The sequence below is a fragment of the Mesocricetus auratus genome, unplaced genomic scaffold, assembly GCF_017639785.1.
Source record: "Mesocricetus auratus isolate SY011 unplaced genomic scaffold, BCM_Maur_2.0 Super-Scaffold_100004, whole genome shotgun sequence".
Taxonomy (NCBI): domain Eukaryota; kingdom Metazoa; phylum Chordata; class Mammalia; order Rodentia; family Cricetidae; genus Mesocricetus; species Mesocricetus auratus.
The window spans coordinates 5,397,476-5,469,564 of NW_024429189.1; the positions used below are offsets into that span (position 1 = coordinate 5,397,476).

Genomic DNA, 72,089 nt, shown 5'->3' on the forward strand with positions numbered 1-72,089 from the left:
AAAAACGTTTGACAAAATTCAACACCCCTTCATGATAAAGGTCTTGGAGAGATCAGGGATAACAGGAACATGCCTAAACATAATAAAAGCAAAATACAGTAAACCAACAGCCAACATGAAACTAAATAGAGAGAAAATAAAGGTGATTTCTTTAAAATCAGGAACAAGACAAGGTTGTCCACTCTCTCCATTTCTCTTGAATATTATACTTGAAGCTCTTGCTAGAGTAATAAGACAACAAAGGGAGATCAAGGGGATACAAATTAGAATGGAAGAAGTCAAGCTTTCACTATTTGCAGATGATATGATGGTTTGCATAAGTGACCCAGGGAACTCTACCAGTCATAGGACTGATAAACACCTTCAGCAAAGTGGCAGGACACAAGATTAACCTAAAAAAATCAGTGGCCTTATCATATACAGATGATAAATGGACTGAGAAGGAAATCAGAGAAGCATCACCCTTTACAATAGCTACAAGCAACATAAAATATCTTGGGGTAATGCTAAACAAACAAGTAAAACACCTGTATAACAAAGACTTTGAGTCTTTAAAGAAAGAAATTAAAGAAGATACCTGAAAATGGGAAGATCTCCCATGCTCTTGGATAGGTAGGATCAACATAGTAAAAACGGCATTCTTATCAAAAGCAATCTAAGATTCAATGCAATCCCCATCAAAATACCAGCACAATTCTTCACAGACCTTGAAAGAATAATATTCAACTTTATATGGGAAAACAAAAAACCCAGGATAACCCAAACAGCCCCATACAATAAAATAACTTCTGGAGGCATCACCATTCCTGACTTCAAGCTCTATTATAGAGCTATAGTCCTGAAAACAGATTGGTATTGGCACAAAAATAGACAGGTAGACCAATGGAATGGAATTGAAGATCCAGATATTAACCCACACACCTCCACCCTCCTGATGATTTTTGACAAAGAAGCTGAAATTATACAAATGGATAAAAGAAAGCATCTTCAACAAATGGTGCTGTCATAACTGGATGCTGGTGTGTAGAAGACTGCAGATAAATCTGTATCTATTGTCATGCACAAAACTTGAGTACAAATAGATCAAGGACGTCAACATAAATCCAAGTACACTGAACCTCTTAGAAGAGAAAGGGGGAGGCACTGTTGAACAAATTGGTGCAGGAGACCTCTTCCGTAACATAACATCAGTGGCACAGACACTGAGATCAACAATTTAATAAATGGGGCCTCCTGAAACTGAGAAGCTTTTGTAAGATAAAGGACATAGTCAACAAGACAAAACAGCAGCCTACAGAATAGGAAAAAATGTTCACCAACCCCACATTTGACAGAGGGCTGATTTCAAAAATATTCAAAGAACTCAAGAAGCTAGTCAACAAAACACCAAATAATCCAATTAAAAAGTGAGGTTCAGAACAAAATAGAGAATTCTCAATAGAAGAATCTAAAATGACTGAGAGACACTTGAGAAAGTATTCAAAATCCTTAGCCATTAGGAAAATGCAAATCAAAACAACTCAGAGATACCAACTTGCTCTGGTCAGAATGGTTAAAATGAAAAACACCAACGACAACTTATGCTGGAAAGGATGTGGAGAAAGGGGAACACTCCTTCAATGCTGGTGGGAGTGCAAACTTATTTTTATTTATTTTTATTTTTTAATTTTATTTTCCAGTTTAAATTTAGATAAGAATCAAGGTTGCTTCACAAGTCAGTTCCAGGTCCCTCTCCCATTCCCTCCCTTCCTCCCGTGCCCTCCCCTCCCCCCCGTTATCCTCTCATTTCTCCAGGGAGGGTGAGGCCCTCCATGGGGGTGTCCATAGTGTGTCATTTCATATTGGGCAGGGCCTAGACCCTTTCCCAAGAGTTCTGGGTGAGAGTGCTCCTCACATTGTTCTATTGGAGTCCAAAGTCCGTGTGTAAACTTGGGATGGGTACTGATCTGCTGCCCAAGGCTCAATAGATTCCCTAGGCCTCTTCACTGACACCCAGATTCAGGGGGTCTTGATCAGTCCCATGCTGGCTTTCCAGGCTAATGCCTGGGATTCAAGAGTTAACCTTTGTCTGGTCAGCTGTTTCTGGGGGTTAAACCAGCCCAGTCTTAATTCCTTTGATCATCAGTCCTCCCTCTCTGTTACTGGCTTTCTTGAGTTCAGCTCAGTACTTAACCAAGGGAGTCTGCCTCTTCTTCGATCAGCCACTAAATAAAGTTTCTGTTTCCCAGACTCTCTGGCCATAGGATTGTAGGCTGGCACTCCCCAGATCTATGTCTAAAATCCATATATGAGAGAGTACATGCCATGTTTCTCTTTTTGTGACTGGGTTACCTCACTCAGGATGGTTTCTTCTAGTGTCATCCATTTGCCTGTGAATCTCATGATTCCATTATTTTTTTCTGCTGAATAGTACTCCATTGTGTAGATGTACCACATTTTCTCTATCCACTCTTCGGGTGAGGGACATCTAGGTTGCTTCCACGTTCTGGCAATTACAAATAAAGCTGCTATGAACATAGTGGAACAGACCTCTTTGTTGTATGAATGGGCATCTTTTGGATATATGCCTAAGAGTGGAGTTGCTGGGTCTTGTGGTAGGTTTATTCCCATTTTTCTGAGGAATCTCCACACTGATTTCCAAAGTGGCTGAACCAGTTGGACACTCCCACCAGCAATGGAGGAGTGTCCCCCTTTCACCACATCCTCTCCAGCATAAATTGTCATTGGTGTTTTTGATTTTAGCCATTCTGACAGGGGTGAGATGGTATCTGAGAGTTGTTTTGATTTGCATTTCCCGGATGGCTAAGGATGTTGAGCACTTTCTCAAGTGCCTCTCAGCCATTTTAGACTCCTCTATTGAAAACTCTCTATTTAGTTCTGCAGCCCACTTTTTAATAGGGTCCTTTGGTGTTTTGGAGACTTGCTTCTTGAGTTCTTTGTAAATTTTGGAGATCAACCCTCTGTCAGATGTGGGATTAGTGAATATTTTTTCCCATTCTGTGGGCTGCCTTTTTGTCTTGCTGACTGTGTCCTTTGCCTTACAGAAGCTTCTCAGTTTCAGTAGGTCCCATTTATTAATTGTTGATCTTACTGCCTGTGCTACTGATGTTATGTTCAGGAAGCTGTCTCCTGTACCAATTCGTTCAAGGGTACCACCCACTTTCTCTTCTAAGAGGTTCAGTGTGGCTGGATTTATGTTGAGGTCTTTGATCCATTTGGACTTAAGTTTTGTGCATGGCGATAGACATGGATCGATCTGCATTCTTCTACATGCCAGTCTCCAATTATGCCAGCACCATTTGTTGAAGATGCTTTCTTTATTCCATTGTATATTTTTAGCTTCTTTGTCAAAGATCAGATGTTCGTACGTGTGTGGGTTAATACCCGGGTTTTCAATTCGATTCCATTGGTCTGCCTGTCTATTTTTGTGCCAATACCAAGCTGTTTTCAGGACTATAGCTCTATAATAGAGCTTGAGGTCAGGGATGGTGATGCCTCCGGACGTTGCCTTGTTGAACAGGGTTGTTTTGGCTATCCTGGGTCTTTTGTTTTTCCATACAAAATTGATTATTGTTCTTTCAAGGTCTGTGAAGAACTGTGCTGGGATTTTAATGGGGATTGCATTGAATCTGTAGATTGCTTTTGGCAGGATTGCCATTTTTACTACATTGATTCTACCTATGCAAGAGCATGGGAGATCTTTCCATTTTCTGAGGGCTTCTTTAATTTCTTTCTTTAAAGATTCAAAGTTCTTACGATACAGGTCTTTCACTTGTTTGGTTAGCGTTACCCCAAGGTATTTTATGTTGTTTGTGGCAATTGTAAAGGGTGATGTTTCTCTGATTTCTCTTTCAGCCCTTTTATCATCTGTATATAGTAGGGCTACTGATTTTCTTGAGTTGATCTTGTAGCCTGCCACTTTGCTGAAGGTGTTAATCAGCTGTAAGAGTTCCCTGGTAGAGTTCTTTGGGTCATTGATGTAAACTATCATATCGTCTGCAAACAGTGAAAGTTTGACCTCTTCCTTCCCAATTTGTATCCCCTTGATCCCCCTTTGTTGTCGTATGGCAATAGCTAGGACTTCAAGTACCATGTTGAAAAGGTATGGAGAGAGTGGACAGCCTTGTTTTGTTCCTGATTTTAGAGGAATTGCATTGAGTTTCTGTCCATTTAGTTTGATGTTGGCTGTTGGTTTACTGTATATAGCTTTTATTATGTTTAAGTATGTCCCTGTTATCCCAGATCTCTCCAAGACCTTTATCATGAAGGGGTGTTGGATTTTGTCAAAGGCTTTTTCAGCATCTAGTGAGATGATCATGTGATTTTTGTTTTTCAGCTTGTTTATATGGTGGATTACGTTGATGGATTTTCGTATGTTGAACCATCCCTGCATTCCTGGGATGAAACCTACTTGATCGTGGTGAATGATTGTTTTGATGTGTTCTTGGATCCGATTTGCCAGTATTTTATTGAGTATTTTTGCATCAATGTTCATGAGGGATATTGGTCTGAAGTTCTCTTTCTTAGTTGTATCTTTGTGTGGCTTGGGGATCAAGGTTATTGAAGCCTCATAGAAAGAGTTTGGCAAAGACCCTTCTGCTTCTATTGTGTGGAACACTTTGAGAAGAATTGGTATAAGCTGTTCTTTGAATTTCTGGTAGAATTCTGCACTGAGGCCATCTGGACCTGGGCTTTTTTTGGTTGGGAGACTTTTGATGACAGCTTCTATTTCCATAGGGGTTATAGGTCTATTTAAATTGCTTATCTGTTCTTGATTTAGTTTTGGCAATTGATAGCTGTCCAGGAAGTCATCCATTTCCTTTAAATTTTCGAATTTTGTGGAGTACAGGTTTTCAAAGTATGACCTAATGATTCTCTGGATTTCCTCAGAGTCTGTTGTTATGTCCCCCTTTTCATTTCTAATTTTGTTAATTTGCGTGTTCACTCTCTGCTGTTTGGTAAGTTTGGACAAAGGTTTGTCTATCTTGTTGATTTTCTCAAAGAACCAACTCTTCGTTGCGTTGATTCTTTGTATTGTTTTCCTGGTTTCTACTTTATTGATTTCAGCCCTCAATTTGATTATTTCCTGGCATCTACTCCTCCTGGGGAGTGTGCTTCTTTGTGTTCTAGAGCTTTCAGCTGTGATGTTAATTCTCTGGTATAACTGTTCTCCTGTTTCTTCATGTGAGCATTTAGCACTATGAACTTCCCCGTAGCACTGCTTTCAAAGTGTCCCATAGGTTTGGGTATGTTGTGTCTTCATTCTCATTGAATTCGAGGAAGTCTTTAATTTCTTTTTTTATTTCCTCTTTGACCCAGGGATGGTGCAGTTGAGCATTATTCAATTTCCATGAGTTTGTAGGTTTTCTGCAATTTGTGTTGTTGTTGAATTCTAATTTTAAAGCATGGTGGTCTGATAAGATGCATGGAGTTATTCCAATTTTTTTGTAGCTGCTGAGGTTTGATATGTTGCCAAGTATGTGGTCGATTTTTGAGAAGGTTCCATGTGGTGGTGAGAAGAAGGTATATTCTTTTTTATGTGGATGAAATGTTCTATAGATATCTGTTAATCCCAGTTGGGTCATTACTTCTATTAGCCCTTTTGCTTCTTTGTTGAGTTTCTGTTTGGTATTCCTGTCTAGTGGTGAGAGTGGTGTGTTGAAATCTCCCACTATAACTGTGTGGGGCTTTAGATGAGATTTAAGTTCTAATAATGTTTTTTTAACAAATGTGGATGCCTTTGTATTTGGGGCATAGATGTTCAGAATAGACACTTCCTCTTGGTGGGTTTCACCTGTGATGAGTATGTAATGACCTCCTTCATCTCTTTTGATTGATTTTATTTTAAAGTCTAGTTTGTTAGATATTAGGATTGCTACCCCGGCTTGTTTCTTGGGTCCATTCGATTGAAAAATTTTTTCCCAACCTTTAATTCTCAGGTAATGTCTGTCTTTAAGGGTGAGGTGTGTTTCCTGTATGCAGCAGAAGGAAGGGTTCTGTCTTCGAATCCAATCTGCTAGTCTGTGTCTTTTTATGGGTGAGTTAAGGCCATTAATATTGAGGGATATTAATGACCAATGATTGCTCATCCTTCTTCGATTTGCGATGGTTGTTGTTGGTGGAATTATGTGTGGAATTTCACCCCTTTGTTCTTTTGGCTGTTGGTAGAGAGAGATTCTCTAATGCTTATGTTTTTCTGGTTGTAGTTAGCTTCCTTGGGCTGGAGTTTTCCTTCCAAAATTTTCTGTAGGGCTGGGTTAGTGGACACATATTGCTTGAATCTAGTTTTGTCATGGAATATCTTGTTTTCTCCGTCTATAGTGATTGAGAGCTTTGCCGGGTATAGTAGTCTGGGCTGGCATCCGTGGTCTCTTAGTGTAGGTAGAATATCTATCCAGGACCTTCTGGCTTTCAGCGTTTCCATGGAGAAATCAGGTGTAATTCTGATAGGTCTGCCTTTATATGTTACTTGACCTTTTTCCTTAGCTGCTCTTAATATTCTTTCTTTATTCTGTATGTTTGGGGTCTTGATTATTATGTGGCGAGGGGATTTTTTTTGTGGTCCACTCTATTTGGTGTTCTGTAGGCTTCTTGTACCTTCATTGGCATGTCTTTCTTAAGGTTGGGAAAGTTTTCTTCTATGATTTTGTTGAATATGCCTTCTGCCCCTTTGAGCTGGATTTCTTCTCCTTCTTCTATACCTATTATTCTTAGGTTTGGTCTTTTCATGGTGTCCCATATTTCCTGGATGTTTTGTGTTAAGGATTTGTTGGATTTAAGGTTTTCTTTGGTTGATAAATCCATTTCTCCTAGCGTATCTTCAACACTTGAGATTCTCTCTTCCATCTCTTCTATTCTGTTGGTAATGCTTGTATTGTTAGTGCCTGTCTGTTTGTCCAGCTTTTCTATTTTCTGCCTTTCTTCAGATTGTGTTTTTTTTAATGACTCTATTTCAGTTTTCAACCCTTGCAGTGTTTGCATTGCTTCTTGCAATTTTCTGTTTATCTGTTCGTCCGTTTGTTGCCTTTTATGAATTTTTTGGTTTGTTCTTTCTTCCATTTCTTGCATTTTTTGGTTTGTTTTTTGTTCCATTTCTCGCATTTTGTGCTTTGTTTCTTCTTCCATTTCCTGCCTTTTTTGGTTTGTTTCTTCTTCCATTTTTTTCATTTTTTGCTTTGTTTTTTCTACCATTTCTTGCATTTTTTGCTTTGATTCTTCTTCCATTTCCTGCCTTTTTTGGTATGATTCTTCTTCCAATTCTTGCATTTTTTGCTTTGTTTTTTCTTCCATTTCTTGCATTTTTTGCTTCATTTCTTCTTCCATTTTCTGCCTTTTTTGGTTTGTTTTTTCTTCCAATTCTTGCATTTTTTGGTTTGTTTTTTCTTCCATTTCTTTGAGGGATTTTCCAATATCCTCTTTTAGGGCCTCTATCATTTTCATGAGAGTGCTTTTAAGGTCGTTCTCTTCTGTTTCGTCCGCATTGGAATGTTGGGGTCTTGCTGGTGTGGAGTCTCTAGAATCTGGCGGTGTCATATTTGTTTTTCTGTTGCTGACTGTGTTTTTGTATTGTCTCTTTCCCATCTCTTCTTCTAGTGGGTACAGAAAGAGCCCCTTACTGGTCTGGGGACCAGCGTTCCCTTTTGGTGGGTGCTAGCAAGTCCAATAATCTGGTGGTTCTTCTATTCCTTGTCCGAATGCTGGTCCTGATGCTGCTGGAAGAACCGCCGCTTCGCTGGACTCCCAGCCTCCTCTCCTTTCCTGGTCTCGTTGGTGGGAGAGAAGACCTGGGGTCTGGGTGCTTGGCTCCCGCCGGGATTGGGAGCTCTGTGCAGTTCCCAGGGGATCTGCAGGCACTGGAGCCCAGGCCGGGAAGCCGGCCTGTTTACCTGATGCTGCTGGAAGAACCGCCGCTTCGCTGGACTCCCAGCCTCCTCTCCTTTCCTGGTCTCGTTGGTGTGAGCGAAGATCCGGAGTCTGGGGTGCTTGGCTCCCGCCGGGATTGGGAGCTCTGTGCAGGTCCCAGGGGATCTGCAGGCACTGGAGCACAGGCCGGGAAGCCGGCCTGTTTACCTGATGCTGCTGGAAGAACCGCCGCTTCCCTGTACTCCCAGCCTCCTCTCCTTTCCTGGTCTCGTTGGTGTGCGCGAAGATCCGGAATCTGGGGTGCTTGGCTCCCGCCGGGATTGGGAGTTCTGTGCAGGTCCCAGGGGATCTGCAGGCACTGGAGCACAGGCCGGGAAGCCGGCCTGTTTACCTGATGCTGCTGGAAGCGGGAGTGCAAACTTATACAGTCACTTTGGAGATCAGTATGGCAGTTCCTAGGAAAATTGTAATCAGTCTACGTCAAGATTCAGCAATTCCACTATTAGGCATATACCCAAAGGATGTACATTCATGCAACAAGGACATCTGTTCAACTATGTTCATAGCAGCATTATTTGTAATAGCCAGAACCTGGAAGCAACCTAGATGCCCCTCAACTGAAGAATGGATAAAGAAAATGTGATACATTTACACAATGGAGTACTACTCAGCGGGGAAAAAAATGGAATCTTGAAATTTGCAGGCAAATGGATGGCACTATAAGAAACCATTCTGGGTGAGGTAACCCAGTCACAAAAGGACAAACATGGTATGTACTTACTAATATATGTATATTATACATAGAGCAAAGGATTACCAGCCTACAATCCACACCACCAGCTCAGCTAGGAAGCAAGGAGTACCCTAAGAGAGACATAGGTGGTCCCCCAGAGAAGGGGAAAGGGAACAATATCTCATGAGCAAATTGGGGAGCATGGGGGAAGGAGAGAGGGAATTCAGAGAAAGAGAAAGGGAGAAGAGTAGGGGAGAGGAGGACATGAGGGAGCAGGAAGATTGTGTCAGGGGTGGGGGGGGATACAGGAGAGCAAGAAAAGCAGCACCATAATAGAGGGAGCAATTATAGGTCTAAAGAGAAATCTGGCACTTGGGAAATGTTCAGAGATCTACACGGATGACCCTTAAGAATCTAAGCAATAGTGGAGAGGCTACTTGAATACCCTTCTTCTATAATGAGATTGATGACTATCTTATATGCCATCCTAGAGCCTTCATTCAGTAGTTGATGGAAGCAGAAGCAGACACCCACAGTTAAACACTGAACTGAACTCCTGGAATTCAGTTGCAGAGAGGGAGGAGTGATGAGCAAATGGATCAAGACCAGGCTGGAGAAACCCATAGAAACAGCTGACCTGAAGAAGGGGGAGCTCATGGACTCCAGACTGATAGCTGGGAAACCATCAGAGGATTGATCCAGACCCCCTGAATGTGGGTGTCATTTTAGGAGTACTGGGCAGTCTATGAGGCCTCTGGTAGTGGATCAGCATTTATCCCTAGTGTACAAATGGACTTTTGGAGCTCATTCCACATAGAGGGATATTCTGTTAGCCTAGACACACAGGAAAGGGCCAAGATCCTGCTCCAAGTTTTGTGACAGATTTTGAAGATCCCCCATGGAAGGCCTCATCCTTCCTGTGCAGCATAAAGGGGATGAGATAGGAGGGACTGGGGAGAAGTGAAGAGAGAATGAACTGGGATTGACATGTAAAACAAGATTTTTCTAATTTAAATAAAAATGTATAAAAAATAAAAAAACAAAACATAAAAACAAATACATTTTAATTTGTTCTGAATATCTTGTTTTCTCTGTCTATGGTGATTAACAGTTTTATTCTTCTCCCTTTTATTTGTTTTTCTCAAGAGTGGGTTTCTTTGTGTAACAGCTCTGGCTGTCCTGGAAATACTAGCTCTGTAGACCATGCTGGCCTTGAACTCACAGAGACCTGCCAGCCTCTGCCTCCAAATGCTGGGATTAAAGATGTGTTCCAGAAAGGCTGTATTCTTCTGAAGTTGTAAACCTAGGGTTCTTGGGAGCAGCCTGGCCTCCTGTATGGCTGCTCGGGCTGTGGGCCCTGTTATGAAGTCCAGGGGAGTGGGTGTAATCTGTTGTTGCTTGGTAGACTTTAAGGAGTGTCTGGTGGTGGGCAGTGTCTTGCCCTGGTTTCCTTCATCCTGTCTGGCCTCTGGTAAAGCCAAAGACCTCTTCCAAAGTAGTAGACTGGGAAATGGGGCCCAGGGTGGGGTGCAGCCTGAGGTTGTTGGACAGGCTCAAAAGAGTTTAGCAGATAGCAGTCAGTGACTTTCCTGAGGTCCTTAAAACAGTTCTGGATTCCTGTACAGCTGCTGGAGGTTGTGAGCCCTAGAGTTGACCCCAGTGGAGAAGTGTGGTGTCTTTCTTCCTTCCTTCCTTCCTTCCTTCCTTCCTTCCTTCCTTCCTTCCTCCCTTTCTTTCTTTCTCTCCCTCCCTCTCTCTCTCTCTCTCTCTCTCTCTCTCTCTCTGTCTTTCTATATATCCTCCCTCACTCACTCCTTTCTTTCTTTTTATTCAAGACAGGGGTTCTCTGTGTAACAGCTCTAGCTGTCCTGGAACCAGCTCTATATACTAGATTGGCCTTGAACTCACAGAGATCCACCTGCCTCTGGTTCCTGAGTGCTGGATTAAAGACATATGTGACCACCACCTGGCTGTTTTTATGTCTTATTTAATTATCATTCATTTATTTATTTGCCCTGGCAAGTTTTGTATGTCAACTTGACACAATCTAGAGTTATCAGAGAGGAAGGATGTTGGGGACTGCTAGAACCTTGAACAAAATGGAGTCTGTCAGCCATTTCTTGGCCTTCTGCCTACATGACTTCGGGCACACATGCCCTTGAGACAAAGGAAAAAGTTAACCACAAAAGTTAAATTTACACAGGGCAGCCCACCCGCCTAGCCAGGGGGAAGTAACCCTTATAGAACAATTGCCTTTGTTGGCAAAGGGTTAATGTGTTCCTTTGGATGCTTTTACCATAATGATAGGCAGAAGTAACCCTTATAGAGCAATTGTCTTTGTTAACAAAAGGTTAATGTGTTCCTTTGAATACCTTTTACCCCTCCCTAATTCCTGCACCTGGCTTACACTGACAAGCATTTGCGGAATGCAACTGATGGAAAATCACAGCTTCGTCTTTACCTTATTTGGTGTATATTTGAGTTGAGACTTGATTGGCATGCTTGTACCGCCCCCTGAGATTCTCTTCCTATACTATCTCACCCCAAAAATAAACGTTCTTGATCAGCAAAAGTTGTCTTGAGCCTGCTTCCTTTAACCTCTTGAAGTTTGCTTTTTAAGATTGGATCTGCTCGTGAAGACCCACCAAATTAATAGGGACCCTCATCACCTCATCCCCGAGGGTTGGGGGTCCCCTCCGGGAGTCGCAGAAGGAGCTTCAGTTGAGGAAATGCCTCCAGGAGATACAGCTGTAAGGTAGTTTCTCAATTAGTGATCAATAGGGCAAAACCCAGCCCATGGTGGGTGGTGCCATCCCTGGGTTGTTGGTCCTGGGTTCTAAAGGAAAGCATGCTGAACAAGCTAATGGAATCAAGCCAGTAAGCAGTTCCTTTCCATGGCATCTACATCAACTCCTGCCTCCAGGTACCAGCCCTGCTTGTGCTCTTGTTCTGACTTCCTCCAATGATGGACTATAAACCCTTCCCCCCAACTTTCTTTTCATTGTGGAGGTTTGTTGCAGCAATATAAACCCCAAAGAAGATGAATCAATAAATCAATCTATCCATCTGTCTGTCTGTCTACCTATCTGGTCTTCCAGACCTGGTTTTTCTGTGTAATAGCTGTGTAATAGCCCTGGATGTCCTGAAACTCACTTTGTAGATGAGGCTGGCCTAGAACTCAAAGAAATCCATCTGCCTATTCTTCCACAGTGTTGGGGACTAAAGACATGCACCACTATGTCCAGCTTATTTCATGTTTTAAAGGTTGATGTTTGAAGCTTACCTTTTGAGAGTGTAGGGTACATGCATCCAAAATATATGTATGCTATTGAAAAGTGACTTTTTTCTGTTTTGGTTTGGTTTTTTGAGACAAGGTTTGTCTGTGTAGCTTGGAGTCTGTCCTGGAACTCCTTTTGTAGACCAGGCTGGCCCTGAACTCACAGAGATCCACCTTAATAAAAGTGACTTTCATTTTATTTTATTTTTCTGGTGTAATTTTGAGAGCAACCTTTTCAAGACAATTAATAGCACACTGGAAAACTTTGAACAGTGGGGTTTTCCTTTTAGAAGCACAAAGAATATCATTCATGTAATTTATAATATGAGCTTGAAATAATATTTGCTGCACTGGCAACAAGACTTCTGTCACAAAATATTGACACATGTTGGCGCAGTTAATCATTCTCTGAGAAAGAAATTTCCACTGGTCTCCCTCTAGAGGTTCCTTGTTGGTAAGTACAGATATAGAAATGGCAAACTTTTATTTATCCTGGTAGGCTAAACAGCAAATACAGCAACTTTTTAAATATCTCACAGTAAGAGGCAGATATCAAACATACCAGACATTTACCTTACAATTCATAGCAGTAGCAAAATTACAGTTATGAAGTAGAAATTAAATAATTTTATGCTGAGGGGTCACTATAACATCAGGAACTGTATTAAAGGGTCACAAGAAGGTTGAGAACCAGTTCTTTAGAGTAACAGAACTTATGGAATTAATCCCTCTATATATAAATAAAAAGGGGATTTAGTAGAATAATTTATAGGCTGCAGTTCAGGTAATCCAACAATGGCTGGCTGTGGGTGGATAGTTCAAGAACCATATAGTTCTTCAGTCCATGAGGCTGGATGTCTCACCTGGTCTTCAACAGATGCTGGAATTCAAAAGAAGTAGGCTCTAATGCCAGTAAAGGAATGGGCTTGCTAGCAATTCAAGGGCAAAGGGGCAAAAAGCAAAAGCTTCCTATTTACATGTCCTTATATAAGCTTCTAGTAGAAGGCATGAGCCAGATTTGATCTTCGTTTAAAGACTGCCTTTTCCCAGCTCAAATGATCTGGATTAAAAGTGTGTCTTTCCTTTCAAGAACTGGATTAGAAGTGGATCTTCCTACTTCATATTAAGCAAAAATCCCTCACAGGTGTGCCTTCAATTGTGGGTTTTAGTTCCAAATGTAGTCATGGTGACAACCAAGAACAGCCAACATACAGTATATTCACAGGAATATCTGCCACAAAAGACTGTGTGGATATGGTATGTCCTTTATGACTTCTATATTTTAGTATCTCAGAACTCCTTGTTTTCTCCCCAAGGGGAACCAAGACTAATCAAAATGGAGGATGGTGTCAGAGTAGGCAATTTTCATAGTCAAAAAGGAAAAACAATAATAGTTACATCAGCATCAGAATGGATAAGACCAGAAAAGGATTTTATCATTTAAGTAAAGAGTTAAAGAGCCTTGTTCCCTAGCAATGTACTATGACCACATGATATGACATTTTCCTGTACTTCCAACCCCTTGGTATCCACATTCTAAACTTCTTTGGTTTATGGGGCCATAAAGTAGTAACAGCAATTGGGGCATAGTGTGTTCCTTGTCAATAGACGACATACCTCTTGAAGACAAAATGACCTTAGTTTCTCCAGTATCATCTTCATTAACTACAGCAGGAACAGCAGGAACTCCCTTTAAATTTAGACTACCTTCCCCCAGACCTGATCCCACTGTGCCTAGGGAATAGGTCCCCAAAACTGCGTGTATGCCCATTGCAGGTGTTAGAACACATTCCCAGCTGCTGGCAGTTCTAATCCTGCAAGCCCTGTGGTTGGTGCTGGTAGAGATGAAACATTACATTGTCCATTGGATATTGTAACAGGACAAATGTTTCTCCTTCTTGTCTCATCTGAAGCCATCTTTGGTTTCTACCCTCATCCTGACAAATTCTGTGGTGAATCACCCAACCCTGTTCTAGAAACTCAGGGTCAAACTGTTCCAGCTCACTTCGTTGGTTCTTGGTTCCTGTTCAACTGCTGGCTTGCTGCTTGCTTCTCCACTCAACTGCCAGCCAAAGTGTAGGTTTTTTTCTTTTTGTATTATTTGTCTTTTAAAATACCTATAATATGCATGTAATACGCATTTGGGCTGCCCTGTAAGAAGAGTTTCTCCCCAGGCAGTCTCTAGTCTGCTTAACAGAGATCTCAATCCAAACTTTGGTGGTGCTGAGTGATCTTTGTGTCTTTACCCTGTAACAGCTATATCCTCTGAGTAGTTGATAGATGGATTTATTTCCTGGTGTCACAGGAAGACAGACAAGGGGATGTCCATTTTTATCAAACTTGTCCCCCTTTGAAAAGCCCAACAAGTGCAGAATTCGCTTGTTAAAGTTAACATTAGCCTGTCTGGGAGCCACAGAGGCATTCCTATTGTCCTTCTGCAGGTGTTCTGGTTTCCCACATCGAAAGCAAACAGGCCTACCTAGTCTCAGTGCTTGTCTCTAATGGACAAACACTTCGTTTTGGTCGACTGAGCAACCACCTGTGTCTTTACTGCTTTTGTAAGGCATCCAAGAAAGCAGCAAAAGATTCTGAAAGGCTCAGGGATATTTTGAGGAGGGTCTGGGTAGGTTTCAGGCAGTTTTTGTCACCTTGACAGTACAGTCATTGGAATGTATTTTTTCCTCAGATGAAACTGTCGACAACAGGCAGTAGCTGTGACAGTGGCAGCCACGAGAGAGACACACTTACCAGCAAGATGTGAAGGAAGGCAAATATGCAACAGTGGTCTTTCCTGGACCCCTCTATATAAGGTCTCTGCTGGAAGGTGCTGTCCACCCAGTTAATACTTCCTGGAAAAGCCTTCCCAGAGATGAGTCTTAGGTGATTCTAGATCTTACCAAGTTGACACTTAAATTTAACCACCACAGCTGGTTGTATATGGTTGGATTTTATGAATTATTTATATATCTTGAATGATAGTCCTTCGTCAGATAATGTCTTTGCAGTCAGTTTATGGCTTGTCTTTCCTTTGCTCCCTTGTTAGAGTACAATATTCAGTTTTAAGGAAGGGTAGCTTTTAATCATTTCTTTCACGTACCCTGCTTTTGGTGTTGAATCCAAAAGGTCATCACCGAAACACTTATGGTCTCCATTTCCTCCTGAGCAATCCTCTGTTTGCATTTAGGCCTGTGAGCTGCACTGGATTAACTTTTATGAAGGCTGGGCCGTGTCTTGGTTGTTTGTGTGTTCAGTCAATCCAGCACTGTCCTTTCTCCACTGTGCTGGCCTTACTCCTTTGCTGAAGATCTGTGGACTGACATCTGTGGGTCTATGTCTGGGCTTTTTATTCTGCTCCACTCACCTATGTCCAGTCTCTCAAATACCATGCTGCCTCAGGTAGTGTGAGTCCTCTGACTTTGTCCCTCATCACTGTGTCAGCGGTAGTGGGGGCTTTTGTTTCCCCACATAGATTGTAAAATCAGTCTTTTTTTCTTTGACACAGAGGTTGGACTCACTATGTAGCCAAGGATGACCTTGAAATCTTGATTCTCCTGCCTCCATCTCTGGCTTTGTGTATGCTTCAGAAAGCCACTCTACCTTCTGAGACAAATCTCCAGCTCCGAATCAGCCTTTTGATACTTACAAAGTAACTTGCTAGGATTCTGACAATGCGCTATTGACTCCATATAGCAGGATGGAGATGTGTAAACTGGTTTCCAGTTCCTTGTTTAGCAGGCCAGCTAGTTCTCAACCAGGAAGTGGGAGCCTGAGAAGGAGTGGATAGGAGAGAAATGAAGGTCAATGTTGAGATATGCTGTGGCCCTAATGCTCCAGGTTTCTGGTCCATAGTTTACTCTTATGCAGTACAAGATGGATGACTTGGGGCCCACATCCAACATGGGATGGAGGATGAAGTCAGTTGGCTGACAGGAATTAGAGAGGACATCAAGGTATGGGGGCTTCAAACTCCATTCTGCTCTACGCTGTGTCCTCCAGGTGATTCTGTGTTCTCTCTTGCTAAAAGTAGATTAGCACAACACCACTGAGAAGTGTGAGAAGTGTGGAGAAGTCTCTAACCAGGAAGGGAAGCACCAACTGGATTAGGGTTCCCATCCACACTGGATTCCTTATATACCTGCCCCTGTGCTCCCAGAAGCATCTGATGTCCTTGCTCCTTTCAAGGAGCCATCAGTCAGAGGACAAAGCTGGTGTGTCTCTAGAGACCTTGGGGTTAGAGCTGCAGAATTGTGCAGCTGCATCCTGTGAACTGGAGTTGTATGTTGTAGTTGGCCATGATTGTCAAGGGCAGCTACAGGACCTGAGGATCCCTAGGCAGGAGCAGCTCCCATGGAATGAAACCAATAAGTGGGCCATTGGGAGGATTTCCTAGACTGAGTCTTGGGAAATATGGGACACTGTAGAAAGACCAAAACTAAGAATAATAGGTATAGAAGAAGGTGAAAAATCCCAGCTCAAATGCACAGAAAACATATGCAGCAAAATCATAGAAGAAAACTTTCCCAACTTAAAGAAGGACATACTTATGAAAGTATAATTATACTTCCAAATGCTAAAGGCTGTTAAGGGTTAATTTCTGTAATTACCTGGTCTTGTACAATTTTAACAAAACTCTTTATTGTGCAAGGCAGTGGGTCTGAAGACCAACCTCTGTTTCTTCTTCTGTAAAGAAAAACTTGTTTTACATGAGGGAGGAGGGTGAGAGAAGAGAGAGTAAAGGAAGGCAGGGAAAGGGAGAGAAACAGATGAGAGAAGAGGGAGAGGGAGAAAGATGAGAGAAAATATCCTAAAACAAAAGTCAGGAGAGGAGGGCTTGGGGAGGGTGGATAGAGTAGGAAGGAACCTATGCTGAAGACGATGGGGACAGATTTGGGGGATCATGGCAAAGGCAGACTAGAGCGTGAGAGCAGAGGGAGGCATCCGCAATCCTTGAGATCTGAGGTGTGGGTGAGGTACTGCCTATGTCCTGGGGATACCTGGCTGAGGACGCCTGTTTCCTGTAGACACACCTGGGCAAATCAGAAGTCTGCCAGCAGTCTTCCCCACCCACAGGTAGTCAGGACTGGGTTTCCTCTCTTCTGGAGGTTGGTGCTGCTGTGTGCCTGAGGTCTCATCTGTGCCTCACGACTTGCTGCTCAGAACCTGAACCACCCAGGGTCCTGCCATGGACCTCCGAGGTGAGCTGAGGGGTGACAAAGGGGGCTGTGGCTACCCTCAGTTGATTGCTCACTGTCTGGTTGGGGCTTCATTGCTGCTGGGACTTGGAGCTCAGAGGTGGCAGGGCCAGGTCTGCTGGGCTGTCAGGAACCCTGGGATGCCCGGATCTGTATGTCAGTGCATGTGTACTGGTGAGGGGAGGGTAAGTGGGACCCAGGTCTAGGTCACATTGGAAAGTTCTGATCTGACCAGGCGAGGTTCTATGGGAAGACATCGAGTGCTAGGGACCTGTCTGTCTCTTTATGGGGCATCCTCTTCTGCACCTGCCTAGACATCCCAAAGGTAGAAGCCAGAGGCCATGAAGCCGGCCTTCCAGGAGCACAGAGGAGTCCATGTGAAGCCGAGGGGAGGACTCTCCAGCTGGCTGAGTGGCCAGTAATCCTGCATGGCTGGAGAAGGGCTGGAGAAGAGGTGATGGAAGGAAGTGTGGGGCCGGCTCCCCAGCCCTCTCCTGGTCGAGCTAGGGTTATTTTTATAGATATGAATGTTGGCATTGCACAAAGAAACACAGGGACAAAGCAAAATCAATCCAGGAAGGGAGTTTCTTTTTGTAAAAGCGTGTGCTGTGTGTGATGAAGGAAGTGGGAACACAGAGCACACGTGGTTTCCATTTCGTGCATGTGTGACTGTGTCTCACCCCGTCGGTGGGAGCAGGATCTTACAACCTGATGCCACTGGCTCATTACTAATCAGAACAAAGGGTAATGGTGTGATAGAATCCTTGGACATGTACACCAGAATTTTACAAGCTGGGGGAGATTATAGAGTTTAGCTTTTGATAGGCTACACCTTAAATGGGAAAACTTATTTTCAATACCTCCTCCTGGTGATAAACCACACATAGCAGATATTTTTCCTATTGATCTCTGTGTGCTGTATACGTGTGTGTGTGTGTGTGTGTGTGTGTGTGTGTGTGTGTGTGTGAGACCCCAAAGGTCACCACAGAGCTGGCTCACCGATGGAGAAGCCCAAGGTTTACTGCCAAGCGACAAGCCACAGCAGGGTCCCTGTCCAGGAAACTGATACAGCAGCTCTGGGAGAAAGGTCCCTGGCCTCTATCATAAGAAGTTGTTAAAGGGAAAAACCACAAGGCTGAATGTCACAAGATTACAAAGTATCTATGATTACTTAAGGTCATTATACAAAGTACAAAGTAAAGCAATAACCATACATTTGAGCAGAATGAGACAGGGACATGGGGTCCAGGGTTTGCCAATTATCCTGTGGGCCTGGGGTTTTACACCTAGCAGTTAGTTCCTTTCTTCAGAACAAAGGAATGTTGATATAGCTTGTGGTTAACTACCTTTTTCTGAGAACTGGACTCAGGCCCCTAGTCACACACTTCCAGTCAGGGGGTCAAATTCTTTTGCCCAGTTCCCTTTGCTTTTGTGTTTGTGCAGGGGTCCAAGATTTTTAGACATTTATTAAATTTTGGTCTCTCATCTTACTACCTCCTGGGTTGTTGTCAAGCTTATGCAGAAAGTCTCTTCCTACTGAGCATCTTACTGGACAATCTTAGTAATTTTAAGTGCAAAGCTCAGTGTCTTTAAACACATTCACACTAAGGCCAGGGAGGAAGCTCAGTGCTGCCTGCCACGACTCAGCAAGGGGCACTGAAGCCTGACAAGCGCCCTGTGCAGTGTGGGTGCTGCAGGTCTGCCATACTTTCATGGCAGGGCCCAGGATGGTTCAGTTTCTGGGATGCAAGCTGGGATGTGGGTGAAGCTGGGTGAGAAAACAAGTTGTGCTTGGAGCTGTAGCCCAGGGGTCAGGCACTCTGGGGGGAAGGACGCCCCAGGAGAGCACTGAGGATACTGTGGGGCAGGGGAGCAAAGATGATGCAATGCAGTGACCAGAGCAGCAACACCAGGGGTGTGTGGAGGGCTGGAAGCCCAAGGGAGATGGTTGTTACTTCATCGGGCCAGCCATGGCCAGGGGGTAAGTCAAGGCTGTCCAGGTGCAAAAGAAGCTGGTTAGAGGCAGAGGGCAGGATGAGCAGATGGGAAAAAGGCTGGGGCTCCTGACCTGGACATTCTTCTAGGTTTTCTACAAAGGAAAGGCCAGGCACAGATTGGGGTGGGGTCAGGAGGGTGTTGGAAGAAATGCCTCCATTTGTTGTCACAGAGTTTAGTTGACTTCCTGCAGTAATTTACATCCTATTCAACTCTGACATGTCTTATTGCTCTGGGTCCCCTCCCATCACTTCCTAGTGCTTTAATATACCTAAGTGTCTGCACTTTTACCTATTTTATGCATTGGTGCAGGCAAAGCCGAAATAAGCACAGTCAATTGTAAAAGGGACAATAAAAGTGCTGAGAAAGAAATCAGAAAAACATCACCCTTTACAATAGCCACAAACAACATAAAATATCTTGGGGTAACTCTAACCAAACAAGTAAAAGACTTCTATAGCAAGAACTTTGAGTCTTTAAAGAAAGAAATTAAAGAATATACCAGAAAATGGAAAGATCTCCCATGCTCTTAGATAGGTAGGATCAATATAGTAAAAATGGTAATCTTCTCAAAAGCAATTTACAGATTCAGTGCAATCCCCATTAAAACACTGGCACAATTCTTCACAGAACTTGAAAGAACCATAATCAATTTTATATCAAAAACAAAAGACCCAGGATAGCCAAAACAACCCTGTACAATAAAGTAACTTCTGGAGGCATCACCATCCCTGACTTCAAACTCATAGAGCTATAATTCTGAAAACATCTTGGTATTGGCACCAAAATAGACTGGTAGACCAATGGAATCAAACTGAAAACTCTGATATTATCCCACACACCTATGAACACCTGATATTTGACAAAGAAGCTAAAACTATACAATGGAAAAAAAGAAAACATCTTCAACAAATGGTTCTGGCATAAATGGATGGTGGCATGTAGAAGACTACAGATAGATCCAGATCTATCATCATTCACAAAACTTAAGTCCAAATGGATCAAAATCCTCAACATAAACCAGCCACATTGAACCTATTAGAAGAGAAATTGGGAAGTACCCTTGAATGAATTGGTAGAGGAGACTGCTTCTTGAACATAACACCAGTAGGACAGACACGAATAAATAGGACCTCCTGAAACTGAGAAGCTTCTGTAAGGCAAAGGACACAGTCAACAAGACAAAATGGCAGCCCACAGAATGGGAAAAGATATTCACTAACCCCACATCTGACAGAGGGCTGATCTACAAAATTTACAAATAACTCAAGAAGATAGTCCCCAAAACACCAAATAATCCAATTAAAAAGTGGGGTACAGAACTAAATAGAGAATTCTCAATAGAGGAGTCTAAAATGGCTGAGAGACACTTGAGAAAGTGCTCAACATCTTGAGCCATCATGGAAATGCAAATCAAAACAACTCTGAGATACCATCTTGCTCCTGTCAGAATGGCTGAAATCAGAAACACCAATGACAATTTATGCTGGAGAGGATGTGGAGAAAGGGGAACACTCCTTCACTGCTGGAGGGAGTGCCAACTCATACAGCCACTTTGGAAATCAGTATGGATATTCCCCAGGAAAAGGGGATTCAGTCTACCATAAGATCCAGCAATTTAACTCTTAGGAATATACCCAAAAGATGCACATTCATACAACAAGGACATGCATGTGTTTAGCTATGTTTATAGCAACATTATTTTGTAATAGCCAGAACCTGGAAGCAAACTAGATGTCCCTCAACCAAATAATGGATAAGGGTCAGGGGACAGGACTTCCTGAGAAAATTGAGAGCATGTGGGGAGGGGAGAGGGAACTTGGAGAAGGAAGAGAAGAGGAGGGAAGAGGAGGACATGGGGGATGAGGAAGCTTGAGTCTGTGGAAGAATAGAGGAGAGCAGGATGAGAGATACCATAATAGAGGGTGCCATTATAGGTTTGAGGAGAGATCTGGCACTAGTGAGATTTTCAGAGATCTACAAAGGTGATTTAAAGTGGAAAACTAAGCAATAGTGGAGAGGCTACCTTAAATGCCCTTCCCCTATAATAAGATTGATAACTACTTTATATGCCATCCTAGAGCCTTCATTCAGTGACTGATGGAAGCAGAGGCAGACACCCACAGCTAAACACTGAGCTGAACTCCTGGAATCCAGTTACAGAGAGGAAGGAGTGATGGGCAAGGGGGTCAAGACCGGGCTGGTGAGGTCGACAGAAGCAGCTGCCCTGAACAAGGGGGAACTCATGGACCCTACACTGAGGGTTGAGAGGCTAGCAGGGGACTGATCCAGACCCATTCCATGTGGAAGGATGTATTCTTGGCCTGGAAACATGGGAGAGGGCCTGGACCCTACCTTGGATGATATGACAGACTTTGGGGATCCCCCATAAAGTGCCTCAGTCTCCCTAGGCAGGGGAGGGAAGATGGGATGGGGGGCAAGGGATGAGGGGACAGAGAGGGAGATGAGATTGACATATGAAGTAGGATTGTTTCTAATTTTAATTAAAAAATTTTTTTTAAAAATGTAAAAGAGAAAAACGTATTGCCCACAGCAGCAATGGAAGAATGGGAGGCATTTACAGAGCAGTGCTCTACCTGAGTAAACTAAGCTTTCGATAAGGGTGCCTGCTCACAGTCATGTAGGGACTGGCCAGTTCCTGAGAATAAGTACACATGCTGACACAGACTATTGTTTACTTGGTGTTAAATATTAAATGCACAGCATTTGAGTTGTATTTTAATGATAATCTCCACAATGTTACCACCCCCAACCTCAAGAGATGGTCCTGCAATAATAGGTCCAAATCCTATCCTTTTTTTTTTTTAACTCGATCTGTAGACCAGGCTGGCCTCGAACTCACAGAGATCTGCCTGCCTGTGCTGGGATTAAAGGCGAGCGCCACCAACGCCGGGCTCTAAATCCTATCCTAAGAGTGGATGATGGGGAAACCCACTCATATCCCACTTCATAGGGTTCTAATGAATGAAGCACTGTGTGATAAGAGTGAATACATTGCATTGTGAGTTCCTAATTTAACATGCAGTTTTCTCCATTCCCCAATTCGATGTGATTCCCAGTCTATCACCTCCCTATGTGTTTTATCATAAGGATGCTTGCTAGCACACCCAGACTATCTTAAAAGGTTACTGTGGGGTCCCATTGTCTATGACCTTCAGCACAAGAAGGTCTATTTGGAGTATAAATGATATTGGTAAGGATCCCAGACTCAGATTTCCAAGCTGTTACAAATGTTAATATGGCCTTTGGATCTGTCTTGAATACCCAAGTCAGTTAGGTCTGTTATCCTAGGTGATGACAAAGTAATCTAGTAACAGCAATACATTGTGGAAGGAGGGGAATTGAAACCAATGTAGTTGTAAGGAAACCATGGGCACCTTGGGAAGTAAAGTTTAGGTAGATATCCAGTATTACTTAATAACACATTTGAGAAGCATCAAACCAATGACAGGATGAATGATAGTGTGCTGAGGAATACGTGCCCAATGAGTCTGCCCATTAGCAGAACCCACTGAAGGTCTGATGATGAAGACCCCACAATGAACAGATTTGCAGGGGAAAAGGCTGGCTCAGATCTCCTGATTCCTGCACCCCTTTATCAGACGTCTCTTTTTCTTGCACCCAGGTCAGGGGTAGGACCCTCAGGCAAAGACCTTTTAAAGCTTCCATAGGAGGCTTTGCTGGACCAGGGTTGGATTTTTTTTGGACCACAAAGAGTGTTTCATCTATGAGTTAACAGCCATACCACCCACCCCAAGTAAGAAGGTCTTGAGGGCCTTTCCTGTGGATCTTGCTGGAAAGCCTGTAGGTGAGGGTCAGAATGAGAGGCGGATCCTGAACAGTGCCTTTACAGAAGAATATGCATCGTCACTTATTGAAAGATATCAAATGTTATTACTGCTAGGGATAATAAATCAATGGGCTTGAGGGATTACCTCCTCTCTTTTTCTGAAGTTGTAGTTTTAATAGTTTCTTTTTTGACATCTCAGCAATAGCTTGTCCTGCAGGATCACAAGGAATGTCAGCTTTGTGGAGAATACCCCTAAAGGAATTAAAATTTGGAAAGACTAGCCATTTGTTTTGATCATGTGAGAAAATCCTAGAACATCAAATGTAGCAAGACACAGTGACCCAACATTCACAGAGCTATAGCCCAGGAAAATAAAAAGTGTGAGGACACCAGGCAGAAGGTAGGAGGAAGGCAGCATCTGAACAATGAAAGAGGAATGCTACAGGAACTGTGGAATCTTATCACTGGGAAATAACAACCGTTCTGTAAAGGAGGATAATTGTGTTTGTTTTGGGAGACCAAAAGCATATAAAGAAGTAAATTGGGAGGCATCTAAAGGACAATAGAATGGTTTCCATAATGAATTGTCCATTTACATCTCTTTCCTATGAGATATGAAATTGAGTTAATGTATGTGTGTAGCAGACCTTTGGGGTTAAGATGCCAAATGTGTCCCTTTATGATGCTAAGGGCAGGAGTCGATTGTGCCAGAATGCCTACAGGTAGTGAATGAAAATGAGGTCACGATTGCTCATAGGTGTGGCTGAGGAGAAAGTTCTCGCTATAGATATGAAGAGTTCAGCCAGAGGCATCTGGAAGAGTCCAGACTGAATGTGGCCAGCAGAATAGAGCAGGTCATGTTAAGAGAGAGTGATGGGGAGAGTGAGAGAGGAAGAGGAGAGAGACGGAAGAGGAGAGAGGGAGAAATAGAGAGATCTAGAAGTGGAGACGTGAGAGAAGAACCAAGAGAGAGTGTAGCCAAAACAGCTGAGTGACACAGGGAAGAGAAGCTGGGGGGCGGGTGGGGAGTGAAGATCGGGCTGGAGTTTGGGGTCTGAAGTGGAGGTGAGAAGTACTGAGACGAGCCTGGACTCTGCAACAGGTTCTTGCAGTGCTGAGAGAGATGGTGGACAGAGTCTGCTCTGATATGTTCATAAGCCATTTGTCTAGTTTACCCATGGAACATACTATTCTTGCCATTTGTTGATGATATGGAGCAACATAATCTCTTCTATAAGTACTTCTGAGCTGGAATTGGGGCATTGTTGGGGTTGAGGGTGGCAGGAAGGTGGGAATGATGGTCACAGGACAGGAAAAGAAAGAGGAGAGTGCAGGTTAGGGGGACATTTGCTTAGCTTGCTGCCCAGACACTTGAAGTGCTGGCAGCTTGGGAGCTGTCTGTGTTACAGTAGCTTAGGCTGGTTGGAAATTTTGTCACCCAGGTCTGTCTCATTTGGAACAGCTTTCAGTCTTCACTTGATTGGAAATCTGCTTTGACAGATATAGACTAGGGAAAGTAGGGAAAGTTCAGGGGCTTAAGGATTTATTTATTTTTTATCATGGCTGTATATTACAAGCTTCCAGGCCTGTGGTCCTGATATTTGGGGGGAAGGGAAGAAGTGTAAAGTCCAGAGGAAGGTGGAGATCCCACCCCCAGGAACAGGCAGTTGGGAAAGGTAGGCTGTTGATTGACAGGCATACTTATCTGGAGTCTGGAAGCTTCAGATGACTGGCTGTAAGCTTTTATGATTTTTTTTAAGTTTACAAAAAGAGATAATCATTTTAGACACATTAGCATTACCTCTCTTTGTAATCTGTACTAAAATGTAGTAGGTTCGCTTCTTTGAGACATTGTATGATGTGAACCTGGGGACTCAAGGAAATGGTTCTGGACTAAAAGCATTAACACTGTCTTGTCTGTGCAGAAGGGTGGATGTGTAGAGTGGACAGAGATGTTTTCAGTATGATGAAATGCATTTCTAAGTTAATACTTAGAAGACAACCATTTACTGAGAGCTGTCATTGTAAAGCAATTCCTTTCAATAAAGTAAAAGTATAAACATTACATTGAAACCTGCTTCATGTTTATTTCTCTTAGTGTCTGCCAGCAGATAAATTGAGTCTGTCTTTCTCAGCTGGAGACCTAGTAGCTCTAAAAAAAAGTGAGGCCTGGTTTTACATATGAAATGAACAGACAAAGCAGCTGCAGCCTTGGGGAAAGAGCTGTTTGTTGCTGCCAAAGTTACAGTTAGCCTTCCATACCATCAGAGATCTTAAGAACGATAAGTTGTAGCAGGAAGTATAATCCAAATGGATTATGTATTGTGCCCAGACTGGGAATCCTCCCAAACCACCAAGAGACCATATCCGATGCAAAAGCATAGAGTCTTTTTAATTTACGAGCTAACTAGGGTCCTCTGTCCATTCAACACTGAGGGTGGCGTAACAGGGACCCCAAGCAGCAATGGGGCAGGGCATATATTGGGGTAGAGCAAGGGGAGTGACTGGAGGTCCACTAGTTGCAAAGCAGCTGTCTCAGGATTTGTGTTCTCCAGGCTGGGGGAACCTGTCCTGAGTTGAGTCATCAGCTGCAGCTGTAGAAAGGCTGCTGTACCTAGAGGTCCTCCCAAGGCGGTTGCTACACCCTACATTCCACTGTTATCAATAAAGAGCATCCCAGGGTATCTGGTGGTTGCTTCCTAGTAATTAGAGCAAGGTCAGGCAAGGTCAGGGACTCAGCTCATGTTGCTGAGTCAGGGGCCTATATCTTGCTGGGTCTGTTCTGCAGCCTGCCATGGCTGCCAATGCAGGGGACTGGGAGAGGGCCTGGGCCCTTCAGTAGCAATTAAAATGACAGAAATTTACCTCTATCTGGGTTACCATAGGCTCTCACTGAAGGTATCTGTATTGGCTCAGGAACCCTAAGATTCAGTTCTCAGCACTAAAGAGATTTATTTGCTAATGAAGGACAAATGGCAGGAAATAATAGATAAAGACAGGAGATAGAGTAGAAAGAAGAAGGAGAAAGGGGCAATGGAGAGAGGTAAGGGATATTTGTCCCAGATGGACAAAGGACTGCCTCTGGATAGAGAGGAGATAGATGTGACCTGACCCATAGGCAAATGGCAGTTTATAAAGGTAAAAGAGAAACCCCATGTTAGGATGAGGTGTTTAATTTTAGTTGGCATGTTAATTAGTTGAGCCAAAGGGGCTTTTTGATTGCTGGACTTAAATACTTTTATAGGTATACCTTGGTATTTAGGCTCAGGAGGGGGAAGTGGTCAAATAAGGAAATAGGCCTTGATGACTAACTTGGAATATAACTAATGGTTTTTATCAAGGCAGGGTTAATGGTTGAGAAGGACAAGGTCTGCTACTAGAGTCATTTTTGTCAATGCTCAAACTGGTTAGATTCCCTTCATCCCCTCCTATTTGTTTTATTATTTGTTTGCTGGGTGTTGGGTAAGTGGATGGGATTCCCTTGGACTTCTCCCTGCTGACAATTTTGCATTGTTGTTAGGGAAGAGCAGGCTGTGCCAGTCAATGTCCCATCTGTTGCTAGGGAAGTGTAGTCTGTGTGGCTGCATCAGGGCTGCAGATTTAGAGGAAACAGCTGGGGCCTGTACTGGAGTTGCCAGAGAAGTCTGGAGTTGTTTGAAGTCTATTGTTACAAACTAGGAACAGAGGTAAAGTTGAGGGTTTATAAAAATTTTATTTTGGATGTACATGAAATTTTTAGCTCTGAGTGGGGTGTGTGGATGAGGGAAAGGCTAGCTAAAAGATGTTAAAAACAGAGACACAGAGTAGCTGTTGGGAGGGCAGATTCAATCCATCATGAATGTACCTCTTAGTTATTCTTACACCATCTTGGGTATCCAACCAACAGTGGGGACAAAATGGCAGAAGGCTTCTATTATCATGTGTAAGGGTCAAAAAGACATACTTCCCTTAATCATCCATGTATTTGGTAGCCACACCTGCTGTCCTTCAGGGTCAAGAGTAAATGCACCTAGACCCATGACTATTGTTACTTACATATGAGACATCCCCTGCCCAAGGCCAGAATAAGCTGTAGCCTTTGAGCTATAGACTTAAGGACATAAGGACATTTTTAAACTCTCTGACCATTAGTCAAAATGAAACAGACTCACTTTTATGGGTCCTGACAGTTAGTGAAGTTGAGGAGAGAGTTTGTAGAATGCCCTTGACCTAAGCAAGGGTTTGGTCATACGGGAGGAGGGGAGGAGATGTCTTGGGCTTATTATGTTTGGTAATTGTGAGTGTAGGATTCATTTGATGTCTGAGAGTGTCTGGATAGTTAATGAATTTAGGGCAATCGAGTGGTGGTAGATGTTTGACAATCATTTGGGCAGAGGATAAACAGAAGTGTGAGAGAAAAGAGATGAGAATTGTGGTGAACAGTGATCTTGAGAGAACAGGCACTGGAGGGTGAGAATAAACATGCAAACTGGGGTTAGGAGACTATCTGGTGCTGAAGAAGGTTTAGGTGTGCTGTTAATCTGGGTTATGTAGTAGGGTTGTGTGGGGGAAGTCATACATGTGTGGTGAGCCATAAAAGTTGGGTGAAAGGACAGCTTGACAAGTGTCATGTCAGCACATTGTCTTGACTGACAAGAGAGATGTCAGTCTGATGTATCTATCTGACTTGAGGGAGCTGTTGTCCGTTTAAAAAGTGTAGAAAGAAGTAGCTAGAGTATATAAGAGGGATAGGATACGAGGTCTTTGAGAATAGTGGAACAGGAATGTAGAGCATCTGGGGAATGTTGAGGCAAAGAAATGAGTGTGGAGGGATGGGGGGAGCACAGGTAAGGAATGGGAATGATGTGTTTTCAGTAAGAGAAGCTGTGGATTCCTTGCAGACTGATATGGTTTGATGGAGCAAGATCTCCTTAAGCAGTGGTCCAAGTTATCTAACATCCAAAACAACTGAGATGATGCAGCCTTGCAGACTACTACTGCCAGGATTTGTCCCGGGTTTCTGGGTTTTCTCAGGATGCTGTTTGGAGAGAACTACGCCCAAATTCCCAAATATCGTTTATATATTTTTTTCATTTAAATGAGGTTGGTTGTAAATGGTTAATCACAGCCATGCCTATGTGCTTACCTAGGCTCTGGAGGTCTGAAGTGAGAGGTCCTTATGCTTGTGTGGACTGTGAAAAAAATTTTGCCCACTAAACTTTCTTTGGAACAAACCTATGAGTCTATTTATATATCTGCCTTTTAGGTCTATTTTTGACTTAATTATGAAAATACATACATTTAAGAGGCATGAAAATCTTCTAAGGTATTAGGACATAGCTCAGTGAAGAACTTGTCTCATCCCTGGCTTTCAACACTAGCCAACATTAGCATGAGAAAAAGTCACTAGAACAGATTCATTGCTGTCCCCGTGTATGTGAGCATACAGTAGTCCGGGGTGGGGGGCTGGTCCTACCTTTGGCTCATTTCGGCTAACCACAGGAAGGGGTGCTCAGTGGCATGTGGACGAGGGGGACCTGGGGACCTTGAGGGTCTAAGGGAGCAGCAGGAGTCATGAGCAGGAAGTAAACAACTATCTTTCCCTCTGGCTGCTCAGTGGGGCTGGGGCTCCCTCAGGGGTTGGGGCTGCCTGAGATAGGGCAGAGTCACAGCTGCAGTCCTGAGGATGACCTCTGAATCCTACCAGAGGCCTGCACAGGAGTCTGGTCTGGGAAGGGGGTGAGTAACTGGGTCCTGTGCTGTTGTTTTTCAGGGAGACCAAAATGCTGCTCGCTTCACCTTGGAATCCTTCCCCTCATAGTGGTTGCCTTGGTCTTCTTTGGGTAAGAACCAGGCTGGTGAGGAACAGCTCATGAGATGGGGACCCTGAGCCACGAGCATCCCCACGACCACAGCAGTGACCAGGACACTCTTGGCCACTCACACAGTGGCTCGTCCTGCTGTTGCTTGTCCCCAGAGTGAAAAGCCTCACTTGTAAACCTCTCTTGAGTCCACAAAAGGGGTTTTGGGATTGGCCTTAGCAATGTGGTGGTCTAGGGAAGGAGAGAGAGACAGGTCTAGGGATTGGAGGCAGTCCTTTCTAGGTGCAGATGGTCCGTGACCCTCACGGAGCAAAGACACTGCCATGTCTGCTGGGGCTTCTGTAGACACAGCCAGGAAACACTCCCTGGTGTGGTGTTGTGGTGCAGGTAACTGGCATTGAGAAGGGGCTGCCTGCAACTGCTACAGGTGTCCAGATGCAGGCCTTGTCCCCAGGTCCTTCCTGCTGCCACATCGTCTTCCAGTGGGGTGGGCATGCTTAGTCCTGTCACATGGCCTGCATCCAACTGGGAACTTCTGTGCTCACTGTGCTGGATACAGTGGAGCATTCTGGAGGGAGGCACAGACAGCCAGACGCAGGTCTGTGTCCTGAACAGCTGCCCCTGTGCATGTCCGTCCCACAGCTATGGGTTCGTGAGCCACAGAAGCCAGGAATTGGGAGACTCAGAAGCTGTGACGAGGTGAGTGTATGTGTCGTGTGTGTGTGTGTGTGTGTGTGTGTGTGTGTGTGTGTGTGTGTGTGTGTGTGTGTGTGTGTATGGGTTACCGGCTGGATGAAATTTCTGCTGCATGGTGTCTCGTGGCCTCTGCCTGTCCTTCTACATGGATGGGTCATGTCCTACTATAGGCTGCACAGAGCAGCCCCAGCTGCCCCCTGCTGTCTTTAGAGGGAGTGTGTTTTGGGAAAAACTGTTGTCATTTCTGACTTCAGGTTCCTCCTCCCTTTTGTGTCTACCTGGTCAGCCCAAGGACACTTTCTATTCCCCACCCGCCTCCCCAGCCGCCTGCTCAGTGCAAGGGCTTTTGCCTTCTATAACCAGACCCAGGTTAGAGGCTCCTCCATCCCCACAGTCCCCAGATCCTGTCAGTCTGCCTTTGGGGAAGGCATCCCTTGGCTTTGCCTGTTTTCCTGGGCCTCCTGTGGTCTTGCATGAGCCCCAAGCTTGTCTGTCTGTCTCATCCCTGCTTTCCTCAGAGTAGCCAATGATCCTTCAGCACAGAAGGTAGGAGGCTTCCTGAAACGGGGTCCTGCCTGCTGACCTTCTCCAGCAGCCTGCAGCTCTGCATTCCTGCACAAGCCATGCTTGCCCTTGAGCGGGGCTGGCCTTGGTCTTCGTCTATGCTGTGCTTCCCACTAGGCTACACTGCCTACCAGCTGCTCTTTGTTCCCACAGTTCCCTCTTGTGTCAGTTTTCCAGTGCTGCAAAGTGCTCTGTCCCATCCTCTTTTGTGTTGGGAGGCAATTGCACATTTGATAACTGTCTCTCAGGAGGTGCCTGAGGTCATATGCCGAGCTAGGTGGGTCTCCCTGGAGGTCTCACATTTCTGGTGGTTCAGGATGGCCCTCAGCTAAAGTGCCCATACTTGGTGCCCACTAGGCTTCCTCTCTGCCAGGTCGGATGGTTCTGGGCAGGTGACTTATTATAATGTTAGTCCAGCCACTCAGAAGCCGGGTTTGAAGTCATCCAGGAACTGCTGCCTCAGTTTATCTGTTCAATAACAAGGAATAGACTCCACTTCTTGATGGCTGGGCACTGGGGCTTCTTCTGTGTTCTGGAACTCCTTTTTGCTCAGGTTCCACTCAGGAGCGGCTGATGAGTGTGAGTCAGAACCTTGACTACAGTGTTTGACATCAGAATCTATAGTATGACAGTGTTTGATACCATGTAGTTTGCATAGTGCCTGGGAGGATCATTATGTGCTGTTTTTTAACTGTCACAGACTCACTGTACCCTCAGGCACCACTCCCCTCCCTCCAGGCCCTGTACCTGACCCCTGAACCCTCCTGGTTTAAACCTGTCTTCTGTGTTGTCCTTCTGCAGAGTGGCTGTTGGAGAGCTGGATGTCCAGGAGGTGGTAGCCCTGTCAAGGTATCCTGCCCTCTTGTGGTGCTCTCCAGCCATGGGCTGAGGGGTGTGGATGGAGGGGTATGTGTGTATGTGTAAGTATGGGCAGCTGGGAAGTCCCTTCCTGCACCAGAAGATGAGAACACAGCCCTACACTCTGTGTTGACTACCTGCATGTCATTCGCTTTTAAAGAGCCAGGCTGGCTCATCTGGTACAGAGCTGAGTTTACAGCTGTGCACCCCATTCCCAGGGCAACATTCACAACACACGAGTTTACCATCCTCACCATTGCAAGAGTTCAGTGCAGTAAGCACATTCATGCTGGGGTACAGCTATCACCACCGTGCATCTCTAGATCATTCCATCTGGTAAACTATATCCACCAAACACTGACTCCCTATTGCCCAGCCCTGTTGCAGGACCTCGCCCCCATCTCGCCTGTTCTGTGTTGTTCCTCTGAGCCTCCACTCTGTAGTAGTGCCTCCTGGGGATGGGGTCCGGGAGGGCTTCTCTTATGTGACTGGTCAGACTCAGTCAATAAGGTGTCATCAAGCCTCATCCCTGTGTAGAAATTTTCTGGTTTTTTTTTTTAAAGATTCATTCACTGCCTTAAAGAAATATTCATTTTTGTTTTATAAGTATGAGTGTTTTGCCTCCATGTATGTCTGTGCACTACATTCATGCCTGTGCCCAAAGAGGCCATTAAAGAACTTTGGGTTCTCTGGGACAGGAGTTCCGGAAGGGTGTGGTTTCCATGTGTGTGCTGGGAACAGAATCCAGCTGTTCTGCAAGAGCAGTCAGTGCTCTCACTGCTGAGCATCTCTCCAGCCCTGCTCTCTGCTTTACAAGCCGTCACAGGGCATGCAGCTCCTGAGCACAGATGACTCCTGACCCTTGGGGACTGATCTTGGTGGGGAACTTAACACTGATGTTGGGGCTGGTCTCTGACCCAGACAGAGAGCCGGGACTCTGTGTGCCTTCAGCCAGGAGAGGACCAAGGCAGACTACAGGCCCAGGTTGACATGTAGACATCTACCAGGGACAGAAGTGTCCAGCTTTATATGATTTGTGAATTAAGGTAGTCCTTAGCTCTCCCAGCTGTAAGTGGGGGGAGGGTGTCATGCTTTCCTCTCCCTATCTTAATGAAGTCAGACTGTGATCTTCCTGCTTTGGCCCATCCTTGGCTCCCAGGATCATGGACAGACACAGTGACTTGGTTGCCAGCACAAGTTCAGGTTTGTTTGCCTGGGCCATGGCTGCCAGTGACATGCTTCCCCCTGACCCTCCTGGCCCCTTGAGTTCTGATATTTTCTTTTTACAGGATGGTCTATGCCCAGCCAAAGGCGCTGACACCCAGGTGAGTAGATTTAGTCAGTGCATGTGTAGAGCAGGAGTCATAAGGAACTCAAGGACGATTTGCTCACGGTGGGGAATAGTTCAGTAGGGCACCCGAGGCCCTGGGTCAGTCTGCAGCACTGGGAAAAACACAACTCAGAAAAAAACCAAAGCTTGATTCTGGTTGTCACTGCCCTGACTCCTCCAAGCCTTTCAGAGTCTCAGGGTTGTCTGATTCAGATCTGGAGCCCAGAGCATCTTGCTTCCCATCTGGGCTTCTGCTCCTTGTTTCCTGTCTCTGTCACCAGGGTTTCAGAGACGTGCTGGGCGCAGTGGTTGTAAACTCAGCTGCTTTCAGAGCTTGGTGGAGTGGGGTGGGCTTAGTCAGTGAGAGCTGATGCTGACTGACTCAGGCCCCACTCAGGGATGGTGGGCGGCCCTGGGGGAAGCTGAGGGTGTGGAATCTGAGAAGGTTCCTGCAGCATGTTTGGTCACGTGTTGCCTGTGGCTCTCTCCCCATGTAGCAGGAAAGACGTTCTTGTCTTGACTCCTTGGCTGGCTCCCATCATCTGGGAAGGGACCTTCAACATCGACATTCTGAACGAGCAGTTCAGGCTTCAGAACACCACAGTTGGACTGACCGTGTTTGCCATCAAAAAGTAAGCAGTGCATACTGCAGAGATGGCTAGTGGGTAAAGCAACTTCTTCAGGGGCATCAGGACCTGATTTGTTCCTAACCCCCATGTAAAGGCTGGGCATGGTGGCTCATGCCGGCAATCCCAGGACTGTGGGTGGAGGAGAGACAAGTGGATCCAGGCAGGTTTCTGACAGCTCAGCCAAACAGTGAGCTTCAGAGTCAGAGAAGGGACCCTGTCCAGAGGACTAAAAAGTGAATAACACAAGAAGACACCCAAAGTCAACTTCTGGTCTCCACACAGGCACACAGGCAAATAAACATGAACATATACAATGGGCACACACGCACGCATTCACGCACACACACACACACACACACACACACACACACACACACACACACTGGTCAAGGTGGACACCAGGAAGACCAAGCTCCACTCTTGTATTTAATATGCAGTAGGGGTGCTGATGGTTCTCTCTGACACCTTCCTGAGGTTTGATGGGCTCACAGGTGACTGAACCCAACACTGCCACCTTCAAGAGTGCCAGGTCAGCTGCCCCTCCCTCTGTGCTCTTAGCCAGGTGCCACAGGTGGGTACACTCATCCACAGAATTCCCAGCAAGGGGTAGATTGTAAGCAGAACTCTGGCCACGGATGTGTGTACCAGGCTTTCTCTTTTGGGGCATCAACCAGCTCCCAAATCATGGCAATAGAGATATATTATTAGTTTTGAATGCTTGACCTTAGGTTGCCTCTTATTTTTTTCTTTAGAAACAATCATTTTGCATATCAAAACCACTGGCTCCCTCTTCATCCCACCCTCCCATACACCCTACCAGCTCCCCCAATCCACACCCCACCCACTTCCCAAGGACAGTGAGGCCCTCCATGGAGGATCAGGAAAGAATGTCACATCATTTGGGGTGGCCCTAGACTGTCCTCCATGTATCTGGGGTGAAAAATATCACTCCATAGGGAATAGGCTCCCAACGTACATTTGTGCACTAGGGAAAAATACTGGTTCCACTGTTAGAGGACTCATAAACTGTCCAGGCCTCCTAACTGGCACCCACATTATGACTGGGGTCCCTGTGCTCTAACTAGGTCAGGTCAGCTGGTTCTGTAGATTTCTCCAGCACGGTCTTGACTCCTTGCTCATCCTTCCTCCCTCTCTACAACTGGATTCCAGGAGTATGGCTCAGTGCTTAGCTGTGGAGGCCTGTTTCTGCTTCCATCAGCTAGTGGATGAAGGCTCTAGGATGACAATTAAGGTAGTCATCAATCTCATTATAGGGGAAGGGCATCAAAGGTGGCCTCTTTACTACTGCCTAGATTTTCAGTTGGGGCCATATTTGTGGATCTGAACTTTTCCCTAGTGCCAGTTTTCTCTTTAAACCTATATTGGCTTCCTGTATTAAGGTATCTCTTTTCTTGCTCTCCTCTATTCATCCCCTGATTCAATCTTCCTGATCCCTCATGTTCTCTACCCCACTTCTCTTCTCCTCCTCTCTTTTTCCTATCTCCCTCCCATTCCCCCCTCCCCATGCTCCCATTTTGCTCAGGAGTTCTTATTGCTTTCCCCTTCTTCAGGGGAACATACATTTCACTTTTAGGGTCCTCCTTGTTTCCTAGTATCTCTGGTGGTGTTGATTGTAGACTAGTATACCTTTGCTCTATGTCTAATATCCTTATATGAGTGAGTATATACCATGCTTGTCTTTCTGTGACTGGGTTACCTCACTAGGGATGTTCTCTTCTAGTTCCATCCATTTGTCTGCAAATTTCAAGATTCTCAACCCATTTATTGTCTGTATATAGTAGGGCTACTGATTTTTTTTTAGTTAATCTTGTGTCCTGCCACTTTTCTGAAGGTGTTTATCAGCTGTAGGAGTTCCCTGGTAGAGATTTTCTGGGTCACTTATGTAAACTATCATATCATTTGCAAATAGTGAAAGTTTGAAATATTCCATGCAAATGTATATTCCCTTGATCTCCTTTTGTTGTCTTATTGCTCTAGTTAGAACTTCAAGTACAAGATTGAAGAGAAATGGAGAGAGTGGAAAACCTTGTCTTGTTGCTGATTTTAGAGGAATTGTCTTGAGTTTCTGTCCATTCAGTTTCATGTTGGCTGTTGGTTTACTGTATTTTGCTTTTATTTTTTATTTTTTTTTTGCTATTTCCTGGAAGAAATAATTAGGATCTTAAGGGGCTGGGGAGATGGCTCAATGGTTAAGAGCATCCAACTGTATTTTGCTTTTATTATGTTTAGGTATGTCCCTGTTATCCCTGATCTCTCCCGGACTTTTATCATCAAGGGATGTTGAATTTTGTCAAAGGATTTTTCTGCATCTAGTGAGATGATCGCGTGATTTTTGTTTTTCAGCTTGTTTATATGGTGGATTTCATTGATAATTTTCATATGTTGAACCATCCCTGCATCCCTGGGATGAAACCTACTTGATCATGGTGGATGACTTTTCTGATGTGTTCTTGGATTCAATTTGCCAATATTTTATTGAGTATTTTTGCATCCATGTTCATAATGGATATTGGTCTGTAGTTCTCTTTCTTAGGTGTGTCTTTGGATGGCTTGGGTACCAAGGTAATTGTAGCCTCTTAAAAAGAGTTTGGCAATGACCTTTCTGCTTCTATTATGTGGAACACTTTGAGGAGTGTTGGTATTAGTTCTTTGAATTTCCGGTAGAATTCTGCAATGAAGCCATGTGACCCTAGGCTTTTATTGATTGGGAGACTTTTGATGAATAATTCTATTTCATTAGAGGTTACAGGTCTATTTAAATGGCTTATCTGTTCTTGGTTTAATTTTGATAAGTGATACATATCCAGGAAATTGTCCATTTCCTTTAAATTTTCTAGTTTTGTAGAGTATAGGCTTTCAAACTATGACCTGATGATTCTCTGGATTTCCTCAGTGTCTGTTGTTATGTACCCCTTTTCATTTCTGATTTTGCTAATTTGCATGTTCTCTCTCTGCCTTTTGGTTAGTTTGGATAAAGGTTTGTCTATCGTGTTGATTTTCTTGTAGAACCAACTCTTTGTTACACTGATTCTTTTATTGTTTTCTTTGTTTCTCCTTTATTCATTTCAGCCCTCAGTTTGATTATTTCCTGGCATCTATTCCTCTAGGGTGAGTTTGCTTCTCTTTATTCCAGAGATTTCATTTGTGCTGTTAATTCTCTAGTGTGACTGTTCTCCACTTTCTTCATGTGGGCACTTAGTGCTATGATCTTTCCTCTTAGTACTGAGTCAAGTTTCCCATATATTTGGGTATATCGTGTCTTCATTCTCATTGAATTCTAAGAAGTCTTTATTTCTTCCTTGACCCAGGAATGGGGCAATTGCACTTTTTCAATTTCTGTGAGTTTGTATGGTTTATGCAATTTGTGTTGTTTTTGTTGAATTCTACTTTAAAGCATGGTGATCCTATAAAATATATGGGGTCATTCTTATTTATTCGTATCTGTTGAGGTTTGATATATGTGGTCAGTTTTAGAGAATGTTCTAAGTGGTGCTGAGAAGAAGGTATATTCTTTTGTGTTTGGATGGAATGTTCTATAAATGTCTGTTAAATCCAACTGGGCCATAACTTCTGTTAGTTCCTTTTTTTCTTTGTTAAGTTTCTGTCTGGTGGTCCTGTCTAGTGGTGAGAGTGGGGTGTTGAAGTCTCCCACTTTAAGTGTGTAAGGGTTTTTTGAGTTTTAGTAATGTTTCTTTTACAAATTTGGATGCCTTTGTATTTGGGGCATAGATGTTAAGAATTGAGACTTCATCTTGATGGATTTCTCCTCTGATGAATATGAAATTACCTTCTTCATCTCATCTCTTTTTATTAATTTTAGTTTAAAGTGTAATTTGTTAGATATTTGGATTTTTACACCAGCTCGATTTTTGGGTTCATTTCATTGTAAAATCTTTTCCCAACCCTTAACTCTGATGTACCATCCGTCTTTGATGTTGAGGTGTGTTTTTCTGTATTTTAGTAGAAGGTTGGATTCTGTCATCCCATCCATTCTGTTAGCCTGTGTTGTTTTTTTTTTTTAGGCGAGTTAAGACCATTAATATTGAGAGATACTAATGACCATTTGTTGTTAATTCTTGTTTGTTTGGATTTGTTGTTGCATGTGGATCCCCCCCCACTTTTTTCTTTGGTTGTTGGTAAAGTGAGATTATTTATTTGCATATGTTTTTGTGGGTATAGTTAACTTCCTTGGTTGGAGTTTTCCTTACAAAACTTTCTGTAGAGCTAGATTGGTGGATATGTATTGTTTAAATATGCTGTTGTCATGGAATAGTGATTGAAAGCTTTGATGGGTATGGTAGTCTGGGCTGGCATTTGTGGTCTCTTAGTGCTGGTAGAATATCTATCCAGAACCTTCTGGTTTTCAGAGTTTCCATGATGAATTCAGGTGTAATTCTGATAGGCCTGCCTTTATATGTTACTTTATCTTTTTCCATTGCTGCTCTTAATATTCTTTCTTTATTCTGTATGTTTGGTGTTTTGATTATTTGACGAGGGGACTTTTTTGTGGTTCACTTATTTGGTCTTCTGTTTCTTGTACTTTCTTTAGGTTGGGAAATTTTTCTTCTATAATTTTGTTGAATATGTTTCTGTACTTTGAGGTGTGTTTCTTCACTTTATTCTATACCTAGTTTTTTTAGGTTTAGTCTTTTCACAGTGTCCCATATTTTCTGGATAGTTTGTCCTAGGCATATGTTGGACATAAGATTTTCTTTGGTCAGTGCATTTATTTCTCCTAGTGTGTCTTCACTACACACGCCTGAGAGTCTCTGTTCCATCTCTTGTATTCTGTTGGTTTTGCTTGCATCTGTAGTTCCTGATTGTTTACCCAGCTGTTCTACTTCTAGCATTCCCTCAGATGGTGTTTTTTATCGTCTATATTTCAGCTTTCAAACCTTGTACAGTTTGAATTGTTTCTTGCAATTTTTTGTTTGTCTTTTCCTCCATTTCTTGAATTTTTTTGTTTGTTTTTTCTTCCATTTCTTTAAGGGGTTTTCTCATTACCTGTTTTAGGGTCTCTATCACTACAAAAAATTGTTTTTAGGGTCATTCTCCTCTGCTTCACCTGTGTCGGAATGTTCAGGTCCTGTTGGTGTGGAGTCCTTAGACTCTGGTGATGTCATATTTGTCTTTTTGTTGTTGACTGTGTTCTCATACTGTGGTCTTCCAATTCCTTCTTCAGTGGGTGCAGGTGGGGTCTCTTCTTCTCCTCTTGTTTCCTGGTGAGTGTAGGTGGGCCTAGACTTCGACGTTGGCAACTCTGCATGGTCCAGCTTCTCCTGGTATTCTCCTCATGCAGAGGGTGTAGGAGGGCCAATACTCAAGCTCACCCTCAAGCTAAAGCTCAAGCTCATGCTCAAACTGAGGGCGTAGAGAGGCCAAGACTGTGGTGAGGGCAGAGTCTAGAACATGAGCACAAGCAGAAAGCATGGAGGGGGCCAAGACTGTGATGTGGGCAGACTCTGGATAGTACAGGCTGTTGGGTCAGGTCCACTACATGTGGAGTAGACCCAGGAAATCACTTATGTCTTATTTTAATGTGTTTCTCTTTATTTTATATTTTGACTTGGGGCTTTTTTTCCTTCCATCCCCTTTCTTTCTTCTTTCTTTCTTTCTTTCTTTTCTTCTTTCTCTCTCTGTGTATCTTACTTTCCTGATGCCTGGTGTCTGGCTCTGGGAATGTCCCCCACTTTCTCCCTTGTTTTCTCATCCTGCTCATGTTAACTCCTATTTATTGTCTCTGCCCACCAGCCCCACCTTTCCCTATTTTCCTAGTTATTTAGCATTCAGGTTTTTATTAGACCAATCAGGTGCCATACGCTGGCAAGCTGAAACAAGTCGAAGACACATTTACCTAATTAAACAAACTCATCATAAACAGATGTAATACATCTTTGCATAGTCAAAATGCTCTTCCACATCAAATATGTCCTCAGATACAGGACAAGGTGGACAGCAAGGGATGAGTAATACTTTTAACTTTAGCCTTGGGGGCAGGCAGTAGCAGACCTGTGAGGCCTTGAGACTCTGGGTCAGGCTGACTTTAAGACTCAGACAAGAAAATTTCCCTGTGGAAGTTTGTAGAAGCAGGATAGGGTAACATTAAGTGCAAGGCTGTGGTGGGGTGGGTAGTGGGAGGACTAACAGAGGTCATTTGTGCTGCCTGCATGTGAGAAGGGAGGGTTTCTCCTTCCCTGAAGTGCTGGGTGAGATCCAAGGGCGGCTCTGAGTCCTTTGTACCAATCAGACTTGAGAGAGGTTTGGGTTTCAGCTGGAGGGATCTTGGGCACCTTGGGAATACCTGGAGCTCCTAGGGACAAAGGAATTCGCAGTAATGGGACACAAATACTATCTTATCTGGTGCTGCTGGGTGCATGAGCAAGAGCCCTGCCAGGTGTGGTAGGTGCTTGGTGGGAAGAAGCCTCTGAGGGACCAATTGGGACCCCATGACCCCCTTTCCACAGGGAACACAGGCACTTGCCTCTTTCTGACATTGAAGTGCAGAGGCTTGGCACCCTGGCCAGGTGATGGGGATCCCTGTTCCATGGTAGGAGCAGGTGGCAGTCATCCAGGGAGGAGCAGTCATCTGAAGCAGGAAAACTTCTTGGGCTGGGAGATGACATGGAACCTGGGTTAGAAGCTGTGGTGGTTTGAGAGAAAATGGCCCCCAAAGTGAGTGACACTATTAGCAGGTGTGGCTTTGTTGGAGTGGTTACGGCCTTTTTTGAAGAAGTGTGCCACTGTGGGGGCAGGTTTTGAAGTTTTCTATGCTCAGGATAATGCCCAGTGTCTCCTGTTGCCTGCAAGATGCAGGACTCTCAGCTCCAGTACCGCGTGTGCCTGTCATGTTTCCCACCATGATGATAATGGACCGAACCTCTGAAACCGTAAGCTGCCACCTCAATTAAATATTTTCCTTTATAAGAGTTGCTGTGGTCCAATGGGGAAACCCACAGAAATATCTCATCTGAGTAAGTTGGAGCTCACTGACTTTGGACTGACAGCTTTAAATCCTGTATAAAACTGAAATAGGCCCTCTGAATGTGGGTGACAGTTGGGTGGCTTGGGCAGTTTGTGGAGCCACTAGTAGTAGAACCAGTAGTTATGCCTAGTGTATGAACTGGCTTTTTGGAGCCCATTACCTATGGTGGGATACCTTACTCAACCTAGATATAGGGGGTAGGGTTTGGTCCTGCCTGAAGTGATGTGTCAGACTTTGTTGATTCCCCACAGGAGGCTTCACCCTCTCTGAGCTTTGGATAGGGTGTGGGGTGGGGAGATGTCGGGGAAGTAGGAGGGACAGGAGGGAAAGGGATTGGTATGTAAAATAGGAATATTAAAAAAATTGCAGTGGCTGTGGTGCCTCTTCACTGTTATAAAAACCCCAATTAACACAGAAGTTGGTATCAGGGACAGGTGTATTCCTGTGAAAGGTCTGAAAATATTTTGGTTTGGGTTAGGAGACCAGTACAATGTTTTAAGTGCTTCTTAATGAGTAATAGTAGTAGGAGCATGGAAGACAGTGGTGCTGAATGTGATTTGATGCAGTGTGGGGATCAAGAGATTTCAGAAGAGAATGTCAGCATGTAACCTAGAGACTGCTCTTGTGATATTTTGGTGAAGAAAGTGGCTCTTTTTGCCCTTTTATGAAGAGTCTGCCTGAGGCTAAATTGAAGAATTTGGATTAATTCTGTTGGCAGAAGAAATCTCAAAACAACAGCCTACGTAGTGTAGACTTTGCCATGTATTTTTTTAGTGGTAACTCTAATGAAGACTTATAATGAAAAGGAGCAAATTGAGCAGGGTAAATTACAAAAAGAAAAATTTAAGGAGAAAAGAATACCAGTGAGTGGAATGGTGCTAAGTCCTGTGTTCAAGCAGATAAACAGATTAAGACATGGAAAAAAAGAGGGTGGTGTCTTCAGGGCAAGATCCCACCCAACTAATTTTTGAACTTTTGGAAAGAAACTAAAGTAAAGCTTAGAGCTGGGTGTGGTGGGGCTCATCTTTAATCTGAGCATTGGAAAGCCAGAGGCTGGCCGATCTCTGAGATTGAGGCCAGACTGGTGTAAAGATCCAGGTTCAGGGCAGCCAAGCTTAGGCAGCGAAAGACAGAAAGCTGATAAAGATGTAATTGAATGAGGATGCAATGATCCAGCCCCAGTAAGTAGCATCCTTGGTAATGTGGTATTCACTTTAGAGTTAAGGATAGAGGTGGATTATGGAATTTGTCTCTGTACCTAAAGAAAGTGTTGTGGCCAGGCATGTGTCAAGGATGTCCCTGAATGGAGGCCTAGTAGAGAGGTCATTGGGTAAAATTGTGAAGTTCAAGACCTGAACTGCCTTGGAGAACTCAAGATGTTAGAGGTATCAGAGTTGTAGGAGAGCTGATAACAGGAAGTGGAACCAGCCTTACAGAAAGAAGTGTGTAGCAATCAACACAGTTGGAGATCTGAAGAGCATTTTGATGTCATACATGGAAATGCAGAGTTTCGGGTTTGCCCAGCTGGGTTTTGGCCTTGTTCTGGTTTAGTGTTTCCTCCCTATGCTCTCTTCTCTACCTTTTGGAATGGTAATGTATATCCTGTGCCATTATATATTGGAAGCATGTAATCTGCTTTTTAATTTTGATTTTTATAGGAGATTACAGTTAAGAGATTGCCATGAGCCATAGTAGGGACTGGGCTTTGAAACAAGTTTGGGACTGTGATAAACTAGGAGGGTTTGGTTTTTGAGGTTGCACTGAATGCATTTTTGCATTATGATACAGCTACAAGAATTTGTGGGCCAGGGAGTGGACTGTGGTAGTGTGCAATAAAATGGCCCCCAAAGTGAGTGGCCCTGTTAGCAGGTGTGGCTTTGCTAGAGTGGGATATGACCATGTTAGAGGAAGTGTCACTGAGGCGGCAGGCTTTGAGGATTCCTGTGCTCAGGATACCACCCAGTGTCTCAGTTCACTTCTTGTTGCCTGCAAGATGTAGGACTCTCATCTCTAGTACCATGTCTGCCTGCATTCTGCCATGTTCCCCACCATGATCATAATGGACTGAACGTCTGAAAATGTAAGCTGCCACCCCAATTAAACGTTTTCCTTATAAGAGTTGCTGTGGCCGTGGTGTCGTCTCACGAATAAAAACACAAATATGGAAGTCCTTTGCCCTTGGACCAGAGGGTATCATCAGGCTTGCCCTTCTTTCTAGGGTGCCTGTTTCCCCTTCCCTGCCCAGTCTGTGTGTCTGACTCCTTCTCTCATGGAGAGCATGGGGTAAGACTCTTAGGAACACGAGAGTTATTGAGTGCTTGTCCACAGGCACCTCAAGCCTCTGAGGAGGGGGTTCTGAGATACAGGGTCCTGGAGAGTGATCAAAGGAGGGATGCAGGTACCAGGCCCTTAAAAATCCATATATTCCACCAGGGCTCAGAATGTGGGACCCTGGGATCACAGACTCTGCTTGGGCCAATGCAAAGCTGTGGGGAGTGGAATCTCTTGGGATGGAGCCTTCATTTTTTGGGAGGGTCATAGACACATGGATAGGTGACCTGTTGAGGGGACTGTCAAGACAAGAGATACCTACAGGGCATTTTCCTGGATCCCCAGGTCCTGAGTCATCACTGTTACCTGACTGGTAGTTTCCAGGGCTCTACCACAACATTCCTTGCTAAGATGTGGTGCTGATGTTGCACCCTTCTGCAGCAAAGGAAGGTGACATGAGGTACAGCCTGCAGACTGGTCAGGACAGAGGTAGAGTGGGTATGCTGATGGGGGATGTCCTTTTGTGGGGATGTCCTTCTGTATGTATGTTTCTCTTATTGGTTGGTGAATAAAACACTGTTTGGCCAGTAGTCAGACAGGAAGGATAGGTGGGGCTACTGGACCAGGAGAAGACTGGGGAGAGGAAGGCAGAGAGAGCTGACCCAAAAATGTCATGTAGCAGAGGAAGTAGTAACAGGTCCAGTCCCTTCTCCGGTAAGAGAAGACCACGTGGAAATACATAGATTAGTAGAAATGGTTTAATAATTAAGACAGAGCCAGCCAATAAGAAGCCTGAGCCATTGGCCAACAGTTTAATAATTAATGTCTCTCTGTGTTTATTTGGGGCAAAGTGGCTGTGGGACCAGGCAGGACAGAAACTTGCATCTTCAGAATGCTGCTCCTTCAAGCCTCTGGGTAGCCATGGTTTCTGCATGGTTAGTTTATGCCCTGGTTAGTCTTGACCTAGCTGTGTTAAACATCTCCATACCACTTTGTCCTCCCTCACAGGTTCGTGGTGTTCCTGAAGCTGTTCCTGGAGACGGCGGAGCAGCAGTTCATGGTGGGACACAAGGTCATCTACTATGTCTTCACTGACCATCCAGCAGATGTGCCTCAGGTGCCCCTGGGAGCAGGACGGAAGCTGGTGGTGCTAACTGTGCGCAACTACACCCGCTGGCAGGATGTGTCCATGCACAGGATGGAAATGATCAGCCGCTTCTCAGAGCAGCGCTTTCTGCATGAGGTGGACTACCTGGTGTGTGCAGACGTGGACATGAAGTTCAGTGACCACGTGGGAGTGGAGATTCTCTCAGCACTCTTCGGTACCCTGCATCCTGGCTTCTACAGTAGAAGCCGAGAGGCCTTTACCTATGAGCGCCGGCCGAAGTCCCAGGCCTACATCCCCTGGGATGAGGGTGACTTTTACTACATGGGGGCCTTTTTTGGGGGGTCAGTGTGGGAGGTGTACCATCTCACCAAGGCCTGCCATCAGGCTATGGTGGAGGACAAAGCCAATGGCATCGAGGCCGTGTGGCATGATGAGAGCTATCTGAACAAGTACCTGTTACACCACAAGCCAACAAAGGTGCTGTCCCCAGAGTACATGTGGGACCAGCAGCTGCTGGGCTGGCCCTCCATCATGAAGAAGCTGAGATACGTGGCTGTACCCAAGAACCATCAGGCAATCAGAAACTGATAACTGAGTTCCTATTGGAAAGGCCAGACCTATATCCAGGGGCACTCCAGGCTGTATGGGATTGGAAGGATTTGAAGTGTCACCTTCTACCCCACCTCAGCCTCCAGCAGCCCTGGTACCAACCACTTGGTTTACCACACACTGAGCCCCTGGAGTGATAGCCACCTTCAGCTCCCACTGTGTCCCTGTGCTCCTATTCAGTAAGATGGTAGCAGGAGCCTCCAGAACATGGGAGAAACTCTATCATGTAGTTACCTGAGGGTCTGGGCACCTTCACTCAGCTTGTCCCTTCCTTTGATAGGAGGCTTGACAGATGGCCAGTGCCCTTAGGAATGGGCAGAATGGCAGAGGTGCCATCTGCAGGCCTCTGAAGTTGCTTAGCTCCTATTTAGCTCAGCTGGCAGATCAGCATCCTGTGACCCTAGAATCTGCTCATTTCTGGTTCATTTAGGAATAGCTAGTTATTCATCCTGGGAATAATGTATTTCTGGATTATATGGGAAGTTTTTAATTTTCTTTTCATGCTTTTCCTTTTTTGTTGAGGTACTTAGTATTGAACCTAGGGCCTCATGAATGTTAGTTAGGACTGAAGTCTAGGCTCTCTCCTAGAGTCACATGACTTAACTTTCTAAGTGTTACGTTCACTGTGTTATTTTTATAGTCTAGTTTTCATTTGAAATTTTAACATAAAGAAATTGTTACTTTCTTTTTCATGGTTGAGATTAGACTCAGTTCCCAGCCTCAAATTTGATATTTTTGGGGTGGTGGTGGTGGGTATTGTTACTTGTTTTTTGTTGAGACAGAATCTCTAGTAGCTCCAGCTGGTTACAGTCTTATTATGTGGTCAAGGATGGCCTTGACTTCCTGATCCTCCTGTCTCTACCTCCAGAGCTCTGGGATTAAATACATGCCACCACACTTACCTCTGATGTTCTTGATTTCCTTAAAACCTCATTGATCTAGTTCCAAAATGGTTTCTGGGTCCTGAAGTCTTCTGTGTCTATGGTTAGTTTTCTAATTCTCACATTATAAGAAGTTTATTTTTTTCCTTGTTAGGATCCCCATATATGTGGGAGCCAGCCAACCTACCTTGTTCGTACCTGAGAGGGGAGTGTGAATTGGGAAAAGGCTAGCTAAGGACATTAAAAGACGGACATAGACACAGAATAAAATCAGGAGTTTAATTCTGTCAATACTGAATGCCGCAAGTTTATTTTTCATTACTCTTAAATACCTTAACTGAAAAGGGGAACAAGGTATCATGTGTACAGAACAAACAGTTTTCTTCCTCAATTCTCCAAGGATTTGGTAACCACACCTTATATTTAATTTCTCGTTATCTGGCCTTGAGAGTCAGGAGTAACCACACCTCAGACCAAGTCTGTTGTTATTTAGATAAGACACCCAAGGCCAGATCAAACATCCTACTGTAGGTATGCCTTTGACCTTTAGGTCTTATGACTTACTAAGGATGGTTTTTAACTCTCTTACCTTTAGTCAAGAAGAAATAGAGCCATCCTTATGGGCCCCGACATATATATATATGTATGTAATTATGTATCTGACCTGGAATTTGCTGCTAGAATAGGATGGCCTGGAATTCAAAGAGAACCACCCATCTCTGCCTGTCAAAACACCTGGGTAGAATTTTTTCCTCTACAAAGATGGATAAACCACCAATGGCCAATATTGCATAAACCTCCCACATCTGGACAAGCCCTGGACACTCCTGCGACTTGGCTTCCTATCCCAACCTTCCCTTTCTCAGCCATTATGAATTAGCCAATCATATCAATTCTGAGGTCTGGCTCCCAACAATGGGATAAGCCCAAGTCATGACCTGTGCTACCACAAAACAAGTGAACTTTCTGTCTGGTGTGCTTGCTCATACTGTGTGTATGCTGGAGCACTCTGCTTTGATAGGATGATGCTTTAGCAGCCATTACAGGCTACAGAAAAGACATGGAGGCCTCTGACTCAGCATGTGACACAAAGAAACTCCAGATCCTCTGACCTCCCAGAGCCTAGGGTCAAAACTGAACACAAAAAAAAAAAACTCCAGACCCCCGACACCTAGCTTCCTAGATACTTGGTTCCTGGGAACTGTGTTTGGCCACAAAAGAAACTTCAGGGGAAACCAAAACCTCCCCTGTTGTCTCCAGGATACAGTTCTGAAAACTATTGGTATCTACATACAACAGGCCACCTACTAATAACAAGGCAAAGCCATAAAAGCCACAGAATGTTCCCTCTCAGCACTGAACAATGAGAATATTGGTACACAGGTATGTCATACCAAAATATGACTTTGAGAAATTCTTCTAATTATTCCCAAATGTCAACCAATCAGGATCGACCAGTACCTACTGATGTAATCCTGTGACTTTTTCTTTAAAGCCTAGTAGTAGAGAGAGAACTTCTCTCCCTCTGGGGGCTGCTGCAACAGCTAGCCAGTCAGGGTCACTGTCATGGTTGGATGAACAACAAGCCTTGCTTTTGCAACTCAGTGGGTCTGTCTCCCTGATGGTCTTTGAGCACAAGAATATTCTCCAACAACGCACAGAGTATAGCATGGTGTCTTGCCTTCTCTTCTGTTGTTGGTAAATTTCCCCAATTCTGGGCACTTTCTCAAGGATCTCCAAAGGGGTAAGATACAGGGTGCAGACGGTGTACCTTGAGGCCAGAAGAGTCATTTAACCTCAGAGACTATGGTAGGTAAGAAAGGGAGATGGGGATTTCAGTCAACCCAGAAAATCAAGGAAGCCAACTTTATGACAGGGAGGTCATGCACTGCGGGGAAGTGAGAGAGGAGGCTGGAGGCCATGGGGGAGGTGTGAAGGAAAGGCACCTTAGGTGTATCCCCTTGAGGCTGGGGAGATTTGCCTCTTGATGTCTGAAGTCTTTAATTTCTGGGTGTCTGTCATTTTCCTGACTTAGGATACATAAGGACAAACTCATGTAGCAACAGGGAGCCCAAGGGAGGGGAGTGGGAGAGGATTAGGGAGTGAGAGGATTGGAGAGCATGAGTAGGTGGTGCTCACAGAGCTGTCTCAGCCTCACCATGTAGTCCTGGTACAGCTCCTGCTAGCATCTGTAGACTGCAGGGAAACCTGGTCTGCTTAGCCCTGGCTCAGGTCTAATGCTTCGTGCATAAGAAATTCTGATGCTCTCAGTGTGCTTTTCTGCTGATGCTGGCACATTGTTCATACAAGAACAATTCAGGGGAATGTTTCTCTCTAATTAAACATGAATCCAGCCTTACTCATGGGGGAGACTTTTGGCCAGTCATGGCAGGAAATCAGAGCCTGGTGACCAACCTCCCTCCAAGCCCCAGGCTCCTGTTGGCAGCCAAGCTGTGGAGGTTTTGGGGACACAGAGTGGCCCAATCTTTCAGTTTCCATAGCCAGTGGCCCCGGCCATGATGGTCACTTTGCTCAGCCCTCAGGGCCATGCTGGATGAGTGTGTTCTCTGGATTTCTGGGGGATGTTTTTATGCTGTTTATCTAAAGTGCTGACCAGTTAGTCTGTGTCCCGCTGGGATGCCAGTGCTCACAGATGGCTTTGAACTTGTGTCTCTATCTGGAGCCTTCTTTCCTCAGGGCACTTCTCATGAGGCTGTTTGGACTTCCATGGAAGGAAGGTGGAACTTTTAGAGCTACTTCCTGCTGTCCTACTATGGGATCTCTGGAACACGACAGTGGCATGGACAAGGGAGCTTGGGTAGGTCTCTGCTGACGGTGTCTTTGTGGGCACTGGGCGGGTGCTCAGCCTCTGCTCTTTCCTGTTGGGTCCAGGAAGGAGCTTCACCCAAGGGCACAGCTGCCAATCTTGGCTGTTGTGTCTTGGATATTACCTCCTTGCTGAGGTTTCTTGCTTTATTATGAGACCCCCCCCAGCCCAGGATCTTGTTCTGGGTTCTGCTCTGCCCTTATCCAAAGGCTGATTCCACCGCACCATGTGCTAAGGGCCAGCTCTGGTCCTATCCCTTCAGGATGCTTGTGTCTATCCTCTCAGGCCCTGAAGACCCCTGTCTCTATTGGGTTCCTGTCCTTCAACTCTCCCACCCACTGTTCTGGATCCTTTCCTTGGTCCCCAGTTCAGAAGGACACTTTCTCATGCTCCAGCATTCACTGATGACTTCCCTCTGCCACCACCTCCAAACAGCTCACCCCTGCTGCCAGCCTGGCCCAGCTCAGCCCCACGCTTCCAGCATGTTCTGTGCCAGTGTCATGTTTGCCTGGGTGGTCAACTGTGGCTTCCCGGCTGTGTCTACCCTGGCCCCTGCAGGAATTCTTCCCCCAGTGGCCAGAGTTGTTCCTTGAGTTGCTTCTTTGCTGGATCCTTGAAGACCCCCCACAGCCTCCAGAGGCTTCTCTGTGTCCTGTTCAACTCCTCTCTGGTTTCATTTCCACTCAGGGTTGGGATATTTGGTGCTGGAAGCTGAGAGTTGGGAGTCTTCAAGGGAACGGGTAAAGTACGGTACAGATCTGAATATTAAGATGGAGACAGTCCACTGCTCCTTCCTGTTGGGAGCTTCCTGGTGCCTTCCTCTTCCCTGTTTCTGAAAACTCCTAAGCTGCCAGCTCCATTTTCAGAAGAACCAGCATGTCTCCACAATCCAAGCTTTGGGTTCCTTGTCCATTCCACGGTCCTGTTCCTGAGATACCTCCTGGCTTTTTGCTGTGTCCTGCCTCCTCCCCTCAGTCTCTTTCATAGGTCCACTCCAGAGATGAGAGAGGAAAACAAACCCCAAACAAATAAACAAACAACCTTAGAATGCTGTCTACCTGGATCTGGGAGCACACACCTGCAATCACAGCACCTGGCAGGTGGGAGGCAGGAGGATCGTTAGTTCACGGTCACCCTCAGCTTCTTATCAAATTTAAGGACCATCTCAGCAAATAGCAGTCTCAGGAAGTTGAATTCCTGGTATGGAAAAGGGAGTCATGCTTCCCTCATTTGGTCACCCACCTGACTGTACTATGATGTCAGACTCCGGAAGCTGTGCTGGGAGACATGTGTGTTCCACACTGGTTCCCACTCTGCAAGCACAGCAGTGCAGACACAGCTGTCAGGATGGCCCCTCATCTGCTCTGACCAGTCCTGGCTGCTGACACACATTCCGTGCCTGGATGTGGCAGTGCATCCTGTCTGGTGATTCCCTTACAGCAGGGCATTTAGATTCTCGAGTCTGAGATGATGGCAACCATGATGAGCATTTGTGTGGGGTCTCCTCTCGGACCTACCTCTTCAGTTTATGCCATGGGTTGGGGAGGGGGTTAAGAGTGTGTTCAGTTTTCTAAAATGCTACCATCTTCTGCTTCAGTGGCTGGAACATTTTGCACTTCCTCAAGGATGAATATTTCAGTTGCTCCCTTCTTTGCCATTTCCAGGTGGTGGTGGCACACGCCTTTAATCCCAGCACTCGGGAGGCAGAGGCAGGCGGATCTCTGTGAGTTCGAGGCCGGGCTGGACCGACAGCCTCCAAAACAATACAGAGAAACCCTGTCTTGTAAAACCCAAAAAGAAAAAAAAACTGCAAGAGGACCAAGAGGGTTGATCATTGGCCATTGAACTACAGTCTATTTATTGTCCTGATATACTTATATTTAAAGCTAAGTTTATTCTACAGTTAAGCATTCAGAGATATGGAAACAGAACTTCCAAAGTAATTAATGATGGGATGGAGAGATAACTCATCCATTAAGATCATGTATAGCTCTTGTAGAGGACCTGCGCTCTCTTCATGGTACACATATGGCAGCTCACAACTGACTGTAACTCAAGTTCCAGGGGATCTTATGCTTTCTTTTGATCTCATCATATACTGGGCATTCATGTGGGGAACAAAAATACATATAGGAAAAAAGACACACATAAAATTAATGGATCTATCCCCCAAGGAGGGCCTCACCCTCCCTGGGGAATGATGTGGGGATTGGGTGGGGGACTGGGGGGGCTGATGGAGGGACAAGGGAGGCTGGGTGGGAGAGGGAGCTGGGATTGACATGTGAAGCATTCATGTTTCTAATGTAAATAAAAAAATAATGGACCTAAAAATAACTAAAATAATTGTGTTTAGGGAAACAATCTCTAGTAGACATAATTCAGATGATCTTCCAGGTGTTATTTATATTCATGTCAGACTATTCCCCAGGAGGATTAGATGCATCTTGTTCTAGCTAATTTTATGCCTACCTGATGTAAGTTAGAGTCATTTGGGAAGAAAAAAACTTCAGTGGAGAAAATTATCTTTAAAATAGTCTTGAGGCCAAGAATGTGGTCTATTTTCTTAATTGGTGTTTGATATGGATTTGTCCAGTTCATTGTGGGCAATTCTAGCACTGGGCGGGTGGTCCTCTGGTACTTTACAAAGCAGGCTGAGCAAGCTATAAGGAGCAAGCCTATGTCAGCACTCTGACATAGTATTTGCATGCCTTGAGTCCCCTGGATGATGGATTATGAACTGTAAACAGAAATAAACCCATTCTTCCCTAAGTTGCTTTGGGACATATAGCATGAATAATAAAAACCCAGAGACAGATATTGGGGTTAAAACTGCAGATCCAAGAAGAAAAGTGGCCACCCACTAGAGTGTTCTCACCTCTACCAAAATGCTCAGACCGAAGGGTGGTCCACTGAACCTCAGACGGCACTGCTCCTCACCAAATCTCAGAATCCCTCAGCTCCTGTCTTCTCCCACCTTATATTCCTCTCTAGTGCTGGGATCAACAGCATGGGCTCCCAAGTGCTAAGATCACCTTTGCATGAGCTCTGTTTCTCTTTCAGAATGGATTGATTTCATGTAGCTCAGGTGGCCTTAAACTAACAGAGATCTGTCTGCTTCTGTCTCCCAAGTGCTGGGATTAAAAGTGTGCACCACCACTGCATGATCTGTATGGCTAACTAGTGTGGCTGCTAGGATTAAAGGTGTGTGCCATCACTGCCTGGCCCCTATGGCTAGTGTGGCTGGATTTGCACTCTGAGCTTCAAGCAAGCTTTATTGGTTATACCATAAACAAAATATTACCACAGGTACATGGTGTTTCACCACATCAATAGAAACCTAAGTAAGATACACCTCAATTCCAGCCTTCTGCATGGTGCTATAGGAGGTGATATCAAAAACCCTTCATCTGCAATTGGTGTGTAAACTACAAACTCTGCTTTGCTATGAGGTACCCAGGAATTAGAAAGACAGAGAAGGAGTGGCCAAACTGAGGTTGAAATTCAAGGGTAGTGAGGGAGAGGAGCAGAATTAATGAAGGCTGTAACTGTGTAGTTGGCAATCCTGACAGGAGCTGCCACCAATAAAATGGGAAGGCATGAAGATTGATGCCTTAGATTCTAAAGCTTATAGTATAGTATGGGGACAGCACAGGCCAGGAAATCTCTCCCTCCTGTCCTATCGTCTCCATTAAGTCTACCCAGATCTGTCTACCACCAACTGTCTTATTGACTGCTGAGAGCATCTATCATCAGTAGACCTCAACTTCCATCCTACCTCTTATCCTCCCAGGGTTGCTAGCAAACCCCTGTCATCCCACCTCCGGATGGTGTCTTTTATCACTTAAACTTAACAGGTGTCTATGAGTATAGTTGGAGAACTTGGTAGAATTCAATCCACTGGGACACAGGGAAAGACTGTTAGATTGGAAAGAGATGTAGCGTACATAAGCTGTCCTTCATATTGCACACACGACTCTTGTGGCAGACCTCATCTGTCAATCATCTGTGTATGGCACTCATGGTTTTTCTAAGGGAAGAATTACACACATCACTGCCATAAGTGCTAATATCAGTGATACAAATAGTGACAAGGAAGGTATCTATGGGGTGGTCAGCAGGACAAAGTACACAAAGACCTTGGCACCCTGGGTGCAGACTCCAGGCTGCTCACTAATCTCTGGTCCTAAAGAGCACTGGCCCCACCCTCTCACACCCAGGACAACAGGCTTCCTGATCAGCAGCAGTTTACAGGACTGGATTCTGGCAGCTCCTCAGCACAGTCCAGGACTTGTCATAGAGTGATCATTAACATTGTTTATAGATGCTTGATGCTATCCAAGCTTGATCTACAGAGGCACAAAGGTGCCTTTGTAAGAATAGAACCTTGATTGAAATTTGGGGTCAGATAGGTATCAGGGCATCAGGATGGGGAGGGATAAGACCTAGTTCCTGCTGGAGAGGAATCTGGCCAGAAGATGAGGTATCCAAGGCTCTGGGCCCATTGGGTCCCTGGCTATCATGTGGATCCTCTTACTTCCCCATTCAAATCAAACAAGACTTGGAGTCTCTTTGAAGTTGTTCAAATGACAAGGGAGAGAAACACTTTGTAATCACGGATCTACTGTTTTAAGTTGGTTGCACAACTGTGAGTTTACATCAGGCTTTCATGGTCTCTATATCATCAGTTCAGCAGTTGTATAAGGGGGCTGAGTTGTGCTACTAGAGAACAGAAGGTCCATAAGTACTATCATCGAGTCCTGAGATGATCAACACAGCAGTAGCCCCCAAGTCCCCTTGTTGGAGATGAAAACCCTGAATTCACAGTGGGAGCACTTCCTTTAGTGGACACTGATTGGTGACTGCTCTATATAATAGAGCAATTCCTGCAATGAAGGGTAAAGCCCAGGGATCGAGGCTCTGCTCCTCAGGAGCTTAGAATGTGATTAAGTAGATAGATGGGTGATGTTACAGCTGAGAAGGGAGAGGGACGAGACACAGTGGAGGAAGAAGTGTAAGAGAGCACAGCTGCCTGGTGTACGGAGTGAAACTCTTCAGGTGACTGTGGTCTCTAAAGTTCCTATGTGGTCCCCCTCAGAGCTTTCAGGTCCTGGAGCTCCAAAGCTATCCAGTGGATTCTGACACATCAAATATTTCCATGCTCACATCTGGGGCAGGGTTACCCAGTAGTATAAGGCATTGTGGTGGGCTCCTAGTGCAGAGCTTGTGACCAGGGATCTGACAAGATTTTGTGTGGTTAAGCTCAGTCCTTTGCTCACCTTAAGTGGAAGGGAAGCCAGCCTCTAGATAAGATGGCCAAGGAAGACAAGGGTGGCTGGAGATCAAGTACAGGGGTATAAGAGAAGCAGGAGGAGGCGAGGGCCCTTCCATCCTGAATGCCCGTTCTCTACTCCTGTGGCAGAGTCGCTTACATGCCGTAGTGGGTTCTCTGTATGTGGCACTCTTGGAAAGCGCAGGCATTCTAGGGCCTTGTGTCTTTTTCTTCAGTTAACACCCAATGATCACCAGGTCTCAACACAATAACCTCCACCACCAAGATGGATAAGAATTTGTCTAGGAGGTGAGCACTCTGTGCCATTTGTGGCCATTAATGACATCCTCTGAGGAGTCATTTAGCATCATTGAGACACCCAAATGACCTGCCCTGCCTAGAAGGCAGAGCCTGAAGATGAGAAGCCTGCTCTTGATTGTCACATTGTTTGTCCTGAGATGTCCTACATGCCTAGGACAGCATGTCCTTCTCAGAAGACAAGAACATGAGGCAGGATGGGATGGTAGGCAGGGGTAGGGGAAAGGCTTGACTATCCAGTCCCTGGGGATCAGAGCTAGCAATCAGGAACCGTTAAGTCCTCTGAGTCTGGCCTCTAGCACTGCAACTCTGCCTGGGGTCTCATCTTCCTCTAGTGTTCTGCTATCTCTACTGCTGCTCTACCTGCAGGCATGGTCCTCCTGGCTGACACAGCTGGAACACTGAAGGGTTTTAGTTGTTTTGACACTCAGGATCCAGAATGTTTCTCTGGGACATGGCTCTTCAGGTCCTCTCCTAGACCCAAAGACTTAGGATGGTTTGGGAACAGACACCTCCTGACTAATTGGAACATGGTTTTTCAGTTGCACTTTAATGAACACAGGAGTGAGAAATGGGGCCAGTCCATGTCAGGGGCTGCAGTCTGGGAGTTGGAATGTTTCTTCAGGTTCCTGTCCCTGTGCTGGAGCTTGGGGGAGAACTTGGCCTGGGTTGGGATATGCTCAGGGCTGTGTGTATTATAGCTCTTAGGGACTTGGCACAGGAAGACCAGTGAATGGCCTGAACATCACAGAATTAAAGAGCCTTATGGAAGAATTCCCTTGTGTAGTGAGAGGCCCAGAAAAGAGACACACGGAGGTTATGATCATTTCTTTGTGAGTGTCATCACCATGAATCTTTCCAGCTTTCCCTTACCCTTTCATTTATACTTTGAGTGTTGATGACAAGCAGATTCTTTCTTTGAGGGGACACCAACAATCCCAGCAACCATACTAAATTGAAGTTGCTGTTGATATGGGATTTGGGAGTCACTGATTCACCGCTGACACTGAGCAGAGCACAGGTTTTGGCTCTGAAAGAGGCTGCGGGCATGCTTCCTGTTTTCTATGCTTAGTGGTGAGTACATGCAGATAGAATTCCTAATGAAGAGAACAGAGAAACCTGGCCAACACAGTGTTTCTGAGACCTGTTTGAATTTCTTCTCATTTGTTGTGATAAAACACTCTGTCCAAAGGATTAGGGAAAGGAGATTTATTTTAGTTCATAGTTCAAGGTACAGTCTATTATGGCAGGGAATTTAAGGCACCTGACACTTGAAGCAGCTGGTTATATTATATCTACTGTCAGAAGAGAATGAGGGATGCATGCAGGCTAGTGTTCAGGTGGCTTTCTCCATTTTACACACCCAGGGTCTGCTGCCCAGTGGATATATCCACCTCAGCTAAGATGGGTTTTTCCATCTCAGGTGCTTCTGTCAAGTGCTTGTTTAACCTTAACTGTCAGAGTTCAGTAGGTTACATGTGATCCTACACTACAGGGACTAACTCCTGGCATTGGAACATCCCTTCTCTGCTCATCTTGATGAGAGGCTCCTAGGTGACCTTAGATGTCATGGGCTAGTCCACAGAAGAGGCCGTCCTTCCATCCAGATAGTTCTGACCCATAGGGAAATCTATGCTTACGATCTAGGAAGCATGGCAGAGCAGTTACTAAGGGGCCATGGCAAGCTCCAGCCTCCACCTTCCCTGCCAAACTTGGTACAGACTCCATACCTGCGGTTGACACCTTCCCAGGAGAGACTTTTGGTCATGTGATGAGACCATAGCAAGGTTAGGTTCTGTATTATTGGGAGTTCATGGGTCATTGTTGACATCTTCTAGACTGTTGTCAGAATGATGTGTCTGGAGTAAGACACTACATACCCATTCTCTCTGTTTGTAGCTCATATCTCATGTACATCCATGAGCTGTCAGTGATGCACCACTACATCTTCTACAGGGAATGAACTGATTTGAGTGGAAAGTGTATGTTGGAGAACTCATAAGTAGGATCCTCAGAACCCCATGGTCTCCACTACCAGAAACCAGAGAGATGTGCAGCAACTACACATTGGCACCAGGGACTATAATACAAGCATGGGAGACTTGACAGATACCTATGTTCTGGACACATGGTGCAGCATTCAGTATCTGAGGGAGAAGGTTCCACTGGACAGTGACTGTCAGGGACAAATACAGGTATGGCCCCTAGAGCACAACCACACAGGATGGAGGCACCAAGTACTGATCTGCCAAATACCATTTCCTGGGGTCCTAGATGTCATGAGTAAGTATCAGTTTGAATGGTTGGGACCTAACAGAGGCCTTAGTTGTCAAAGTTCCTCTAGAGTTGAGAGACAGACTAGTGACCCTAGAATCCAGGCTCCTCCTGGTTAGGGTGTGGTCCTGAACAGTCATTCAGAGTATATGTCATATATGTCATCTCCTTATACTTACCTTCAGGCTGGTGTCCATCTCATCCATCCATCCTTACCCTACATTCCTGCCTTCTCTAAGTGCTCCCTCCTCTTCCGTCTGCACCTGCCTCAGGGTGAAGCCTCTAGTGGGCAGTGTTCCTGTCCTTGTGTCACTGCTACTTGTAGAGCTATGCATTCACGACTTCTCATGAAAGAAACACTCTGGCCCTGGAATAATTTACAGAATTCACATGTCACAATGAATTTCTTCAGTGAGATATCCACGCTTCCACACCTGTAGCACTGTAGCATTTGGGCATGGTTACAGGTGTGGGTTTGATGGAGGGTAGGGCTAGGTCTGGGGTTCTGAGCTAAGCTTGCTCTCTGCTGCTTCTGGTCACTCACAAGGCTGTGGAACTTTGAGTTCCAGCAGCAGTCACACTACACAGCCCTGTAGGACATGGGATGTACTAAAACAGTGGTTTGCAAACTGGGTGTTGTGATTCATTTAGGGGTTGAACAAACATTTCACAAGGGTCACCTAAGACCATCAGAAACCACAATTATTTACAATTTACAGTGGTAGCTAAATTACAATTATGAAGTAGCAATGAAAATTATTTTATGGTTTGGGGTCACTACAACAGAAGGAACTGTATTAAAGTGTTGCAACATTAGGAAAGCTTAGAATCACTGTTCTAGAAGTTTATTTGAAGTGTTACCACTGTAGTTTGTTTCAGAAGATGTCTGACAAGGGGGTAGGAGAATTTAGCAAGCTTGGATTGGGCAGGACTTGGGAAATAATATCAAATCTTCACATGTGTGCAGGTTCCCACAGGAATCTTGCTCCAGGGAAATTTCATCAAATTTTGTGAGGGACCCATCAGTGAGTGACCTGGAAGCAGGGGGAGGGGTGGAGGGAAGAGGATTGCTGGATCCTTCATCATCACTGTTAAGAGAAGCTTTTTCTTTTGCTAGCCGCTTTGGTTTATCCCCTGCCAGCCGCCTGGGCTCTGCCGCGCCAGCCTGGTTCTAGATCCGCATGAGTCCCAAATAAACACACAGGAGGCTATATTCATTATGAAGCTGTTGGCCTTGCTTGTCTCTTACTGGCTAGCTCTGCTTTAAGTAATTACCCCATAATTGTTAATCTAAGTATGTCTCTTACCGGAGAAGTTTCCGGGCTCCTACCCGGCGTTACATGTTGACTCTCCTGTCTTTCTCCTTCCCAGAATCCTCCTGGACTCCTAGTCCCTCCTATCTAGGTTTCCTATAGGCTCAACAGTACTTTATTGACAAATGCACAGGACTTCTCCCAACATCTCCTCTTTTCTGTTTAAACAAAAAGAAAGGTCTTAACTTTGACATAGTCAAATCATATATAACAGAACAGTTATCAAGTAAGAATACAGTTGTAATATTTTGTCTATCAACATTTAGCAAGATTTAAAGAAAATATCATCCATCCCATCCTTGTGAGTACAAAGTCCTATATGTAGCTTTTCTTTTATCATAACTAAGGAAAACTATAACTATCTGTCTTCAACTCCATCAAAGACCACAGAAGGATAATATATAAACAGTAGGATTGACAGAGACATCTTACTGCCTGGACAGTCACCCGAAGTTCCTCTGTAACGTTGGGGCATCCATCTTCAGCCCATAGGCCACAATGTGTCTGGAACACTTCTCAGCAAAGCAGGAAATTTCAAACTGTCCATCTGCGCTGGCAGTCTGTCAGTCATTTCTCTGTGTCCTGCAGAACGTCTCCTAGACTCTTCCATGAAGCAGGAACCCTGTAAGACTGAGTTCAGCAGTCACTTTCCTGTGGGTCCTGCATGTCCAGATTATACAACAACAGTCAAGCAGTACAGGCAAGAGCAGTTTCTTGCCCAAATGGCTAATCTTGCCATGTTGAAAGCAAACTCAATAACAAGTTTCTTCGATACCCGTTTTCCTCCCAGACATAATTGGTGCTGCCAGGAGCAGACATTTCTCATTGTCAAGAAAAACCCTAAACCATCTTAAATGCCATGTTCTGAAGGTCTTTGAGAGGTTTGAAGACTGTCCATCTCAAATATATTTCTGTATATCTAGAAACCTAACTTATGTAACTAGAGATTCTATTATAAGTAACTACCTATAGTCTGCATTCAATTATGCATTACGTTGTAAAAGATCAGTATAAGCACAATACTTAATCAAGAGGAGAAATATAAGCATCACAAAATTGACCTTGAATTTGTATCAATAAATGAAAAACAATACCCATACCATAATTCCCCTTTTTACCATTAAAAGAAGATTGGCTGTGATCACTAGCCAATTATAAACAATCCCATTTAAATGAAAACAAAGATTTATAAACAAGATGGGAATTGGGACGTCGCTCATTCCAAACTGCTTCCTGCTGGAAGGGGGCGCTGTTTATACCATGGGGATCATGACAAAACTCAGAAACCTGTATAAGTCCGTATTTTCGGGGTCTGTAAAGCTCCATCATCTTAGCTGTCTCAATTGTTGGAACCCCTGGTCCACTGCTTCCGGGGGTCTTGGTTGGTCAAACCACAGAAGCCTGGAAGGAATTCTCAGCTTTTCATTTTCTGTAGAAACATAAATGAAAACTCCTTTTCCAAGTAACATATCCTTATACTTAAATTTTGAAGTCAAGGCATTTTCAAAAGATAGAAGTTGGATTAATTCAGCAGCATTTATAATCAAGTGTACTTTAGCAGCAGTTCCTTCCTGAGCAAGCAAAAAACTGAAAAACACAATAGCGTACAGTATCCAGACTCTCTGTGTATTTTCCATCTTTACGTGGCTTATTTATTTATCTATTATTACTTTATTTCTTTCACTTTTATTTATTTTTCTCTGAGACAGGGTTTCTCTTTGGAAACCTGCCTGCCTCTGCCTCTGGAGCAATCCTACCGGCGTGCGCCACCACAACGCCGGCTTTTGTATTTATTTACCACTTTGTCGTTTCAGTTTCTCTCTCAATCTCACATATATTTTTAAACACACTGTAAACCTTTAGAAGTTTTTCTTTATCCAAGTCTGACTTTACTGTAAATCTTTATGTTTTTCTGGCCACGTGTCTTATCTGTAAAACCGTGGCTGTTTTAAACTGCCGTTTCAAGATGGCGGGTGTAAGCGTGACTCCAGCTTACCGCCTCAGTCCATGCTGACCTCCAGCAAAAGCTGCCACTTCCAGCTGTACGTACACACCTTTCAATCGGTAGCAGAGTCTCTTAAAACAACCTTGCTGGTTTTTTTTTTTTTTCTTTTTATGCTGAGTCAGGAAGACTCCGGTAAACGAGCCACGTGAATCTCGGCTTGTCGATAGCAAAACAGAGCACACCTGAGAAAAATGCTGCTACCAATAATCTTGCTTCTCTCTGTTCTTCTGTTTCTAAAATTCCTTTAAAGCTTTTGTTATTTTGCGTGGAAATTCATGATCCCACTTCTGACACCATTCTGTTAAGAGAAGCTTTTTCTTTTGCTAGCCGCTTTGGTTTATCCCCTGCCAGCCGCCTGGGCTCTGCCGCGCCAGCCTGGTTCTAGATCCGCATGAGTCCCAAATAAACACACAGGAGGCTATATTCATTATGAAGCTGTTGGCCTTGCTTGTCTCTTACTGGCTAGCTCTGCTTTAAGTAATTACCCCATAATTGTTAATCTAAGTATGTCTCTTACCGGAGAAGTTTCCGGGCTCCTACCCGGCGTTACATGTTGACTCTCCTGTCTTTCTCCTTCCCAGAATCCTCCTGGACTCCTAGTCTCTCCTATCTAGGTTTCCTATAGGCTCAACAGTACTTTATTGACAAATGCACAGGACTTCCCCCAACAATCACCCCTCAAGATAAGCAAGACAGTACCAGCTACAGCCCCACTAGTTATTTTGACACATGGAGTAAAGTGATTTGTCCAGTGTATAAAGTCTGTGTAGACACTGTCTCATGGGGACATGGAGGCCAAAGTAATGGAGGAGTGGCCATGTACCTTGACTAATAAATGCAGACCCATAAACTTCCATCTCAATGGTACATAGATCCCTGGAGGATGAGCATATGGTATCATCTTTCCCTGAGAGGCTATTGATTGTTCCCAACTCAGCAACTCTTAAGCTCCTTCCCTCATATATTGTCCTGGATGTGATTATTGCTGAGGACCATATGCCATCCTGAGAAGAAGTATTCTCTTTCAAGTGCCTGGGGGAGCCTGAGGTGGTTGGGCAGGTTGGAGACAAAGGTTAGCACAGCACCCCACTCTGCAGAACCACAGCAGTGTGAAAAACCAACACCTGAACTGTGATTATACCAACAAGCATATTGATGTTGAAGGGGGCAGTCACCCCTAGACAGAGCACTACATCTGGGAGAGAGGGATAATTAGTCTCTTCCTGGGATGAGTTCCCAATTGTGTTATCTCTTACTAAGCAACCAGCTCCCAAGTCATATACAGCAAAGCAATGCCAAACAGCCATTGTATTTATATATTCATGAGCACACTTGCACATGTGTATGCAATGACAATAATCAAATAAAAAGAGGCCACAACCTGGAAGCAACCTAGATGCCCCTCAACTGAAGAGTGGATAGAGAAAATGTGGTACATTTACACAATGGAGTATTACTCAGCAGAAAAAAACAATGGAATCTTGAAATTCGCAGGGAAATGGATAGCACTGGAAGAAACCATCCTGAGTGAGGTAACCCAGTCGCAAAAAGACAAACATGGTATGTACTCACTCATATATGGATTTTAGATATGGATCAGGATAGTGCCAGTCTGCACTTCCACAGATAGAGAGTCTGGGAAACAGGAAAGAACCTAAAAGATATGCATATATGCATAGTACCCAAGAGAAGAGGATGGAGACAAGATCCTCTGAATGGATGGGGAACAGGGCGAGGGGGGTAGTGGGACCTGGGAAGAATAGAGGGGGTAAAGAGGAAGGGAGTTGGTCATGGGGGAACAGGAAGCTGAGGGGGTGGGGGTAGAATAGGGGGAAGAGGGAATCATAGGATCGAAGACAGATCAGGCACCAGAGTGACCTCGAGTGATCTAAAGGTATAACATCAATTGGCAAGCTAAGCAATAGTGGAAGGACCACCTCGAATGCCCATTCCTGATAATGAACTTGATGTCTATAACTATCCGGGAGCCTTCATCCTGGGACTGATGGAAGCAGAGGCAAACACACAACTAAGCACTGAACTGAACCCAAGGAACCCAGTGACAGAGAGAGAGGAATGATGAGCAAATTGGCAAAGAATGGGCTGGCAAAACCAGCAGAGACAGCTGATCTGAACAGGGGAGTGCTCTTGGACCCCAGACCGACAGTGGGGAGGCCAGAATGGGACTGATCTGGACCCCCCAAATGTGAGTGTCAGTGAGAAGGCCTGGACAACCTATGGGGCTCTGAGCTGTGGATCAGTGTCTATCCCTGGTATACAATCTGTCTTCATGTGCCTATAGCACAAAGAGAGATGCTCTCTCAGCCTGGACTCTTAGGGGAGTGCCTTGACCCTACCAAGAGTAAAATGATAGACTCTAGACATCCCCTATGTGGAAGGATTTGGCAATAGGGTGGGAGGGAGGGTGGAAGGGGAGTGCGGGAGGAGGGGAGGGAGAGGGAACTGGGATTGACATGTAAAACAAGCTATTTAAAATTAAAATAAAAAAATAAATTAAAAAAAATAAAATAATAAAATAAATAAATAAATAAATAAATAAATAAATAAAAAGAGGCCACAAGTTTGAGAGGGTACAGGAGCATGGGGAGAGTTGGAGGGAGGAAAGAGAAACAGAAACTGATGTAATATTTCAACTATTATTTTTTTTCAATGACTGAAGTGGAAACCTTTCAACAATGTCAGGAAAGTGAATGGGTTATGAAGCACTGAAGAAAAGGAGCAAAATTCTGAGTTGCAAAGCCCAGATTTGTTTGTGAGAAGTATCACACAGATTTGTAGAAATCATTATTGATTTTAGTTTTAGTGGTCAGATGTTTACTGCTTTAGAGGCAATAGGACTTGGAAGAGTGGCTCCAATAAATGAGACAGAGTGAAATCTCATGCAGTAACCAACTTTATTCAGAGCATCTGACAATTTGTAGTGTGAGGGTTAAAAGGAGTCACATGAATAAAGTGTATAATCACAATCACAAGGCAAATATGATGAAGTCACACATGGAAAAAGCAAGTTTATCCATAGAGACACATAAGCAAATAACAATGTCCAGTTTAAATGAATAATCTGAAGTAAACTTGCTCCTATCTGTTGTTTCTGGGAGGGGTTCTTGTTTTTTTTAAGAAACCTATGTCACAAGACCCTCATTTTGGTTTCTTGGAGTTTTCTCAGCAGCACTCAAAAATCTCACATGATTACATTCTTGAACTGTGTTCCAACAGTCATATGCTACACTTGAACTTTCTGTGAATATTTTTAAATATGAATTTTAATGCACTGGTGACCCAGGTTTATAGCATACTCAACACACAGTTCAGTAATGTAAGCCAAACCTCTGTGCTGCCCTTTATAAACAAGCTGTCCACGTACCTTAAACTACTGATCTGTGCTGTCCCGAATTTTCCTCTTGAGTCTGTCTCATTGTTGCCTGATGTCCCTGGGGACAATGTTTATTCAAACCAAACAAGACAATCACAATGGACCAGAAAAATAACTCTGCCCTGTCTAGCTTGAAACACCAGTGATATTCCTTGGGCAGGGGGTGGGGGGATGGGGGTGGTGAGGTGAGGTTGCTCTTATGAGGATAGGTGCCCCCAGTGAGCTCCAATTTCAATATACTCACTATAGCATGAGTGAATCCCATGGAGTCTGCATCACTTGGGTAACTTCAGTGAAGACCTCTCCATTTCAATGAATATTATAGTTCTTTGATCTTGCAGAAAGAGTCATGAGCTTTGTAAATTCTTGTGACTTCTTATAATTTCTTATGAGCTTTGTGAGTTTGTCCCTTTTTTCTCATTTAGAATATTTCCATCTTAGCTCACTCTCCTGGCACAAGGCTCTCTACTGGAGGCCATGCAAATACTAGTAACTTGAGTTAAGGTACCTCTCACAGTCCACTAATACCCCTTGAGAGAGTCCTAGCAGTTCCCAAGAGCACCTCCTACTTTGGGATCCATATCCTGGCCCATATCCCCCTGTAGAAGACTCCAACTCTACTGAAGGCCACACAATTACGAGTAACCCCAGATACACCCAATCTACTGGTATTAGGAACCCTAGGAATCCCAGGTATCTGGAACTCCAGTAACCACACGGGTATCCAGAACACCAGCATTTGAGAACTTCAGAAGCAAAGTGAGCACCCAGATCTCCAGAGATGAAGTAGGCCACCAATAACCCAGCAGTGACATGCTTCTGAACCTGAAGACTTGCTGGTCATCAGAACTACATGCCACTCAGACCAGAAGAATAGAGAGGAAACAGAAAGCAAGGGGCAAAATATCCATAAATCATCCATCCAAAAATATAAACTCAGAAATCAGCACCTAAACTGATAATACCTCAAACCCAGATGACTAGGGATCAGCAAAATCAACAATAAACAACACCCACAACAATATGGCACCACAGGAGCCCATTAATCCTACTATAGCAAGTGCTGGATATTCCAACACAGTGGAGGCATAAGAAAATGATCTTAAATCCAAAATTATGAAGATGACAAAAAGCATCAGAGACTAAATGAACATTTAAAAAAATCCAGAAAGACTGGGCAGTGGTGGTGTACACCTTAATCCCAGTACTAAGGAGGCAGAGGGAGGTGAATCTCATTTTCAATGCAGCCTTGTCTACAAAGCTAATTCCAGGAAAGCCAGAGCCATTACACAGGGAAACCCTGTCCAATCCTGTCTCAAAATATCCAGGAAAACATGAACAGGTAAAGGAAATGAATAAAACCATAAGACATGAAAATGGAAATAGAAACAATAAAGAAAACACAGAGAATACTGGAGACAGAAAATATAGGTAAGTAACCAGAAACTACAGGCTCAAGTATCACCAGCAGGACACAACAAATGGAAAAGTGAATCTTGTGCATTGAAGATGTTATAGGAATAATTGATACAGAGGTTAAAGAAAATGTTAAATCTAAAATGTTCCTAACACAAGGCATTCAAGAAATCTTGGTCACTATGAAAAAGACCAAACATAAGAATAATAGTAGTAGAGCCGGGTGGTGGCGCACGCCTTTAATCCCAGGACTCGGGAGGCAGAGGCAGGCGGATCTCTGTGAGTTCGAGGCCAGGCTGGATCGATGGCCTCCAAAACAATACAGAGAAACCCTTTCTTGTTAAAACCGAAAAAAAAAGAATAATAGGAGTAAAAGAAGGATAAGAAGTCCACCTCAAAATCCTAGAGAATATATTTAACAAAATCATAGAAGAAAAATATCCTAACCCAAAGAAAGATATGCCTTCACTCCTGGGTAAAGGAAGAAATTAAGGGGAAAAAAAGACTTCATAGAATTCAATGAAAATGAAGGCACAACATACCAAAACCTATGGAACACTCTGAAAGCAGTGATAAGAGGAAAGTTCATAGCACTAAAAGCCCACATGAAGAAATTGGAGATTTAGCCATACTAAAGAATTAACAAAACACCTGAAAGCTCTAGAACAAAGAAGCAAACTAAGCCAGGAAGAGTAGAAGCCAGGAAATAATCAAATTGAGAGCTGAAATCAATAAAGTAAAAACAAAGAAAACAATACAAAGAATCAATGAAACAAAGAGTGGGTTCTTTGAAAACATCAACAAGATAGACAAACCTTGTAAGAGTCACAGCTGCTCTGATGAAGATGCCACTGTTACACACAGAGGACAGAACTCTAACTCTGGGAGACAGAGTGACAGTGTTGTTCTTCATGCTCCCTTAGTGTTAGCATTCCCCTGCCTCAGGAGGATTTAGGGTCCCTATTCATTGGTTTTTAGAATTTGAAGGATAACCAAGGGATGTAGATAGGAGATATGCTATTGTAAGAGCATCTGGGGGTGGATCCATCATAAAAAAGAGAAGATAAAACTCCCCTACTGAAGAAGTGCCAGTTACCATCTTGTTCTTTATTTCTTGTTCCTTCAGTCACTTTTGTCTTTACAACTTGATTTTAGGGCCTTGAATTGGGCCAGACTAGAGAACACCAGGCCTTTTCCTTTTACAAATGATTTGTATTAGCATATATTAATTATACATAATGGTACATTTCATTATTGTGGTAGTTTGAATGTAATTGGCTCCCATACAATCTCAGGAAGTGGCCCTATTAGGAGGTGTGGCTTTGTTGGAGTAGGTATGGCCTTGTTACAGGAAGTGGGTCCCAATGGGGCAGGCTTTGTGGTTTCCTGTGCTCAGGATATGGCCCAGGGTCTCAACTGACTTCGTGTTGCTGGAAAAATGCAGGATTCTCAGCTCTCCCTCCAGCACCACATCTGCCTGAAAGCCACTTGAATACAATCACTGCCATGATTATAATGGACTGAACCTTGAAAACTGTAGGTGATTTCCCTCTCAATTAAATGTTTCCCTTATAAGAGTTGCTGTGGTCATGGTGTCTTTTTATGGCAATATAAACCTATGTATATGATTGTGTATATATACACAATGTAACTTTATCATACTCACACATCTGTAATATCATCATCTCCCTCCTACCCCTACTGATCCTTCCTCCTCCCAACTAACCTCTCCTCTACATTCATGTTGTGTTTGTGGTATTTGTGTGTGTGTGTGTGTGTGTGTGTGTGTGTGTGTGTGTGTATGAATGATTTTAATAAGTATTACTTATAGAACAATGGGAAAAATCTTGTCCACAGGAGAACATGCATTTTATCAGTGGCTATAGCAATGAAGAAACGTTCCCATATTATTTTTTAATTATATCGTGTATCGATGTTTTGCTTCCATTTATGTCTGTACACCACATCCACAGGTAGTGCCCATGGAGGCCAGAAGACTGCATTGGATCCCCTAGAACTGGAGTTACAGATAATTGTGAAGTGCCATTTGAGTACTGGAAACCCTGCCACTCCAGTGTCAGAGGAAATTTTAAAATGCATCTACCAACCCATTCTGGGGATAATCAGGGACAAAGGTGAGTGCTATAGAGTCATGGGGTACTATCTAAAGCTACCCCGAGCTGACCCGCACATGCCTGGGCTTTGTGATCACTCGAAAGCAAACCGTTTGGATAGTAACATACGAAAGTGTGTTGAATCAAGTCAGAAAAGATCTATCCTGGAACTATCACTGGGATACGGTGGGTAAAGATGGTTTTGCTCTCCCATGCATTTGGATCAACTGGGTTGAATGGCCTTAAAAAAATCGTCTACTCATACCCATCTAGGATTTGAGAGTATGTACCCTGACGCCTATGATGTTTTCCTCTGATGGCTGCCACAGCCATTCATACTGGAAAGGAATATTTCTCCGGCTGTGTTTGTCTCCACTTTTGTCACACTCTCCTTGTTCCCCTTGATTTTGAGTTGACTTATTAGGTAATGGGAAAGTATCCTTCCTAACAACCACATTTAAGACAAAGAAGTAGCCCCAATTGGACTACTGTTCTGTTGTGATTGATTCCAATCATTCCCCTAGAGAGATGCTGAAAGGGGACAAATTAATAAAAGTATCGAAACTTAGACTCCAAAGCCCATATAGGAAAAAAAACACTTTCAAGACCCTCTGAGCTCCCAAAAGGCAGCCTGAAAGCTAAGGCTAAACAAGGAACTAGGTACTTGTCAACTGTACCCCAGCGGTTCAACATTTCTCTTCCCTAAAGAAGACCAGATAACCACCAACTCACAGTTGTAAAAACCCCTGGCCCAGAAGATAACAGACGTATTTCCCCTACAATAGCCTGCTTAATTGCATCCTGCCTAAACATACAGTTGTTTTGTGCTATATAACCAAGAAAGCTTTGTAATCTCGAGACTTTCAGTCTTGTGGACTTTCCCTTTAAAAACTCCATCTCAGCTGTAAGTGATATTGTTTGCTCCCAAGAGGGCAAAATCCAGGCTACAGTTTACAAATAAAAGAAACCTATGTCCTTGCATTTGGTGAATCGTCTCCTTGGTAGATTTCTTGGGGTTCCACGAACTTGTCATAACAATCCCACCATGCAAGTCAAGAAGTATTAGAAGTGGGTAGGAAATTGTTTTATTTACTATCTTAGATACAACCTTGGGCTCAGATCACAATGGCTTTACTGGATTGTTTGTTTGTCTTGACAGGGTCCCACTATGTAACCTTGGATGGCATGGAACTAACTCTGTAAGTAAGTTCAGAAAAGCCTTGAGATCATAGATATACCTGCCCATGCCTCGAAAGTGCTACCATTAAAGCCACCATGCCCTTCAAAACAATGACTTTCCATCTTGAGCGGAAGAGAGGGGAAGCTAGCCAGAACAAAACACAGGCCACAAAGTAGTGTTTTCCGTTGACTTATTTGTTCATTTGAGCATGCATTTAAACTAACTTTTGTGTTGACTTTCTCAAGAGTACATGGGATGTGTTATATTTGGTCTAGAACATCACAATTCCATCAGTGCCTTGGCTTCAATCTCCTGCAAGGTGGTCCAATAATTTATCAGAATTGGATGAAACCATTTCACAGAGAAACACCCTGTCTCAAACAAACAAAACCAGAAAAGAAAAGAAAAGAAAAGAAAAGAAAAGAAAAGAAAAGAAAGGAAAAGGTACTAGAGTTAGGTTAGTATAGATGTAGCACATAACAAAACTGATGTGGAGCTAGGGTAAATAATAGTCTCAGGCACTCCATCACCAAAGCAGGAAAGTGAGGGAGACTGTGCAACATGATGAAGTATACAGGAACAGCCAGGTCTGTGGCTTCATCTCACACAGGAAAAGAATAAGCTTACAGTCTCGTAAAGGAGCACACAGGCAAGGTGAAAGCAACTTGGCAAACCTACTTCTTCTTTGTCAAAGGGCTTGATAGAATCCAAACCCAGCTGGCAAGCATGAATGGCCAAGAAAACAGGCATGGCCAAGATGGCCTGTGATGAGGTTTGAATAGGAATGACATCCATTGTCAGTGGCCCTGCCACATACTGCATCTGTATTGATGTCCATTGCTTCCCCCTGCCATCGAGGGCCATGCTTGCTACCTGGGGCCATGTTGGACTCTGGGGATCATGCTGATGCTGGGCCCATAAATATCTCATTGGCCTGTGCTTCTACCCGAGGTCATGGTGACATCTGGGACCAAGCTTCAGGTGAGGGACAAATCTGGGTCCAATATCCTGCTAGAGCTGAGGTCTGTAATGATGTTCCTTGTACATGTTAACATAGGGGCCCATTTGAACTGTGAGTATTGTAGTCCCAGGACTGACTCTGAACTGGCCCTGGAAGTGCTGGCCCCACCCCTTGCCCACCCTGGGAGAGCTGGCCCTGATGATCCCAGCCAAGAAACCTAACAACTCCTCTCACAGGAGAGTTGATCCTCACACACTTAGGAAAGTTGGCCCTACCCCTAACCAAGGGTGTATGACAGCTGGCTCGACCCCTCACCTGAGGAGGGTGGTTCCAGCAGCACAGATGACTAACTCAGCTACCATCTACACACACATCCAGAGCCTTGAGTTGGCCCAACCCAACAGCTACCCCCATCTATAACCTGCTTGCTGGAGCAAGTTAGGGGACAGGTCCTGCAGAACCATAGCCCCAGGATCTCTAAGACTTGGAGCAACAGCAGGATATCAGAGAAGATGCTAAGTGAGGATCCAGTATTGATGGTGTACCAGAGTCCAGAGGCCTTGAACCTGACCAAAAGCACATTGCACAATGAATGTTTGCTAGTAAAGCTGTTTGGACAAAAGGGTCTACTGTGTGACACACCACAGCTTCCAATTACACTAGAACAAATGAATAGGTGATGGGGAGGGGGGAAAAGACAGAGCAGTGAAGTGGCTTTGCTTTCTGGTTTTTGTCTTTTGAATTGATATTCTTATTTTGTATTTTTATTTCTTTTTACATTTTGTTTTGGGGGTAAATGCTATAAGGATGGAGAGCAGACACAGAGGGACTGAGAAATGAGTAGAATTGGGGTATATGACATGATTCACAAAAAAATTTAAAAACTATGTTCAAAAAGTTCTTTAAATAATGGCACACACCATCCAAACACCCAGCTTCAGGTGAGCTTGGGTCCTCCTGGGGACACAACCCCACCCACAACCCTCTTCCTCCACCTCCCTGTGCCTGCTCCTGGCATCGAGGGGACCCAACCAGTCAAGAACGACTTTAGTCCTGTCAGATCATGCCCTCTGCTCCCCCTCTACCCACCCAGCTCTGCATGAGTGTGGAGAATACCAAGAGAAGCCAGACCATCTACAGTTGCAGACACTGAAGCGTTGGCCCACAAAAGCCACAGGGAGACCAGTGGAGAGAGAGAGACCCCACCTGAACCCACCTGCACCCACTCAAAGAAGGGATGGGAAGATGACAGTATAAGAATGCACTCAGCAATATAAAGACCAGTATGACTCCACCAGAATCTAGAGACTCCACACAAGCAAGACATGAAGAGCACAATACAGATGAAGCAGAATAGGCAGACCTTAAATATTATTTTATAAAGATGATAGACACCCTCAAAGAGAAAATGAGAAAATCCCTTAAAGAATAGAAGAAAAAAACAAACCAAAAAATTCAAGAAATAAGCAAATCTCTTAAAGAATCTAAAGGGAATCAAGAAAAAACAAACAAACAAGTGAAGGAAACAACTCAAACAGTCCCAGTCTTAAGAACCAAAATTGAAACAACAAAGAAAACACAGAACGAGGGGATGCTGGAAATAGAAAAGCTGGATAAATGATCAGGAACTACAGGTGTAAGTATAACCAATAGATTACAAAAGATGGAGGAGAGAATCTCAGGTGTTGAAGACTCATTAGAGGATACATAGTCATTGACCAAAGAAAATCTCAAGTCGAACAAATCCCTAACAGAAAATATACAGGAAATATGGGACCCCGCGAAGAGGCCAAACCTGAGAATAATAGGTATAGAAGAAGGTGAAGAAATACAGCTCAAAAGTACAGAAAACATATTCAGCAAAATCACAGAGGAAAACTCCAATACCTAAAGAAGGATATGCCTAAGTACAAGTATCTTAAGAACACAAAATAGACTGGGTCAGAACAAAAAGTCCCCTTGCCACATAATAATCAAACTATCAAACCTACGGAATAAAGAGAAAATATTAAGAGCAGCTAAAGAAAATGCCAAGTGACATATAAAGGTAGATCTTTCTCAATTACACCCGACTTGTAATGGAAAGTATGGAAGTCAGAAGGTCCTGGATAGATGTGTAGGGAAAAGGGACCAGTCAAGGAAACACACTTTGGCCCAGCAACCAGAAGTAAAGAAATGTACCCTCACCCTGAAACCAGTGACAAAAGATCACACTTTGTCCCTGGAATCAGAGTCAGTGAAAGAAATTCACCCTAGCCCTAAAACTGGAGCCAAAAGGCAAAAAAGGACCAGAGAAAGAAACACACTTTGGCCCTGAAACCAGAGCCAAACCTGACCCTAATCCTGTGCAGAAAACTAACCAATCCTAGAGCAGAGCTCTAGCTAATCTGAGCTCAGCACTGAAATCAGACCAATCCCTACCCTGGAAAAACTCCCCACCCCCACCCCACCCCCGCACACGCCCAAGAATCCCTATATAAACCCTGTGTGTGCTCTGCTTGTCCTGTCCAGCTGCTTCCTTCCAATAAACCACTTCAATGGGCTTTGGGTGAAGATCGTCTTTTGCCATGGCAACAGAGCAGAGGCATCCCTGGGCAGAGCAGAGGGAGCAGGGAGCAAAGTTGTTACACTCCCAGGAGCAGAGCTGAACTGTAGCAACTTCACCCAAGAAACCTCCTACCTAAGAAAACAGCTACACTGGGTAAAGATCACCACCTGGAAGACCCTCTCCTGCCTGAGCAGAATTGATACACTGGGAAGCCTTTCCCTGAGGCAGGGTTGTAAGCTGCTAAGTTTACTGCAACCTGTGGTAGTTCTTGGCTCCCGAACTCCAGGATACCTAACCATCTGAGCTGTGTAACACTCAGTATTCTATGAGTCCCCAGTGCCAGAATACCTATCCCATCCCGATCCCACCGAAATGCCCATATTTGGTGCTGTGACTCGAATAGGCTCTTCTGGTGCATGTGTTCCCCATATTGGTCTGAGCCACACTGAGACCCTATCTCTCATCTCTACTTGGCCTGCAGCTGTCTAGACTTCCAGCTCACCGATCACTCAACAGTCCATCCACCATCAGCAACTGCGTAAGTTTCCCCTTCAGTCCCTGTAAACGTTTCCCTGAGACTGAGGAAGTGGCCACTGATTGTCTGGCACTCCTCTGGTACTTTTAGAGCCCAGGTTCCCCCAGTCATGGTCCTTAAGGCTATGGCTGGTCCTCTTCACCTGACCCCATCCTACCACCCTTGGGAACTGCAATCCTGCAGTTTCATTAGGCCCAATTGGATCATTGCGCCCCCTCCAGGCCCTCTTTCCTATCTCCTCCATGGGGCTGCTGTCATCCCACAGCTCCTCTAGGCCCTTGTGGCTTCTGCACCTCCATTCCTAACCCTTTCCTGTGGATGAGACCCCTCTTAGAGCTCAGTTTCCATCTATGCCTTCTGGCCTTTAGAAAAGTCCTGGTGCCAGGCATCGAATCTCTTCTGGCTTAGCTGGGCTAAGCCTGACCTCCGTTAAGTTTAGTGATGACACTCTGAACGACTTAGTCCCCTTTTGGTGGTCCTCCCTGAGTCCTGGGGATGTCCTTGACTACAGGTTGCAGTGACCTTTTCCTTCTCATCCATGGGAACAGTATTGTCCATTCTAGGATGCCTCCTAGAAAACCTCCAGCCTCTACACCTGACACCTAAACTGAAGGTCACTAACCTTACTCACTTTTATAATCAAATTTGATCTAAATACCATTTAGATAATCAGTCCACATAGCCACATAATGGCACCCTAGATCCCAATATTATCTGGGACCTTTACAACCACTCAGAGCAATCAGGGAAGGAGATTCTCCTTTCCTACATTCAAACCTTCTCTTTTCTTCACCCCAAGTCCAGTTTTTTTGTCTTTCCACACTCATACTGTGTAAATGTCCCATCTCTTAAGTAATTATTGATGGATATGGAAGTGTTTTACAAAGTGGGAGCTGGAAGCTGGATTGAGCAGGGGACGGCAGCAAAGGAGTAGCCAGCTGTGGCATACACTCCTCAGGCCAGCTGTGGCAAACACTACTCAGGCCAGCTGTGGCAAACACTCCTCAGGCCAGCTGTGGCAAACACTACTCAGGCCAGCTGTGGCAAACACTCCTCAGGCCAGCTGTGGCAAACACTGCTCAGGCCAGCTGTGGCAAACACTGCTCAGGCCAGCTGTGGCAAACACTGCTCAGGCCAGCTGTGGCAAACACTACTCAGGCCAGCTGTGGCAAACACTGCTCAGGCCAGCTGTGGCATACACTCCTCAGGCCAGCTGTGGCAAACACTGCTCAGGCCAGCTGTGGCAAACACTACTCAGGCCAGCTGTGGCATACACTGCTCAGGCCAGCTGTGGCAAACACTGCTCCCTGGCTG

At 44.4% G+C, this 72,089-nt stretch overlaps 1 protein-coding gene across 1 annotated transcript; it reads left to right on the forward strand.

The window, feature by feature from the left end:
* Positions 1-16,951: 16,951 nt before the first annotated feature.
* Positions 16,952-44,641, forward strand: LOC121140321 (histo-blood group ABO system transferase 1-like). Its single transcript, XM_040745180.1, has 7 exons — positions 16,952-17,068; positions 28,624-28,693; positions 29,315-29,371; positions 30,734-30,781; positions 32,080-32,115; positions 32,618-32,752; positions 43,032-44,641. Exons 1-7 carry the CDS (start codon positions 17,056-17,058, stop codon positions 43,717-43,719), a joined length of 1,047 nt encoding a protein of 348 aa, XP_040601114.1. The 5' UTR covers positions 16,952-17,055; the 3' UTR covers positions 43,720-44,641.
* The last annotated feature ends 27,448 nt before the right edge of the window (positions 44,642-72,089 follow it).

What these genes read in the sequence shown, in the direction of transcription:
- LOC121140321 (XM_040745180.1), top strand. An exon ending in GTTGCCTTGGTCTTCTTTGG is followed by an intron (nt 28,694 to 29,314) that starts GTAAGAACCAGG and finishes TCCGTCCCACAG; the next exon opens with CTATGGGTTCGTGAGCCACA. An exon ending in ACCGTGTTTGCCATCAAAAA is followed by an intron (nt 32,753 to 43,031) that starts GTAAGCAGTGCA and finishes CCTCCCTCACAG; the next exon opens with GTTCGTGGTGTTCCTGAAGC.